The 66,664-nt window shown below is 51.0% G+C and overlaps 5 protein-coding genes across 8 annotated transcripts; 1 reads left to right on the forward strand and 4 right to left on the reverse strand.

Moving 5' to 3' along the window:
- Positions 1-7,313: 7,313 nt before the first annotated feature.
- Positions 7,314-13,896, reverse strand: MRPL9 (mitochondrial ribosomal protein L9). Its single transcript, XM_006095286.3, has 7 exons — positions 13,727-13,896; positions 13,402-13,558; positions 12,858-12,982; positions 12,607-12,657; positions 8,483-8,584; positions 7,955-8,038; positions 7,314-7,839 (listed from the first exon to the last, which is right to left on the reverse strand). Exons 1-7 carry the CDS (start codon positions 13,862-13,864, stop codon positions 7,705-7,707), a joined length of 792 nt encoding a protein of 263 aa, XP_006095348.1. The 5' UTR covers positions 13,865-13,896; the 3' UTR covers positions 7,314-7,704.
- OAZ3 (ornithine decarboxylase antizyme 3) lies at positions 13,389-19,778 on the forward strand. Of its 2 annotated transcripts, none has more exon segments than NM_001290571.1 (5): positions 13,389-13,576; positions 16,745-16,881; positions 17,798-17,973; positions 18,458-18,543; positions 19,531-19,778. In NM_001290571.1, coding segments are annotated over 5 exon segments (570 nt in total). In that variant the 5' UTR covers positions 13,389-13,547; the 3' UTR covers positions 19,674-19,778.
- Positions 19,779-21,529: 1,751 nt separating this feature from the next.
- Positions 21,530-34,206, reverse strand: TDRKH (tudor and KH domain containing). 3 transcript variants are annotated; one of them, XM_006095287.3, is made up of 14 exons: positions 34,123-34,206; positions 28,814-28,962; positions 27,979-28,085; positions 27,188-27,377; positions 25,846-25,985; positions 25,413-25,734; positions 24,433-24,593; positions 24,077-24,249; positions 23,788-23,852; positions 23,358-23,509; positions 23,056-23,157; positions 22,707-22,803; positions 22,431-22,520; positions 22,162-22,247 (listed from the first exon to the last, which is right to left on the reverse strand). In XM_006095287.3, exons 2-13 carry the CDS (start codon positions 28,935-28,937, stop codon positions 22,468-22,470), a joined length of 1,686 nt encoding a protein of 561 aa, XP_006095349.1. In that variant the 5' UTR covers positions 28,938-28,962; positions 34,123-34,206; the 3' UTR covers positions 22,162-22,247; positions 22,431-22,467. The 3 variants fall into 3 exon arrangements, with proteins under 3 accessions (XP_014316833.1, XP_006095349.1, XP_023615087.1); XM_014461347.2 differs by lacking the exon at positions 22,431-22,520 and having other exon boundaries at positions 21,530-22,247; XM_023759319.1 differs by lacking the exons at positions 22,431-22,520; positions 22,707-22,803.
- Positions 34,207-40,164: 5,958 nt separating this feature from the next.
- LINGO4 (leucine rich repeat and Ig domain containing 4) lies at positions 40,165-44,794 on the reverse strand. The gene is made up of 2 exons (XM_014461348.2): positions 44,764-44,794; positions 40,165-42,060 (listed from the first exon to the last, which is right to left on the reverse strand). The coding sequence occupies exon 2, from the start codon at positions 42,045-42,047 to the stop codon at positions 40,263-40,265; it is 1,785 nt and encodes a 594-aa protein (XP_014316834.1). The 5' UTR covers positions 42,048-42,060; positions 44,764-44,794; the 3' UTR covers positions 40,165-40,262.
- Positions 44,795-46,778: 1,984 nt separating this feature from the next.
- On the reverse strand, positions 46,779-63,807 carry RORC (RAR related orphan receptor C). Its single transcript, XM_014461349.2, has 10 exons — positions 63,662-63,807; positions 56,006-56,091; positions 55,585-55,726; positions 53,857-54,432; positions 53,497-53,618; positions 52,452-52,584; positions 52,189-52,296; positions 51,924-52,034; positions 49,882-49,991; positions 46,779-47,075 (listed from the first exon to the last, which is right to left on the reverse strand). Exons 1-10 carry the CDS (start codon positions 63,666-63,668, stop codon positions 46,914-46,916), a joined length of 1,557 nt encoding a protein of 518 aa, XP_014316835.1. The 5' UTR covers positions 63,669-63,807; the 3' UTR covers positions 46,779-46,913.
- Between the last annotated feature and the right edge of the window lie 2,857 nt (positions 63,808-66,664).

A 66,664-nucleotide genomic window follows, 5' to 3' on the forward strand; every position in this document is an offset into this window, starting at 1 on the left:
GACTTTAAGCCAACAGGAGTCAATGAAGAGATTTGTATTTAGAAAGTGTCATACTCTGGAAGACAAATTAGAGTAAACTGAGACTAGACTGGAAAGACGGGTGGGGAGACAAGTGCCGTAGTCCAGTCACCGTCGTCTCTCACCTGCACCAAGGCTTAGCTGTCTCTTTGCTGACTCTCATGTCCACTAAGGAAGCTGAGAATGTATTTAGTTTTATGTAACAAAACCCAAGTTATAGTGTCTTATGCAGATAGGGGGTTATTTTTCTCACCTACTAAGGCTGGCTTAGAGGAGGTGAAAAATACAGGAGTTTGGGCTGACATCACACCTGATTCCTTTAGGCCCTGATACCATTATTGCCCATGCTGCCCCCTTTCCTCTGCTCTCTCGCCCACTGAGAACAACAGGGGACTGAGGACAGGGAAGGACCTGGTCCCTGGAGGTGCGAGTGAAGTAGGTGAAGAGCAGTGTGTTGGTGGGTTCCACCCTCACCCACCCCCACAGTTTCCCAGGAGAACCTTGACAGTCTAGCCATCATTTTCCACGCAGGCTGCATGTCAGAATCAGGTGGAGATTGTCGTATGCAGATAGGGGGTTATTTTCCTCACCCACTAAGGCTGGCAGCTGGCAGTAGGTTTAATGATGCTGACAGGCACCCAGGCCAGGCTTCCAACTCTCCACTGCTGGCCGTGGCCTGTGACCGCCTAGTCTGAGAAGGCCCTGCACTCCCAGCGGCCAGTCCTGTGCTCCAAGTGGGGAGAAGGGAGGAGAGCCAGACCAGCTGAGTCCATCCCTTTTTATCAGGAAAGAAAATGTTTCTGAAAATCCTCCCCCCGCCCCGTGTCTCATGGGGTCCTGTGGTTCACCCCAAGTGCAACAGAGACCGGGAAAGGGAACTTTAACTCCTCTAGCTTTTAGAGCAGCGGTTCTCAACCTGTGGGTCGCGACCCCTTTGGGGGTCGAACGACCCTTTCACAGGGGTCGCCTAAGACCATCGGAAAACACAAATATATTTACATACTGTTTTTGTGATTAATCACTATGCTTTAATTATGTTCAATTTGTAACAATGAAAATACATCCTGCATATCAGATATTTACATGACGATTCATAACAGTAGCAAAATTACAGTTATGAAGTAGCAGCAAAAATAATTTTATGGTTGGGGGTCACCACAACATGAGGAACTGTATTAAAGGGTCGAGGCATGAGGAAGGTTGAGAACCACTGGTTTAGAGCAAAAAGTGGCAAGAGAAGAGTGGGAGCAGCTAAGTCAGCGCAGAGCAGTGTCGGCCCACCTGCATCCCTGACTCATTTCCCATGTCACAGCTGGAATGCTCTTTTAAGAAACCTAAGTCAGAGTATGTCATTCTTCTCCCTAAAACCCTCTTGCAGTCTTCCATGCACTTAAATAAAACCCAGGGGCACGAAGCTTTGCCAGACCTGCACCTCTCTGACTTCACCCCCCTTGCCACGCTCCAGCCACGCCCACCTTCTCTCTCTTCCTCCAAACATGCTAAGGTCGTTCCCGCTTTAGGGTCTTTGGGCTCTGCCTGCATTTCTCTTGCCCAGGTCTTCACGGGGCTGGTGGTCCAAGTTGGGGTGCTCTGCAGGGAAGGGAAGAGAGAACTCTGCAAAGAGTAACCCTGTTAAGCAAATAGGGCTTGCTTTTCTCACATGGCAAGTGTGGAGGTGGTGGCTGATGGTGTTCGGCGCCTGCCTCTGAGCAGTTTCCTCTCCTCCTTATGGCCAAGGAGGAGTTGAAGGACCAGACAGGGACTCTGCAGTGAGACTTGTCTTTCTTTTCTGGGAAGCAAAGGCTTCCCTCTGCCACTCCGCCAACTTCCACTAACATCTCATTGGCCAGGACTGCTTAAGGGAGGCTGAGTATTGAGTAGCCAACAGTATCCTACGTAGCTTCTTGTCACTTTCTCTGAGAGTCCTGACTCCAGCTGAAGAGCCTCCCCAGGCACTTAAAAAATATGTAAACTCCCCCAGCCATTCTCTCATTGTTTTGTTTTACACAGCACCTACCGCTGTCTCATGTGTCTGGTTTGCTTATTTTCTCATTATTGTCTGTGGCTCCAGCGAAAGCAGGCCTTGTCAGTCTTGTTCATGCCAAGGTGGGCGTGCAGTAAGGACGGCTTTGGTCTCACCGTTCAAGAGGTGGGAAGGAAGGACAGCATCCAGAAAGCAAGGCCCTCTCCTAGCTGGGTGGACCTCTGCTGCCCTCTCCTGGGGAGGCCGAACTCGAGACACCACTGGGAGAATGCCTGCTCTAGGCCTGCGTGGGAAAAGCAGGAGGAAGAGAAACAGGGCTAGGAGTGGGAAAATAGTCACAGATTTACAGATTCCTGTACTAGTAAGTTTCTCCCCAAGTTACCAAATCCAGGACCTTGCCTCTGGCAGTGCTGCTTCCTGAGCTCCTTAGATGTCTCCTCCTCCAGTGTTGGAAGAAAAGGAACCTTGCCAGGTTGGTAATTCATTTACTCACTTATTCACTCATTTATTCAACAGATATCAGAGCATATTATGTACTCAGGATGCAGTTTGGGGAATAAAACACACTCTTTCCTCAAGGAGTGAAGACAAATCTGTATATATAAAAGGCTGATATGCTAAGGGACAGTCAGGGTAATGATGTCATGTAGCAATGCCCACCTTCCTTTCCCTAGGGACTAGCCTCCTTGCAGTTTCTTCAGTCCAGGAATATGAATTGCTTTATAGCCAGGTGGAAACATTTCACACTTTAACCAAATGTCTGTGAAGCGTTTTCCCATGCCTCATCTCATTTGATCCTCACAGAAGTCCTGGAGTAGGTAGATAGGTACTTGGTGGAATCCTATTTTCTTTTCATTAGCCAGAAAATGGAGACTTAGAAAGCTTAGAAACTTGGCCTGACAAGAAGTAAGAAATGGTGGACCTTGAAAATGGCTTCAGGTTTTCTCACTGCACAGAATATAGTCAAACACTGCTGCAGTAGAATATTTTACCCTTTGTTCTCCCTGCATGATCTACAATAATAATCTGCTTTGTGTTGATATTTACTGCTGTGTTGCTGAGAATTATCTGAAAGAGAAGTTGGGGTGCTTCACTGGGCTGGAAAAAGCTTAGCTAAATCAGAAAGCAGGTCTAATTAAGCAAGTTTATATCTAGAAAAGGCTAAGTTGACTCACACATGCACAATACATATAAAGCTCTCACTGGTGCCAATCGCACGTGTTTCCATCTGTCGTTGATTGTGAATTTGGTTGACATATAGAGAAAGGGCAAATAGTGATATTAAAATATTTAATTAATTTCAATGTGCACAGATTGGTGCACCAGGCCACTAGTAGATAGATAATTATAATAGTTTCAAAAGTGAAATGATACGAGGAACATCCAAGCCATTATGGGCACATAAAGGAGGGGCACTGGAGTGGCACTGTGGTGGTGGGTGGAGGCACGACAAGAAGGTGGCCATAAAATGTGTCCCCATATGGGAACTGAATGTTAACAGTTGAATCGGAATTGTAGGCACCAAGTTACTATCTAATCCCATAGCTCTCCATTATTAAACCTGAAGGGCAATTCTTGTTTCCTCCAAGGAAATTCTGCCTGAAGTCTTCCCTCCTTTGACCTCGGTGTTTGCCTCTTAGCGCCTTGGCTTTCCTAACTGTAAAAAGAGGGGCTGCTACTAGATGCTACCTTCACACACCCTTAACACGACAGAACTCTAAGAATGCTCATATCCGACTTGTAAAAGCATCTCCCCAGGAGCAGGTTGGCATGTGCAATGAATGTGTAAACCCGAAGTTTTTCAGCACCCACGGGAAATTCAGCTTGAATCCAGAAGAACCAGGTGCTCTGCATACATCAGCCTCTCACTAAGGGCTTGTTGAAAAGAATGAACTCTCAGCATCCTTACACCACTCCTGTTGTTCTCCTGGGTTGCTGAGTTTATCGACAGGGTGATAGCACGTCCCTTGTGGATTTGTTGTGAGTTGTCACTATACCCGGGCTCTGTAGCCATTTCTAGCCCATAGTAGGCCTTCATAGATAGCGGCTATTATTTCAGGGAAGTACCAGGACCAATTTGACCTGCACAGGGACAGTCACTGAGGAGAGAGTCACAAGTGTGGTCATGCTGGTGAGAAAAGGGTGTAAACCAAAAGTTTTCATGATGCAGGTTAGGGCTATTTTAGTGTGAAACGGAAAACAGTGCCCATTTCCCCTAGATCATGTGGCCCTGCCCCCTTGTTCTCGTGCCCACTTCCAGGGCTGTGCTCTCTAGGGGAGGATTCTCACTGCCTCTTCAGTTTCTGGGGGCTCCTGGCCGCATCCCTTCAATCTTCACGTGGCCCCTCCTCCATCCTCATCCTGTGTTCACCTGGCCCCAACCCCTTGTTCACATGCCCACTCTTACGTGATCACATGGCCCAACTCCCTTGAGACCTTGGATGCTCTGTTTCAGGGGTGCCACCTCCCTGGTTGGCTGTCTGCCTCTGCTCTCACACCTGTCAACAGTCCCTTTGCCAAAGTCCTTCCAGAAAATCTTTCACGTGTGCCATCTCTTTCCTGCTGGGACGGTGACAGCTGGGATTGAAAAGGAGACAGAGCAGTCTGTCCAGAGTTCATGCAAGAGATCCAGAGGGGCATGTGCTGTCCCTTGAAGGCCCTTCTGAAGGGTAACCAGGTATGGCTCAATGATTTTCTCTGTCTTTATATTCTGTTGTTGAATCCATCCACTGAATTTTTCATTTGGGTTATTTTTATAGTTTTTTTATTTTATTGACTTTAGAGAGAGGAAGGGGGGAGAACAAAAGCGAGAGAAACATTGATTTGTTGTCCCACTTACTTATGCATTCATTGGTTGATTCTTGTATGTACACCGACTAGGGACTGAACCCACAATCTTGGCATTATCGGATAACACTATTACCAGTTGGGCTACCTGGCCAGGGCCTTGTAGTTCTAATATTTCTGTTTGGTTCTCCTTTACATCTTCTATTTCTTTGTGGAGATTTTTCCATTTCTTTGCTGAAACTATTTTTTTAAATTTGTTTCAAACACGTTCATAATTGCTTGTTGAAGCATTTTTTCATGGGTACTTTAAAATCTTCATCAGATAATTCTAATGTCTGTCATCTCAATCTTTGCATCTATTGTCTTAAAATTCAGTTTGAGATCTTCCTAGTTCTTGGTATGATTATATTTTTAAGAATTGGAACTCATCAGTGGGAACGAACATTTTTGTATTTTCTGAGACTGAAGTGGAATTTTAGATTCCCTACTTCACCTCCACTGATACCCAAGGTAAGTTGAGCTCTCGTTACTGCTGGTGGATTGCAGCTCTCCTCATGGTCTCCACTAGTATTATGATGGATGTGACTTCATTACTGCTAGGTAATGGTGGGACTCCTAACTCTTCAGTAGGTCTTCTCTGATACTACCCTGTGGGAAGGCAGGTGGAAGCAGATACCCAGGTTCCCTACTGACACCATGGAGGGGGAGAGCTCCTTACTGGCTGGTGGGATGAAAATCATGGTTCCCTACTTTGCCTTCTGTGATACCACCCTGGCAGGGGTATAGGGGTGACTGCTTTGATCTGAATACCCCTTTGGGAACTGCCTTTGCCTGAAGTTGATAACCTCACCCTAGGTCTATGCCCCTTTTCTAGTCTATGTGGGGGTATATTGGCCTGGCCACTTGTTTCAATAGGATACACATCTCTGCAGAGCCATCCTAGCTTGAGTTTGTGGGACTGACTGAGGTCTTTGTTGAGACTATATCAGCTCAACTTCTCTCTCTACCCAATCCTGCTTCCTTCATTCCCGCACAGGTGTTGATCCAGAAACTCCTCCAATAAACTTCCTGCATGCAAATCCCCAACTCAATCTGTCCCACCAGGACTTCACCCCATGGCAAGTATTTAAACACTGAGATTAGTTGTGTGGAATGTTGTGCCTATTGCTCAGCTTCAGAGCGCTTCATGATGTGGAAAGATGCTGTGTTCAATGAGCTTTCCATTTCAATGACAATAGGGGTGGGGATCGGAGAAATGGCAAGTTTAAAACAATACCTGTGCTAGACCCGGGTTATGGAGTTCTGGCAAGTGTGAGGTTGGGTAGTTATCATGCAACTACCGACAGACCTCTCTTTAGTTGGGATGGCCTCATGTGAATGAAAGGGCATATAAGTGCTTAATGGTCTTAGAGTGGTAGCTTAACTGGCTCAAAAAGGATGACAGCAACCAAGCTCTGAGTTTCTGGTAAGGATAGCAGTGTCAATGGTCCCATCTCTAGCCACCTGAATTGCATGACCTCTCATTGTATTTGAGTGTCTCTCACATAATCCATTTGTTAACAGTTGGGTATTTTTCCTACTAATGGACCTTGAATTTATGCAGAACTACTTCATCTCTTATCACAACACATATTCTATAATTACCTAACAACCAGCCCCTATCGTAACTTTGGTCTGGAAACCAAGATTTTTTTTTCAAAATGTTAGGAATTGGTTCAAGAAACAATACAGAAGTTTCTTTTTTAAACTTCTTTCATCCCATTTTTATTTTAGCCAACATTTACCCTTAGGCTTTAATTCAGATTGCCTTAGAAAAGTAGAATCCATTGTGCTTACTCATATTGATGACTTTATTAATATACCTAATGAGAGTAAGTTTTTGTGCGTTTTTTAAATCTTCACCTGAGGATATTTTTTTCTATTGATTTTTAGAAAAAGTGTAAGGGAGGGAGAAAAGCAAGGAGAGAGGGAGGGAGAGGAAGGGGAGGACAGAGGGAGAGAGGGGAAAGAAACACTGATGTGTGAGAGACACATCGATAGGTTGCCTCCTGCACACACAGCCCAGGTGATCAAACCTGCAACCCTGTGGTGCACAGGCTGATGCTTTAACTGTTAAGCCAGGGTGAAAGTTTTTTTTTTTTAAATTATATTTTTATTGATTTCAGAGAGGGAGGGAGGGAGAGGGAGAGATAGAAACATCAATGATGAGAGAGAACCACTGATCCGCTGCCTCTCCTCGCCCCCCACTGGGGATCGAGCCTGCAACCCGAGCATGTGCCCTTGACCAGAATCAAACCTGGACCCTTTAGTCCACAGACCGATGTTCTACCCATTGACCCAAACCAGCCAGGGTGAGAGTACATTTTAAGACTAAAGACATAACAGTTTGTTGAGTAATTTGCCCACAGCAACTGTGGGGTGTGGTCTGCAAATGTGTTTTCTTTTTAGCAGCAAACCCCAGTGGCTCAAGAGGACATACAATGTGGATGTCCTGTCCCTAGACTACTCAAGCTCAGTAAACACCTAAAAAAAACACAACCTTTTTATTTCTTTTTGAGATATAAATGTTCAATTTGGATAATGAGGATAGGCAAGCACTAAAGACAATGCTAGCTCTTCCATTTATTCCAATGAATTCCAATGGAGGAAGAGGAAATAGGATCTAGACTGTTTTTGATCTATTAAATATTTACCTTATATCTACAACTTGGTACTTCTTGAGCAGGACTGCCCCAATAAGGCGAGATGTGGTAATAGTCGAAGATGGAGATGACAAATTTGGAGAATTCAACATATATATGCAGTTTAGTCCGATGTCCCCATATGGTCTCTAAAATTCTGTATTTGGTCAGAGCTGGCTCATCTTTGCTCCACTGCCTCAGATTCTGCTTCACCACTTTTGAGGAAGAGTAGGTTCAGATCGTCTGGGAGCTGGTGGCGGCCATTTCCTTGGCAGCTTGCTGGGCCAACCAGTACTTGTATCTTTTTGTCTTGGGCCTCTCAAAGTTCACCACAGACATAGGTACCCTGATAGTGTCAAGCCCATTTACCTGCATACAAAACAATAGGAATCCCCAGAGATGAGTTGGGCAGGTAATAGCCAACAACACCCAATCCCAGCTTTTCACCAAGTCAGAAAAAGGAGACAGTATGTAAAATACGCACCGTCACCTCACACCAATACTCGCCCCATCGCGTGATGGGCTCTTCTGGTAACTTTAATGCATGTGGGGCTACCACAACACCAAGCTGGAAAAAATCATAGAAAAAGGAGCTCTGTTTACATGTCTGTTGTTATAGGCAACCTCATAAAGAGGGTTCTAGAATTTCCTGTATAGTTTATCCTGGCTGATCCCACAAGAGGGCAGAGAAGATAGTGGCAGAGAAACTCAGTCCTCATTTCTCAGAGAGAGGTGAATTCACAAAGAGAAACAGGGCTAGAGACCAAAATTACAAGAACAATTTTCCAGTGAGGAAATAAACTATACCATATTTTCTTATCTGTTTTCAGATTCTATGTGACCAACCTTAGTCCTTAGCCGTTTCCTTCCCACACCCCGCAAACTAGCCAAGAACACTTTCCCTAACTCTAGCTGGACTCACACCTGTTTCTAACAAAAAGCTCAATCCCAGGCTTTCTTCCCATAGGTAGCTTCCACCCTCAGTGGTATAGTACTGCTTGGGAACACTCACGTTTTTTAGAAAATGGCGGGCAACTATTTCAGGGTTTAGCTCCCATTTGACATTGTTCTTCATCCCCACCTCCAGGTGACAGCTCTTCAGAAATTTCACTGTCTGAGAGGAATTGTAAACAGAGGCTACGTTAGAGTTAGAAACATATTGGCAAGAGGCACAAGGTCTGAGAGCTCAGGAAAAGGGCACAATTTCTGCCTCACAGCCAGCCAAGACAGGTGAGAAGATAAATGGAAAGACAGAGAACATTCTTGTCCCAAGGCTGATATGATACTGTGGAAAGATGTTTTTGTGACACCTTGGAGGAGAATGTACTCTATATCTGGTTGTCCCTAATCATGTGGCCGTTTTTCATCAATTGGGGCCACTGGCCCTGCCCAGTTGGTTGGACCATGTCCCATAAACCAAAAGGTTGTGGACTCAGTTTCTGGTCAGGGCACACATAACTAGGCTGAGAGTTGGATCCCTGGCCAGTCAGGGCATGTATAGGAGGCAACCGATTGATGTTTCTCTCTCTTTCCCTTCCTAAAACAACATACACTCAGGGTGAGGATTTAAAAAAAAAAAAAAAAAGGGAGCCACTGGTATATCTCAGGATGAAATGACTTTCATAGGCTGTTTTAATCCAATGCTTCTGGCCATTCAATCACACCCCTATCCTATTAATGATTCCTCCTTGCTTACAGAATGAAATATAAATTCACTAGTGGAGGATTCAAGATGTTTTGTAAATCCTACCCCAAACCCCTTTACAGCCATGTTTTCTAACATTATACTACACAAGTCCTCTGCTTTAGCTATCTTCTAACACTTTTTCTCCCTTAAGAATACACCATCCTGAAGCAAAATAAACCAGTCAGAAATAAGCATCACATGATCTCACTCATGTGGACTCTAATGAACAAAATAAACTGATGAACAAAATAGATCTAGAGACAGAAGCATGGAAGACTGACGAATTTCAGAGGGAAGGTGGTGTTGGGAGAGATTAACTGGGACAATAGTGTGGTAAAGGCCTGGGAGGAGTGGGTGCAGGGTGAAGGAGGTCAATCGGGGGAAAAGAGGGAACATCTGTAATACTTTCAACAATAAAGATTTAAAAAAAGGGAGAGCCAAGATGGTGGCATATGTAACGCCTCCCACAACCACATCAAAATTACAACAAATACAGAACATCCATCATGTGGAACCACTGTAAAGCTTGCTGAATGGAAATTCTACAACTAGAGAAAGAAGAAAGCACACAGAGACTGGTAGCAGGGGTGGAGGTGCAGGACGGTTTGGTCCGACACCCACCGGTACCATTTTTGTTTTTTCATTTGGGGGGAGATTGTCTCTATGGAGGCAGCCTGTGAGGAGCCACACCAGACCCCCAACCCCGGTTCCAGAGTTCGGAAGAGAAACCCCTGCAACTATGGGCTGGTTGTAAAAACCAGCAGGGATTGTGGCTGAGTGACAGGGAGGCTGCTGGAGACCCAGGTGCTCCCCTTAAAGGACCCGAACACAAACTTACACGGTCCCACTTCTGAGCTTTAGCGTCAGGGAACCCAGACACGTAGGTGGAGGAATTGAATTGCCTGGCATCAGGGCAGGAACTCGGGGGGCGGCTTTCTGCCAGGCAGGGGTACTCACAGGGATCACTGTTCCTGTGCTGGGACTTTCCCTGTCCCAGGGCTGACAGGCAGCCATAGCTGAGTCTCCGTGAGCCTGGAGCACACTGTTTGCTCCACCCTGAGACCCCGCCCCATCCAATTTGCAGCGCCACTCAAGCTGTCTGCAGCAGCTTTTCCATATGAATAGACCTGTCCTGGCTCAGGCCTCAGGCTCCCTAAAATCAAACAAGCTGCAGCTGGTGACAGAGTGCCCCAAACCTATCAAAAGACCCACGATCTGGCACCAGTACCAGCCTCGCCTGGGCACCTCCAAGCCCAATAAAAACAGCAAATGGCAGCTGCCTGCAGATCCCTTTGTAGCTCCTGCCCTCCCTGGTTGTGGGAGGCTGACTTTGCACCTCCCTTGAGGTCCTAGAGCTAGTGCACTAGGTGGACAGCTTTAGACCATAGCAGATTACAACTCTATACATCCACAAGGGCACACTCAAGAGCACTGGTTCTCAACCTTGGCTGCACATTAGAATCACCTGGGGATCTTTTTAAAATCCTGATTTCTGGGCCTCATCCTCCGGAAATTCTGTTTCGTTGTTATGGGGTGGTGGGACATCATTACTAGCCACCCACCACAATTTCTAGAGGAGGAGGCCAAGAAACCAGAAATCAGGATTTAAAAAAAAAGATCCCAGGTGATTCTAATGTGCAGCCAAGGTTGAGAACCACTGCTCAAGAGGCAGACTCAGTGAGCACCAAAGCATCACTGAAGCAAGTCCTCTCCCACTGTAGTCTCAGCTGGTCCCTCATAGCCAATTGTCCTAAAGGTCAACTCCTTCCAGTGACGCCAACAACAATCAAGGCTCAACTTCAAGACTGTGCACACAGCCCACACAGGGGCGCACCTAGAGTGCCCAGCTCAGGTGACTGGGGAGGCTGAGCCACTGGGCCCTCCAGGACACCTATTACACAAGGCCACTCTACCAATTCCAGGAGACATAGCAGCTCTACCTAATACATAGAAACAAACACAAGGAAGCAGCCAAAATGTGGAGACAAAGAAACATGTCACAAATGAAAGAAATGAAAGCAAGCAAACTACTGGATACAGAGTTCAAAACCTTGGTTATAAGGCTACTCAAAGATCTTCATGAGACTTTCAAAGATCTTAGTGAGAATGTCAAAGACATGAAAAAGGATAAGTCAGAAAATGAGCATACACTAACTGAAATAAAGAATAATATACAGAGATTTAACAATAGAGTAGAGGATTCTGAGAATCAAATCAATGATTTGGAATATGAGGAACCAAAAAACACCCAATCAAAAGAGCAAAAAGAAAAAAGAATCTAAAACTATGAAGACAGTGCAAGGAGCCTCTGGGACAAGTTCAAACGTACCAACATTTGCATTATGGGGGTGCCAGAAGAAGAGAGCGAGCAAAAACCTATTTGAAGAAATAATGACAGAAAACTTCCCCTACCTGGTGAAAGAATCTTAAAAGCAGCAAGAGAAAAGCAGTTAGTTACTATACCTACAAGGGAACGCCCATATGACTGTTAGCTGATTTCTCAACAGAAACTTGGCAGGCCAGAAGGGAGTGGAAAGAAATATTCAAAGTGATGAATAGTAAGGTCCTACAATCAAGATTACTCTACCCAGCAAAACTCTCATTTAAAATTGAGGGCCAGATAAAGAGTTTCACAAACAAGAAAAAGCTAAAGGAGTACATCACCATCAAACCAATATTACATGGAATGTTGAAGAATATTTAAAAAGAGGAAGAAGAGATAAAAAATATTAACAATATGGCAACAAATACATCTCTATCAATTGCATCTAAAAATCAAAATAAACGAACAAGAAATCTAATGAACAAAATAAACTGGCGAATAAAATAGAATCAGAGGCAGGGAAGCATGGAACTGACTGACGAATCTCAGAGGGAAAGGGGGAAGGGGTGTGGGAAGAGATGAACCAAAGGTCTTACCTATGGACACAGACCTGGGTGGGTGGGAACCAGGTGGAGGGGTGAATGGGGACATCTGTAATACTCTCAACAATAAAGATTTAAAAAAAAAAAAAAAAAGAATACCCTCCTGGCCTATCTAAATCCTATTAATCCCACAAGGCCAAATTCAATCCCATCTGGACAAAAGCCCTCTCCAATCACCCTAGTCCGTTTTGGTCCCTGTCACTCTTATAATTGACTGTCTTAAGTTTATTGATTACTTTTGTATGTGTTAATGTTCTCTCCAACTTGTCTGCAAATATCATCGAGGCAGAGCTTCCATCTCACACTCTTCCATGCTGGGGCCTCACTCAGTGAGCTCGGGCACTTCACTCACAAGGCCAGGATTTCCCGGTCTCAATACCAGCTATGGCAGCCACAACACTCCCCCTTTCCCTACCTTGTGTCTGCAATCAAGAGAGTTCAAGGAAATCAAGAAACCATTCAAGCAGAGGTTGGTGACTCCTGTAGATAATTAACAAATACAGACTTTCTGTGTTTCTACTCACCGCCTCACCGGCCTTGGTCTGGATCCTTTCTAACTTTCCTTCTTTTCTTAGCTAGAAAAGAAAGATAAAGATGAAAAAAAAAAAAGTGAGTCCATAGTAAATAATAACAAACTCTTACTATGCTAGGCATAGGCTGGATTTCTGGATTCCTGGTCCAGTCACTATTTCATTTTCAAATTAAATATAAAAGGGACAGAAGTTGCTAGAGGAAATCTTAAGGTTTGAGTCCCCCTGCCTGTCTCTGAGCTCACCAACTTCTCCTCTTCAAACAGCTTCTTGTTTTCAGGGGATGCGTATACAGCCAGTCCCTGAGGAAGCAGCCGGTTCCGGCCCAGAGATTTCTCCACTGAAACCAAGTCACCGCGGACTCCGAGCTCTGCCAAAGCGAACAGACACTGGGTCAGACGAGCTGGAGTCCCCAGGGAAGGAGATGACCAAAGCAAGAAGCGCCTCTGATTCTCTCAGCTCTGTTCTTCCTAGAAGAATGTTAACATTCACCGGGAACAACATTTAAGAGGCTTCTAATTAGTGAGGGTCTGATTCAGAAGCTTGATATTCTCTATACAAAGTGAAGCGTGTCCAATCCCAGGGTTTCGGGATCGGCGCGCGTAGGCCTCCCCGCCTCCTGCGCCCACACTTACTGAGGATCCCGCAGCCCTGTCCTCCTCCACAGGCCAACATCGCCATCACAGCGCTGTGCACGCCTTTCTCCTCAATCAAAGTAGGAAAGGGCAGGAAAGAGCTGGTGCCAAACAGGCCCGGCCTGAGGTAGAGGCACCCGTGCCCCAGCCTTACCCTCCACCGACTGCGTGAGGATGAGCTCCAGGTTGTCTTTGGGCCGGTGCTTCGTGTCCTCCACCAGCCGGTAGACGCGGTGCCGCCGGTGCAGGCGCGGCTTCCGACCCTTCCCGGCCAGCGGCACCTTCCACCAGCGCTCCACGATGACCGTGCCCTGGCGGCCGGAGAGCGGGTGAGCGAGTCTCCGCGGAGTGGTCCCTCCGTCCCCCCTGCGTCCGCCCCTCCAGGGGAGCCCGCCACGGCTCAACGCCCCCCAGAAACGCGACGGGCGTAAATGGCCCCGCCAAAGTCAAGGGTCCCGTAAGCTAGACCCGGCCCTCACCCGGTTGTGAGAGAGGCTGAAGCCGCGCTCCGGGCCGGGGGTGCCCCCTTGGAGTTGCGGCCGGAGCAGCGCCCCGACTCGTCCTCGCAGTAGCTGCTCAGCGGCCACGCGCAGCAGAGCCCAGCCGGGGACCGCCATGTTCCCGGGAGCGGAGGGGGCCAGGAGGCGGCCCGCGCCTGCGCAAGGAAGGCCCCGCCGGGTGCCCGCGGCGCGCCTGAGGCGACGCGGATTGGTCCCGGCGGAGCCGAGGGGCAGGCGCGGGGCGGGGAGAGGGAGGGGGGCGGTCTCGGCTTCCGGCGTAGCCGCAGCCCGAGACCTGAGAGCTGAGCCGACGCTCCCCGACTGAGCGTCTCCCTCACGCCTTCTCCCCGTTCCTCTTCGGGGGACGGACGCCCACTCTGCCGCCATAGGAAGACCCTCTCCCCCTGGTTTCGGTGTGGCCTTAAGTCATGCCAACCTGACAGTCTAGGAAACGACACGGAGGGGTCCCTTCTTACTTGGCAGCTACCTGAAGGTGGTGAAAGGATGGGTCTGTCTGGAAAACTATACCAGCCCAGGAGCTAACTCTTAATCTTTACAACGGCAGTATTTAAGCTAATATTTAAAGAATTCTCCATCACTAGGGAGATAAGCCTGAGAAAAACTAAACATGACCAGGCCCAGACGGCTCTCTCTATGGAGGGTCGCAGTGCTGGAGAGAAGACCAGATAAATGGAGTACTCGGCAGAGGAGATTATGGGAAGACGCCTATGCTTCTTCCCTTCCTGCGTCACCAGGTTTCTTCCGTCTCCTTTGCCGACTTCTCCTTTCTCCCTTCTTAGGGTGGACACTCTTCTCAATACACACACTCCTGACACCTCATGCAGTCTCAGGGCTTAGAGGACTGTGAATGTGCAGTGACTTCCAAATTCCTGTCTCCATCCTAGACTTCTAAGCTCCAGCCTTGAATATCCAACTGCTTATTTATCATCTCCCCTTACGTGTCTAAGGGACCACGCGAAATTAACAAGCTCCAAACTAAACCCATCTCTAGCCTCCTGCCCAAACTCCCTCACCTGGAGCCTTCCCATCTCAGTTGATGGAAACTCCATTCTTTCAGTTCTGGGACCCACCTTCTTCCTCTCATACCCCAGGAAATCCTGTGGGTTCGTTCTAGTTACAAAATCCGACCACTTCCCACCACCACTGATCCTTCTCAATTACTGCATTGGTCTCCTGACAAATCTCCCTTCAATGCTCTGCAGTTACATCAGAATGTAAGACAGATCATGTCACTATTCTAGCCAAAACTCTGAAATTACTTCCCCCTTCACTCAGAGTGAAAAAGTCCAGGCAATGGTCTGATAGCTCTCTGACCTCATCTCCCTCTGTTCTCCCTTCAGCTTACACTGCTCTACTCACAGTAGGCTCCTTGCTATTTCTTGAAAACACTAAGGCACAGGGTTTTTTGCACTGTTGTTGTGTAGGCATGGAATGCTCTTACCTCCAATGTTGGCTTGGCTAACTCCCTCACCTCCTTCACATCTTTGATTAAATGTCACCTTTCCGATGAGGCCCACTTGTGTCACCCTATTTATTACTGCAGCCTGTCCCACCCCCTTCAAACTCCTGACCCTCCTTTATCCTGCTCTATTTTTTCTTCATTGCATATTATCTTCTAACATATTAAAGGACTTTCTTATGCTTATTACTGTTTGTTCTCTGTGTTAGAAGTTATGTTCCATGGGTCAGGGATCTTTATTTACTGATATATCCCAGGCACCTAAAATAGTGTCTGGCTCATAGAAGGCCCTCAAATATTTGTTGAATAGATGAGTGAGGTCTCAAACTGATGGCCCCAGAACTTAATTTTACTCACAATGTTGCTTTAAAATAAGTTTTGAGTTAGTAGTATTTTTTTAAAAATTAAATTTACCACAAAAATCTGTCCAGTTTCTGTTGAAAAATCATACAATCTGGTACCACGGAGCCTGCATTTCTGCATGGCAACTGGAGGGATGGAGTGGAGTTGTGTTGGCTTCTGAGAGACAGGGTGTGAGCTTTCCATTTTGCTACAGCCTCACCCAGAAGCTCCACTAATTCCCTTTAGCTGTCCAGAGCCCTAGAGACAGTTAGTTTGCAATTCCTACAAAGCAGTTAGAAAGTTCAAAAATGTGTAGCACCCCTGGGTTGTTAAAGGTAGGGATAATAATGAAAATATTGAATTGATAGAAACCAACCAATCAGGTCAGACCCTGGATAAGGATCTTGGGAGCTTCTTGCAGTGTCAGACACGAACCCTTTAGTTGCTGAATTTTAGGGGAAGTGGTATGTGTGTTGGGAGGGGGCACAACACATGCCGAGGCAGGGCTGTTTACCCCTGGTCCAGTTGTGAAGTGCACACTTGGCTAAAGGGAAAGGGTGGGGTAGGGGAGCAGCAGGAAGAGTCCTGAAGTGACATAAGGGCTGACTCCTTGTGCATGTCATAGTGCCCATCAGGTCACAATGGTGCCAGACTGCCTAAATCTTTGTCACCCATCTCTGAACCTCACTTTGCCACAGGGAGGCACTGAACCGAGAAACTGCCTTGTAACAGGTGGCGCCCCTCTCTCTACTCCCTTTCTTATATCAAGAGGGGAAAAACACGGAACTACTACTACCCAATCTGGTCACCATACGCCTATTACTTCTACTGTTACAAATACCGGATCACCCTCCGGGAGAAGATGCTGCCTTGGGCTAAAAGGTACTTGTTTTCATCTCTACTTGTAATAGTTTCTGTAAATGGTAAGGAAAAATAAAAGAATTTGGAAGAACTTTCCAAGTGGCAAGAGATGATAAGAGCAAAATAGGGTGGAAGGCTGCCATGGAACTTCAGAATTTTTCCAACTGGGTTGACCTGGGAAAATGGAAATAGGCTCATCTAGGGAAGATACAGAAGACAGTGCCAGAGCCTGGTCCTGTGTTCCTGGAAGTTAGGACCCTCTCCCCACCTCAGACTAAGAGGTAAACTAATTTGGGTCTCTTTTTCCCAACCAGCATCACTTGTAAGGAACAGGAGGACTTGACACTCCGGCCCCGTTCCTGCCTTCAGTGCTCCTGATTCCCCAGTAGGCCTCCAGATGGGCAGAAGCACCAAGCAGAGTGACCATGATCAGCTTAAAGAACTGTACTCGGTAAGCAGAGTGTGAGCTGGTGCTGTGAGTTGGTGTCAGGCAGCCCCATGCCTACTGTAATGATACCGTGCAGAGAAGGAACATTAGAAAGAGCAAGATGAGACCTCAAAGCTCATGTGTAAAAACTACTTGCTTTATAGACAATGATTCTGCCTAGAGATCTTCAGGTGGGAACCAAGAGCAGAATGTATTGAGACTTGCAGGACATAAGGCTGTTCAGATGCTTACTTGGACTAGAACCCAGAACTCCTGCACTTGCCCTTATATCACTTTGCAATAACATGCCTGTGTGTGACGTTTGCATTTTAGATGAGAAATGGGAGACATTACAGAAAACCCATATGATGGGGAAAAGTGGAAGAGTATTATCAGTGAGACAGTAAACAAATGAGACAGCTTTGTTGCTGGTGTGTCTCAGTGGTTGAGCATTGACCTATGAACCAGGATGGTCACGGTTCTTTCAGCCAGGGCACATGTTTGGGTTGTGGGCTCGATTCCCAGTAGGGGATGTGCAGGAGGCAGCCGATCAGTGATTCTCTCTCATTATTGATGTTTCTCTCTCTCCCTTCCTCTCTGAAATCAATTAAAAATATTAAAAAAATAAGCTCTCTGATGTAAATGGCAGTTTCTAAAGGGATAGTACATCCTGAGGTGAGGTTAGCAGGCAGTAATCCTGCACTGAATCTGGATTTCAGACGTTTGGTATCCAGGAGAACTCCATGACAGGGATGGAGTTAGGTCCTAGGTCTAAGAGATCTATATTGTCGAATAAGACGTTGGCTCCAACTCTCCCAGGCTCTCCATCAGCCCCTTCCTTGCTTCCTCAGACACCCAAATCGGCCCGAGACCTGATATGTGAGGACTAGAAGCACACAAAAGCAGGGGACTATTAATCTCATTTGTATTCCTTTTCCAGGCTGGGAATTTGACAGTGCTGGCTACTGATGCCCTGCTCCACCAGGACCCAGTGCAGTTAGATTTCCATTTCCGCCTCACCCCCCAGACCTCTGTCCATTGGCACGGCCTTCTCTGTGACCGTCAGCTTTTCCTGGATATCCCATATCGGGCCTTGGATCAAGGCAACCAGAAAAGGTGACTGAGCCTGGATGGTAGAGTGGGGAGGGATGGGGGTTGGGGTTTCACTATTTGATCATGTCATCATCAGGTACTGGGTATACTAGCCAGTGAGGGCTGATTCAGGAGCTGAATACTTTCAAACCAATGAAATGGCATGCAGACAGGCCTGTGACCAGCCTGGATCTGGAGTTCAAGGGATAACAACCCATGGGAGGTTGCTGGATTCAGAGTGAGAAACACAGAAGGGAGAATCCCTTCTGTGTTTGAATAGGATGTGCTTTCCAGCTGTTGACTATAGTCGCTTCTCCCCAGACTCCATCCATGGCATGGATTCAGTCTCATAGTGTACAATCCCTTGGCTTAGGAGAAAAAGCTATCAAAACTAGTTTAGCAACTTTCATTTCTTGGCTTGGGTTAGCAAAAACTGACCAATGAGATTTCTTTTGGGTTCTGAGTTCGCTAAACATTTCCATTAACCATGTTTCTCCCTGGCTCCTAGTTTGACTGCAACACTGGAATATGTGGAGGAGAAGACCAATGTGGATTCCGTGTTTGTAAACTTCCAAAACGACCGGAATGACAGAGGTGGGAATCTGCTCTGTCCTTGGCCCTTGGTGCTGAAGCAGCTAACAGTGACTTTTTCTTTTTAAGAGACCCTCTTTCCCCAACTCTTTAAAAAGGCAATGCTCCAGCGTTTCAGTCCTCCCCCCCCCCCCCCCCCCCGCCCCACCGCTAAGGAAATGAAGGTATTTAGCATTCTGTTCAAGTTACAGGTCTATTAGGAAGTCCCTGCAGGTAGATCTCAGAAGCCAGACTAAAGGACCACTGGTGAAATTAGACAGAATCCATTCAAGGGATGTGGCTGGTAGGACAGAAAGGATATTGAATGTATTAAGCACCAACAGTATGAAAGGGTTGGGCATAAGGCCAGAATAGGAATATAACCAGATGCTTGGAGCACATGTTACAGAAACCACAACCTCTTCCCTCAAGGACTTCATACTCTGTTGTATTTAAGACAAAGGATGGTCAAGAGTTTATAATACCATCATTGTGTTAGGCACTTCATAAACATCTTGTTTAATCTTTTTTTCCCCTATGGGAATTTACTCTTTATTTTATTGAGTTTAGAGAGAGAGAAGGAAGAGGGAGAGAGGAGAAACATAACTGGTTGCCCCCACACATACACCAACTGGGGATCAGGCCTGCAACCAGGGTATTGCCCTGACTGGAAACTGAACCCGTGACCTTTCAGTACATAGGACAACACTCCTACCAACTGAGCCACACAGACTAGGGCCATCTTATTTAATCTTAAATTCTGTGAAGAAAGTTCTATAGTCCTCATTTTACGAATGAGAAAAAAAGTTCAGAAGGGTTAATTCGTAAAATGTCACAAAGTAAATGTTAAAGCCAGGGTTAGAGCTTAAGTCTGTTTGAGTCCAAAGCACATCATCCTAATACCTGCACTACACACCCTCCCCACATCCATTCCTTAGTGGAAAACAATGGAAATCTGGGGGAACAGTGGTATTGAATTTGAGTTTTCTAATTTGTTCTCTCTTTTCACAGGTGCCCTGCTTCGGGCCTTCAGCTACATGGGCTTTGAGCTGGTCAGACCAGGTCACCCTGCCCTCCCTCCCTGGGACAATACCATCTTTATGGTGTATCCCCTTGAAAGGGATCTGGGCCACCTGCCCAGTGAGCCTCCCTGAACATGCTTATTCATACTCTGTGAGGGGCTGGAGGCCTTGATAAGTGGGACCAGGATGTGATTCTGGACACCTCCTTGTATCCTAGGAATAAAGGGTAGTGCAATCCTCCAGTGCTCACTGTTTCTTGGGGGAAAGTTGGGGTTGACTGGAGTGGAACATGGGCCTTACAGAGCTGAATGAATTCACTGTAGGAGAAACATTCAATGACTGAAAAGATCAGACGGAGCTGAACAGAGAGGAAAGGGACACAAGGATTTTAGGTTCCTTTTGCCTTCCCCTCACCCAAAGCCATTTCCCCATTTATTCTAACCATTTACTGAACAGCTGTCAAGAGCAAGAACCAAGCCTTATTGGGAGATTTTCATTCATATATTTCAGTTCAAATTGGAGACAAGTGCTAATTCCTTCTCTTTGGATGTAGAGATGAGAAGAGGCACATGGGTCCCCTGACTTTGACTCAGGGGATTGCAACAGACAAAGTAAGAAATAGGAAGCACAGGCATTCCGGGAGCAGGAAAAGTACAGGCTCGTGTTGGAAGACTAAGGAACACATCGGAATGGGATGTAAACTGACAAGACTTAAAGGCCACTTAAAGGAACAAACTTTTACACACAGCAGCTAGGAACGAGACACTACTTATTTTCCATAGCAAGAAGTTCTATGAATGATTTATGTTAGGGGTTCGCTCTACTTCACAGTGAAGGCTGAGGAGCTGAGGAAACTAGGGACTAAGTGACCTCATGACCTTGTAGAGTGGCTCCAATTCCAGGGCTAAGCCAAGGTCTGAAAGGTCAGTGGTAGCCCTGCGTTGAATTTTCTAAAACTACTCATCAGAGGTGCTCCTTCACAGGAGTGCCTCTGCTAAGTGGCACTGAGATGTTTAAAAAAATATTTTTATTGACTTCAGAGAGGAAGGAAGAGGGAGAGATAGATACATCAATGATGAGAATCAAGGATTTGCTGTGTCCTGCACGCCCCCCTATTGGGAATCGAGCCCACAACCTGGGTATGTGCCCTGGACTGGGAATTGAACTCAGGACCTTTACAGTCTGCAGGCCAACGTTCTGTCCATTGAACCAAACTGACCAGGGCAAGCACTGAGATTTTTGAGAAAATTTTTGAAAATTGTGGCTATGGGAAAATAGAATTGCCATGTAATATATGGGTAGACCTCACTAATTCCTAGATTTTACATTTTTTTCATAGGGAAAGAGGAGGAGAGAGGGATAGAGAGATGGAAACATTGATTAGAGAGAGACATTGGTCAGCTGCCTCCTACAGACCCTCTACTGGGGATTGAGCCCATAACCCAGGCATGTGCCCTGACCAGGAATCAAACCGGGACCTCTTGGTTCATGGATCGATAGCCACTGAGCCACACTGAGCGGGCACTAATTCCTAGATTCAAAAAAACCTGCACAAGACATCCTTATGTGCTATTTCAAGTTTTCAGTTTACTCTGCTGATCCTTAAAAAAAAAAAAAAGTTAATTTGCCATTATTCTACCACCCACACTATATTGATAATATTTACTTCAAGTACCTTCCCAGTTCTCATTGGATCCTGACAATACTCAGAGGAAACAGGCTCCCTAGAGTCCAGAGATTTATTTCTAGAACCCAGGCTTCTAGAATCATAATCCAGGCTTTTTATTTCCAATACTTTAGGTGGGGTCTTTTTTACACAGTCCAAACCTAAGTTGGTTCTGGTAACTTTAGGGAAAGAATAAGATCTATACATGGAGGAACACTTGTTATAGATGGACCCTTCTATGTGAGGTGTTCATAATTTTCACCAGATTTAGGTTCAGAAGAGATACCCAAAGACCTGCTTCCACCTTGTGATTCAACCAGCATTTAGTTTTAGATCATTTTTTGATAACTTTATTCAGCAAAGAACCCCCTCCCCCAAAAAACGCTTTGAAAAACTATACATGTTTTCTTTCTCTCTCTCTTTGGGTATGTGCATACACAAATATATAGTAGATACTATACTAGCAATTTAGAATATTTCCTGAGCTGCCTCTCTTCTTATATTTTAACCAAAATGTACAGGAAAATAGAGTACTGTTTTCAAAAAACCTGTCTCCAATAAATTCAGCAGTTGAGGCTGGGAGGCAGCATTCTTTTCCCAGTTCATGAGGATTTTTAATAAAAATATGCTGATTTTTTTCCCTTTGCCTCCTGACTGAACTGCAGTCTTTGAGTTAGTTCATCATTAAAAAACTTTCCTTAACCAGAGTCAGAACTATGCAGAATCATCACCTCCAATGACCAAACCCTGGCTACTTCCCAGCCTCAAAAAGGACTAGCAGGAGTGTGCATTCTGACTGGTGGAGGGAACAGTCAGATGTTGAACAGCCTGGACATAATGCAGCAGTATTCAAACACTGGAAGGGTCGGGGTGGGGTGGAGAGTGGAGTAGGAACATACATTTGTCTCCTGCCCTACATTCTTTCTGGTCGTCCCAAGGAAGGAAGAAAACGCATTTGGTCCACAGCAAGTCAGACTGTGTATTAATAAAGGACTGCACAGAGATCTTTATCATAGGCTCCTCTCTCCAGGTACCAAATCCTGCCAAAAACACAAAGACACAAAAAGCTTGAAAGGACTCAATCTGAGAGCATGTTAAGCTACAGGAAAGCAGCTGCAGAGAAGCAGTGTTTAGATAGGCTGTGGGGAAGAGACTAAGCAAGGCCCCTGTTGTCACCCTCGTTACTTTTCCTGTTGCTACGGATAGATGATGGCTCCACTCACAAAGCAAAGCAGATGGCCGAGGCAGCTGAAGCAGACTTCAGATTAAGTAGTCCTCTTCAAGGTTATCATCACCAGACACAGAGGCAGCCTCTACACAGCAGGGATGAGGAGAAAGTTAGACACTGCCCTAATGGAGCAGGCATCGCCACTGAGGCTCGGGCATGCTCAATGACCACCTTGGTTAAGGGCCAAGCCTTACAAGCTCCCTAGTTTGGAGAGACTGACTGAGAAGTGGTAGCTTCCAAAGACGCTCTAGGGAGTAAATGCTGCTTGTACCTGATAAGCTGAGGCAGGACAGGGTGTTTGCCATCTCTCCAGGGCTCTTCTTACTCTCAGTGAACATGCTGCTGAGAGAGGCAGCTGCTTCTGTGGCCTGAGAGATGAAAACAAGAGGAAAAGGAAGACTATGTGAGCTGGTGGGAAAGGAGCGGCCACTCTCACTCTGCTCACAGGATCTGGTTCAGGCAGTTGAGCTGGTAGCTGAGAGGGACACAGTGCCCGCTCCGATAACCTAGGAAAGCACTCTACAAAATGTCATGCATGACTAGAAGCCCTCATGTTTCGCAAGGCACGAGCTTTGCCCCAAAGCAGCACCCTCAATGACTGCAATAGTTCACTCACTCACCGCACTGTGCAACATGCCTGGGACAGTTCCGTTTTCCTCCATGTCTTCAGGAAGCTCAACTGCATATCCTTTACGAACTAATTCTAACCCAATATCAAGTTTCTGAGGAGAAAAACGAAAAGGGAATCATGTTCTCTCTGTAAGGAAGGGCACATCTGAAGAAACAGCAGAAGAGCTAAGATTGATACTTGCAGGATCTTACAAAGTAGGAGTAACATCAGATAGGTTTTCTGGGACAGAAAAAGTAAATGAATCTATAAATATACTAAAGCTAGTGAGCAATGAGTGAACCCCAATCTTACCTTCCCATTGCTAGTATCATATAAGTAGATCTTGGGCCAAGTTGAGGCCCCAGTCTGGACATAGCTAGAGATCTTGGCCACCAAGGGCTTCCAGTCAGCACAGTGAGTAAGTCTGTCAAACTCATCCAAAGCTTCCTCTTCCCACTGTTCACCTGATAAAAGATTGTAGGGAGAGCCCAAGAAGGGGTCAGTGCTGACATGGGGAGGATTATACCCTGGAGGGAAACTGAAACTACCTCTTTCTACTCTGGAAGGCACTTATGTCTGACTGCCAGGCCAGTTTCTGGCTGTTGCTTTCTAGTGCTGGTGAGGAAAAGACACCTGAGCCCCTTTAACTCAAAAAAGTCTTGGAACGTGAGGACTCCTCCCATGTGCTGTATCAAAGTTATTCTATTTGGAGGCAAGGTCAGTAAGTGTTGTGACAACTTACCTGCGGGGGCGATCTGCGCCAGACTACACTCAATTGCTTGAAATGGAAGGCTTAGGAAGTCACTCCTAAAGTGAAAGAAATTGAAATTAGACTCCTGGTGCCAGAGGGCCTGCTTACATTCCTTGCTTCTGACCAACCCAGCAGGAGAAGATAATCTTCTGTTCTATGTAAATAGGTTCTCCCAAATCCCCCTGGTGATGAGTGCCAACAGCTAGCTCACCACCCTGTGGCTAGGGTTGAGTCAACAGTTGGCACTCCAGCCGGATTCTACTCTGGCCTCCACACTGACCTGAGTGCCCTGAGGTCCCTCACTGGGCAATCTCCATTATCTCCAAAGTCAACAAAGTAGAGGTCCAGGTTCCCATTCTCCAAGGTGCCAAGGACCCGGGCTCGATACCAGGAACCATTTGTAGATAAAGGAGCTGCTACAATGTCTCCTACATGCACAGTTAAGTCGTCAGGCTATACATGGGGATAGGAGTCAGGAGGGGTTAGAGTTAGGAAGGGGTAGGCTTAAAAATAAACAGATAGTGTCAGAAGGAAAAAAGAACAAGTAGTTGCTCCACAGGAAAAGGAAAAAAATATACCACAAAAAGATATGCCCTTTTTTTCATCAGACCGAGCCCTGTCCCTTTGGCAACTCACCAGACTATTCCTATAGTGCTGGGTCATCTCACTGACAAGCTTATCCAATTGCAGGCTTCGGGAGCCAATGATCTGGATCCAGAAATGGTTAGGATGTTCAGAAGCAGAGACGTAGACTTCTAGGAACTCATCAGCATGGAAACTGAAGTCAGGACTGGGAACTAAACACAGGGATAAGCAAGTTAAGCTGCAGAATCCTCACCATCTAATATGGCAATCATATCAGAATCACCTCTGGTTGGAATGACTAGACTGCATCAGGGGGTACAAATACCAAGTGGCTATTACCATTTTAGAAGTGGCTGGAGGGACAACTGGATGAATCATACAAGAACATCCTGAAGAGAGGTCTAAGCTATGTTTTGTACTTCCTATATAACTGAGTAATAAGAGAGTTTACATTCTTACTCATCAGCTATGTATTCAAATTAGTCACCAATTATAGTGACGGTAAATCCTCCATATGCTAGCTGCAGCATGGACCAGTGAAAAGATACATGGACTGATAGGGGCTTGTCCAGATCCCATTCCTCCACTGACTATGTGACCCTGGACAAATTTGAACTTCTCAGGGGCCCTAGTTTCCCCTGCTCATCCTATACCTATGGATAAAAGACAAAGCTGACAGCCTTTTAATTCTTCTTGAATGGTGATGATTTTTAAAAATAATGAGACAGGCAAGAAAAATCATGCTGTTTTACTTAATAAGTATGTTTGGTGAAAGAATATCATGTAAATTCATTATTTGATATATTACAGACTAGTTTCCTATGAACTAGAATATTTCTATAGTGTTCTCCACATTAGCTGGTTTATATTCAGAAAAATATTATCTTTAGTACTAATCCAAGTAAAATAGTACCAGAAAGACATATCTGTGATGAAAACTTCTAGGTGTAGTAAAAAATACTTCCTATTTTGGGTTATCTAAGCTAGTATTTCTATTTCCCATGTAACTATGGGTTCCCTCTGTTACATACTTTTAAACATGGACATCTCTGGGCTGGTCTGGGCTCCAGACTTCTGAAAGCCGTCACCATTAGGTTTCTCCCAGGAACCTTCTTCTGGCCCCGCAACAGCCATGTCACCACCTCCTTTGCAGGGAGGATCTGCCAGCGGAGAAGGCTGCTCCATGCCAGTACTAGTGTTTCTCCATAAGGCTGGCTCTCCAGCTGCACCTGGCTCTGTCACTTCCTCTCTTCTTACACTGATTGGCTGCTTGCGTGGGACTCTGGTTTCTGCAGAATGAGTGATTCTCTTCCGAAGTTCTTCATCTTCTGAAACTTTCTCTAGTATCAAATGCTGTGAAAATCAGAAAAGAGATGATAGCTATGTGGCCAGATATTTTGACCCAGGATGGAATGAAGGGTTCTTCTCATTCTTAGAGATGATCCAAGTCTATCAGCTACTTGCCTTGGCTGCTGTCACTTCCTTCTGTGTTCCTGAGATCTTTATAAGCCTTGATAGTAGTAATGTCCCCTCTGATTCTTTGTCACAGGTAATTTTGGCTCCAGAGGCCTTACAGATAGAACGAATCGTCTCACCACCTCTCCCTACATTGAACAATACATAAAATCCTGTCCTTACATTCTGGCCAACATTAACTGCTAGAGAAATCACTACTTTGTATATACTAGAAGAGAGTCAGTGCCCATTTTCAAATTGAACAGAATGCAAAATATTGAATGGAAAGCAGGAGCTACTAAAATCCCTACTTGTAAGAAGGATAGTTCCGGATATCTGCTCTATCCATTTTCTTTAAACTCTAACATTGGCTAGGTTAACCTCTTCCTGTCATTTCCATTTTCTGACCACTCAGCATACTTTACATCCCCACTTCATTAGAAGAGATCATACAAGGTGTATGAAACATTGGACCAAGGAAAGGACATTTCTCTGCCTCTAACAGCAGCATAAGTAATGCTCTAGACTAGAGGAAAGCATGATAGGTGCTCTACAGAGCATTATCTACAATGATTTGGGATAATATAAGCATCCTCAGCTTCCCTTTAAAAATCCATTATTATGCCCTGGCTGGTGTTCTCAGGGGTTAAGAGCATCAGCCCATGTACCGAAGGGTTGTGGGTTCCATTCCTGGTCAAGGCCACATACCTGCAATGCAGGTTCCATCCCCGGCCCCTGTAGGGGTGTGTTCGTAAGCAACCAATCAATATATCTCTCTCACATCGAAGTTTCTCTCTCTCTCCTTCCCTTCCTTTCACTCTCTAAAAATCAATGGAAAAAATATCCTTCTTGCCCTTACTGGTTTGGCTTAGTGGATAGAGTGTCAGCCTGTGGACTGAAGGGTTCCGGGTTCGATTCCCGTCAGGGGTACATGCCCGGATTGCGTGCTTGGTCCCCAGTGGGGGGCATGCAGGAGGCAGCCACTCAATGATTCTCTCTCACCATTGATGTTTCTCTCTCTCTCCCCCTTCCTCTCTGAGTAACAATATACTTTTTTAAAATATCCTCCTCGGTGAGGATTAGCAACAACAAAAATCTATTATGAGGTAAGTAACATTACCTGAACCCTTTTGGAACATATTTGTAAAGTTCAGATCATACAACTTCTTGAGATGATGGGTTTTGCTTTGCCAACAGCTCTGTAAAAAAGTAAAGCTCTGATCTCAATGTCCCTTTTTTTCCCTCAGCAAGGTGAAGGGGAAGTAGGCCAGGAAAAACCCTTGGGCAGATGTGAAAGAAAGGCAAAGGTAAAGAATAAAAGGAAACAGTAGAGGAAGCTGTCCAGTGGTACCTATGATTCTGCCCACAGATCTCTGGGGAACTGAGAGCTGCTCAGACACTGGGGCAGTCTCTGTCAGGATCTGATGGATTGCTGCTTTGGCCTTGCACACCTGAACAGGAAAACCACTGATAAGCAGCACCCGCTCATCGCCTACATCCTCCGTGTCCACATCAATCCGCGCACCTGTCTGTTTCCGCAGCTGCAGAGAAAAGGATACATGGCGACATGCTCTGGAAGAGCTCCCCTTTAGCGAAAGACACCCTAAACCTAACCCGGAGGTAGATGGAACTGGACACAATTATCAGCAAAATCAGGCTGTATAAGCAGTCCTCACTTATAGGTACTTATGGAAGGAGATTAGTGACAAGAGTAACTCCAAATAGCAGTTAATTTAAAACACTTTCTCTTTGTGCTTTGAACCCTCTTTTCTCCTAATTTGATTTGTATTAGAGAATCAAGTATTTTGCTTTCTTGACACACCGCCTGAACAATGGAAGATGGTAAGAAGAACCAGGCAGAAATTCAATATTTAATGTCAATTAATGAGAATTTGAAAAGTAAAAAAGCTAAAATGCAGCCAATCCCCATTTCAAGCTAAATTGTCCATTCTCTAGGGAGAATATTCATTTCTAGAAGGTAAACAGCATATTAGCTAAAAAGTTCCTGTGTTTTTTCTTTTCTTTTTTTGTGTTTTTTCTTTTCAAAATATACATAATGTGGGTGGATTTTGTGGGATGAGGGCAGAGAAGGGAAAGTAGAATCAATCTCTGGAAAAGCAGATTGCTGGCTCACACACTTACCTGTTTAATATTGGCTCCTTGCCGGCCAATTATGAACTTCACAGCCTCCTGGGGCACTCGCATCTCTATCTCAATGTCGTCCTCCCCAACAAACGTCAGCCGCTCTTCTGCACAGATCATGGCTCATCAGATCAGACTTAGATTAACACCCAAAGCTACTACCAGCCCTCCCCTGAATCTAGCTGTCAAAGAGACACTGATCCAAGAGATAAACTGAAAATCTCAACCACAATGACAAAGAGAAGTAGCATCTGAGTGGCAATTAGAAGATCCCCAAAGACCAGAAGATGAGTATTATCTCTGGGATACTGTTACAGATGCTAAGTGTTTTGGTAAAGCATTTGGCTCTGCACTCAAGAGCTGTTGGACTTTAGGCAAACTATTTCTCTTGGAGAAAAATGAAGGCTAGATGTTGCCCGAGTAGTCCATTAGGCTCAGAACTTCTCCCGTTTCTACAGAAATAATTTCTCTAGGTCCCCTCTAGGTCCAGACCTTAGGGAAAATTAAACCCCACAGTTAGCTTTCTCCTAACAATTAAATAGAAAGAACATAGAAAAAGGTAAGAGTATGGATATTAAAAAAATTAAAAGAATCCACTTCAATGTTGATGTTGCCGAAGGGAACAGGTCAACAGAATTATAAAATGAATTCATTTCACATTAAGAATATAGAAAAGAAGAAATCAAATAGTTTCAAAGACTCCTCATGAAAGCCAATTACATCCCAACAAATGATCCCCAGTCTAGCAAGGACAGTTTTCATTTCAATTTAACAAGGCTGTTGAATTGAACATGGTCTGAACATTTCCATATGTACAGCTGTGTGGTTCACATACCTCTGCTTTCCCTGTATCTGCGGTATAGGATGTAGGCAACCGTTGCACTGGCTGGGATCCCGAGGCCCAGTGCTATTTTCTGAGTAGTGGACAAACTTGTCCAAGAAGTCCGTTCAGTGGACATTTTCTGCTGTAGTCTGACTTATATCCTAAAATAAGCAAATGAGGGAAAAGAAGGAACTTTAATCCAATACCTTTATGACTGGCAGAGACATATGGGAACACATTATATTATTATTATTATTAAAGAGAATACTACTGCCTACTTTTCTCCATGTTAAGAGCTTGAGCAGACTCAAAATCTGTATCATGTAAAAGGTCTCAGGGTATTTTTTTAAGTTAGTTAAGGGATACATACATATACAACTAAATAGAGGCACACTTCATCCCTGCATTGCAATTAGAATTATACACTGATCACAGTTTTAAAAGACAAAGGAACAAGAAATTATTAAATATTTAAAAAATTAGATTTTTATTTCAAACTATTTAAAATTTTGTATATGTGCCTGTCTATGCTTCCAAGCCTTTCTTGAAGTAAAACTTTCCAGTGGTTTCCAGTGCTTCATAAACAGTAGCCATTCAATAAATATTTGGTCGCCGAAACCGGTTTGGCTCAGTGGATAGAGCGTTGGCCTGCGGACTGAGGGGTCCCGGGTTCGATTCCGGTCAAGGGCATGTACCTGGGTTGCGGGCACATCCCCAGTGGGAGATGTGCAGGAGGCAGCTGATCGATGTTTCTCTCTCATCGATGTTTCTAGCTCTCTGTCTCTCTCCCTTCCTCTCTGTAAAGAGTCAATAAAATATATTAAAAAATATTTGGTCAATAATCACTTGTTGAATGAATGAACTTCCTCTACTTCAGCAACTGTTGCCTGCATGTGAACTCATTAATGGCATAAAAGGTTCTTTGTAATCTGATTTCTGCCTACCATTAGATTCTAATCCCAGCTCTACTACAGGCATATGATGTGCTCTCTTGTGTATCCTGGCTCTTACATATGTCACTTCTGTCTTCCTAGTCTTACTCTTTAGTCCATCTGGTATCCCTGGCAAAATCCTATTCCTTCTTTAGGTCTCATCTCTACCACTACCATGTCTTCTGAGGTCTCTAGGGTTTCCCCTAGCTGACATCAGGTGCGTTTCTCCTTAGCTCACACTGCCCTGTAAATGATGCCTCCATGGCAGCACTTGTTCACACTGTAGGCAATGGTTTATCTGCTGTCTCTAGACCACTGGTTTCACCAGTGCAGTTCAACCACATGTATTAAGTAGATGTGCTAGATGCTACAGTATATGTATGAAGATGAAACAATATATGTATTTAATAAAATGCCACCAGCCACTTTACATACATTATTTTATTCAATCTTCATACAATCCTGTGAAATAGGAAGTAACCCATTTTGCAGAAGAGTACACCTGATTAAAGAGGTCACCTAAACTCTTACCCAGAGTCTGGGTTATTATTTGCATATTTAAAAACTTTTAAAGTTACTTTGGAAGCACTCTCAGCGAAACAGTACCTGGTATCTTTATTTTGGTCAACATACTCAATTCAAAATGAATAAATACTGTTGGAAAACACTATAGGTGGCAAATAAACAACTAAAGACAGTCTCTATTTCCAGATATTACAATCTGTAGAATAAGATACAATGCAGCTTTTAGTAAGATCTGCTTTAAAATGAGCGAGGAAATGTAATTTATGCTACAATTTGCTTCCAGGGAAAAAAAATTCAACCCTTATGATATAAAAAAAATGGTTGTATCCTAGTAAGCCTAAAAAAGCACATTCATTAATAAACATTTATTCCTCCTTAGGAATAAAACTTTGATTCCATATGTGCTTTTCCTGAAAGCCTTTCAGGAGGAGTGACAAGGAACAGAAGACCTAGCACAGAAATCTCATTCTGAGGAGCATATAAACATCACATAAGGAGACTGTAGGTGGATTTCTTATTACTGTCAGAGGACCCAGTTTTGCATCTGGCCTCAGAGAGCTTTACTGATCAGCAGAAATGAATAAAGGTTGTCAAAAGTTTGACAAATCTATTTTTTTCTAGAAATTTAATCCACTCTCTTGCCCAGACTCATGGCTTGAATAGAAAAAAACAAAACCTCAGTGAGGGACTCTTTTCAAGTATTTTGTTATTCCAGGCAATTAGTTACCCAGTAAGTAGACCCAGTATACTATATCACTTTTATTTATTTATTTATTTATTTATTTATTTATTTATTTATTTATTCATTCATTTTTAATCCTCACCTGAGGACATGTTTATTGATTTTGAGAGAGAGAGGGAGAAGCAGAGAGGGAGGGAGGGGGAGAGAGAGAGAGAGAGAGAGAGAGAGAGAGAGAGATTGAAGGGTTGCCTCTCAGACACTCTGACCATGGATCGAACCCACAATCTAGGTATGTGTCCTGACTGGGAATCAAACCTGCAACCTTCTGGTGTATGGGACGATGTTCTGACCAAGTGAGCCTATATCACTTGTAGAGATTGAGTATCAACCCAAAAGATTGCGGCTGCTCCACACGCCCACCCACCTTATAGTGGGTAGGAATAAAAGGGTTGAGTTTTAATGTGGAGTTATTAGAGATAAGCGGTTCCTTCCCTAACTGGATAAATATCAGTTTCTCTCTCCCCCGCCCCCTAAGTAGGCTGCAAATAAAACCTTTCAACATTTCTGTGAAAGTTTGGGTGGTATCATGTAAACATCTTTTTATATGCCAAAGGAAAGGAAACAAGCTTGGTTTCATAAAGCAGATTTCTTTTTTGCTTAATTCTTGAGCCAAAAGAACTACCATTTTCCTATATGAAGATATGGTTTATTCTGGGTGTCTAGGAAAGATTTCACTTCTTTCATCTACTGGCTACTTTGTATACTTCCTCATATGGTGTCTAAAATGCAAAGCTTGTCTTCACTATTAATGTGCACCAGTTAATTAATAGTTGTGGGCTGAGCATGCTCAGGACACAAGAAGGAATAACTGTTGCCCTGAAATGGTCTAGTAGGAAAGATCAATACCAAGCCAACTAATTACATGGCAATGCAAACACAATATAAATTTCTGGTTAATGCAACAGCTGGGAAGAGCTAGAACTTAAATGGTTTATTTCTTAGATGGTACACAGGTGAAAAACCACCCTGTTAAAATGCAAATCATTTATCTTCTGCATTCATAGCAATAAATATATAGTATTCAATGTGTGCGTGGCCTTGGGGATACAACAGCTCAGACAAACTTAGTAGCTGCCTTCAAGAAGCTTCCTATCAGGTAGGGAAGGTCTTATTTTGATCGACAGCAGTTTGCAGGTGTCAAACGTTTGGGAAACTGAAACAAATCCAGTTTGTGAACAAGATCAGTAATAACTCGATCCGAACTCTAATGCTGTCTGCCTTTAACACCGCCTTTCTGGCCATAATTCATGCTTATGGGACAAAGAAATCACAGAATTTTAGAACTGGAAGGGACCACAGAAATTACCTAATTCCACTAATGATGTTGCAAGTGGGGAAACTGAGGCCCAGGGAGATAAAAGAAATTTCCCTAAGGATACACAGCCAATGAGTCATTTCCACACAATGTGGTTTGAAGACCAGTCACGAATGGCACCTCTTTAAAGGAGACTCACAGCATTTTTTTTGTTCCAGCTCAGAAACTATCAGGATCAAGGCAAAAGGAAACTGATATTCCTCTGGCTCTGCAACCAAATCCCCTCAGTCCTGGCCCTTATACTATATTGGATTTCACCGCTATGGGCTTCCATAGTACTCCAAACATTCCTTCACAGCACATCCATTGCTTGTGATTTCTGACTAATGGCTGTGTCTGTAGTGAGAACAAATTGGAGGCAGCAACAGTGGAGGTAGGGAGACTTAATTCTGAAGCTAGTCCAGGTGTCAAAGATACAGATGGAGAAAAGTAGCTGGATCAGTGAGTTTGAACAGGCAGCATACATAAGACTTAGGAATTGATTATGGAAATGTTGGAGGGTGAGCCAGGCAGCTGGCTACCAGGTTCCCCACTTGAGTACCTGGCAGAGGTAGCATCTAAGATAGAGACTGTTGATAATCTGGTGGTGGAAGGGGTGTGTGGGGTAGGCAGATGAGTATCTGTGACCAGGATACATTCATTGGGTGACTTCTATGTGAACCGAAAGCTGAATTTTACTAACTTCTCTTTGGATATTACAAATGAAGTGTGTGCCAATGGAGTTATCGGCTGATGTCTCAAAGAACGCCTATCGACTTGACTGATCTAGTGTTTTGTTTTTATTTATTTTACAACTGACCCATTCTTTCACACTGTTGTAAGGTTGAAAGAAAAGTGGGAAATAATATGACGGAAACGGGGACAACTGTATAGTACCGACTGCCAGCTTGTGTTTCATTTTATTACTTCAAATTGAATGTGGAGAGGAGGCGATCACCAGTTGAGGCCACAAGTCCCAGGGGAAGCTGGGAAACGGGAAAAGGAGACACGGATCACTTCGAGATGCGAAGTGTAGCTCGATGATGGTTTTCATCAGTCAAAGCGAACTCCAAAGCTTCCTGGCATGTGTATTAAACAGCTGCTAACAACTATCTGATAGGGTTTCGCCGATATCATCATTTCGAAAACCCAGGAGTCAAGTTACACTGTGAGTTCCATCGGGAAAGGACCTGGTATCTCCTCACAACCAGAACCTGCCCAGCTCCCAAAACGCGGCGACAGGGTGGTGGGAGTGCCCCATCCCATTTCCTCATCCTGGCTGCATTTATTTTTAAATCAGTGAGACACAGAGAGAGACAAAAAAGCCTCAATCCATTTCTCGTAAGCTGAGAAGAATCTAAAAAAATTAACGTTGGCAGGGGACTCTTCAGCCAAAACCCACGATACCTGCAGGGAGGAGTAGGGAGGGGACTGGGAAAACACTCCCCCCCCCCCAATTTATTATTCTGACGACTGCAAATAGTCATTTTATTAGAGATAACGAAAGAAACAGCAGGGGGAAATAAAAGGCAAACATAAACAGAGAGCGGTTTTCAGAAACAAGCGGGTCCGTGGAAGTGTCTGAAGTGGCAAACCCTCTCGCACCGGGTGGGCCCAGAGCATCCCCTTCGGCGGCGGGGGGCGGGGTGGGAGGTAACACCGTCCCGACAGCGCCTCCCCACCGGGGGCTCCGGCCGCCCCCGGGCCCCGCACCCTGGCCTCAGCCTCGCCCGGGGGCGCTCGGACCGCCCCCTTCCTCAGCCCCACGTTTTCCTCTCTTCGCGGCCAGGGGCGCCCCCCGCCAGCCGCTCCGGGTCCCCGCCCTTACCGCTCCTCGAATCAGCTGCCGCGCACTCCTCGCACCTCAGCCCAGCGGCCGGCGCCTCCTCCCACACGCAGCCGCCTCGCAGCTCCGCGGACCTCGCTTCAGACGCCGCCGCCCCGCCCTCCACAGCCCGCCCGCACCAATCAACGCCCGGCTCGCAGCCCGACCAATCGCCTTCCCCGCCACAACCAATCCCTCCGCGGGTTGCCCCCGAGAGACGGGCGGCTGCGGATTGATACCCAATTACCCGGAAGGAATTCGAGGCCGGCCCCACCCTGTCAGCCAATAGGACGCAGGGAAAGCGCGCTTTGTTAATTGAAGAGTGCACCGGCTGAGAATTAAACAGCCAATTAGAGGCGTCCCGGAGTCCGCCGGCCCACCTCCGGGCCAATTACCGAGGAGGCTGCCACCTTTTGAGCTAGAGAGAAAAATCTGCGCTCCCGGGGCTGGGACCCAGGTGCGAGCGCGGCCGTGTCGTCGTTCGCACAAATTAGTGCCTTTGTACCATCAAGGCCAGTGCCACCCCGCAACCCGGTGACCATTGGGAAGAGTCTCAGGATGGGCCATGCTCCGCTGCCTGTTTGCTCTGCGATCTTTTGCCTCGATCGGTTCCCATACTGTGACGGGGGCTCGGGAGACATGGAAAACATGGGGTGGGGGTGGGGGCATAAAAAATAGGCTTCGTAGAGATGGAAAGTGAAGGGGAAGGAGCTGACAGTCAAGAGCGAGGGCCCGCTATTCCTCTGCTGAGGAACGAATAGCCGATGAGGATGGACACGCAGCAGGAAAGAGGAAGAGCCCGAGATGCGAGCGCCCCGGGTAAGGGAGCTTGCGGGCCCGCCCTTCCCTGGGCCTGGAGGGAAACGGGTTTGGCGACGGGCGCCGGGGCCCGTTTCTGTGCGGGAGGAGAAAGGGGGTGGGTCTCGGAAGGCCGCGGTTTGCTTTGGGAAAATGCATTCCAGCCGCTGTCGGGGTCCGGGACCGTTAGGGACCGTTGGGCCCCGCTCCAGCCTCTGCGCGCGGGTAGCCTCGCCGGCAGCTCGCGGGCGGCCCTGCGCCCCTCCCAGCGCAGCCCCTGCCCCGCACCAGGACTCGCCCCGGGGCCCAGCGGGTGGGCGCTCCTTGTCGGGCGGGGGTCTTCCGCACGAGCTCCTATCGCCGTGCCTGGCGCGGGATAAACGCTCGGGGAACGTTGAATGAACGCAAGATTATCTCTTCCGTCAGCTAGAGAGATTCCTTCGAGACTCAGTTTGTCGTTTGTATTCATTTAAAAAGCACGCGTGTTTTGAATAACACATGCACAGTCTACAAAATCCAAAAGGAATAAAGGTTATTACAAGCGAATACATCTTCTTTCCCCCAGAAGCAACCAATATTACCAGATTTTTTGTGAATTTTCACAAGATAGTCTATAGTCTAAACATGCATATATACCATTTAACCAGCTGATAACATACTATCCATACTATTTTGCAATTTCCTTTTATAGAGTCTAGATGTCTTTTCATAGCAGTACATACGTGTCTGCCCCATAGGAAAGTTTCATAGTAAGCCTGAGGGATATATTGATATATTCAACCACACTTGACTATTATATTGATACCCAAGTCTATTCCCTTTGGCTCTTGCATATCTGTATAATAAATACTCGGGACTGCAAATACTAGGTCAGAGAATTGTGTGTGGTGTCTTTGTCCCACTTGGATAGGTGCCTTCTGCAAATTCCTTTCCTCCCAGGAAGACTTTTGTCATTTTCATTCCACCAGAAATGATTAACAGGATATCGGTATAGACAGAATTGGAAATTGCCTTCCATGGAAGTTTTACTACTAATTTTCTCTCCCATCAACATGCTTATGCAATTTGTTACCAAGCTTTTTGATGTTTGACAGTCTTCCCAGCCTTTCCTCCTTGCCTCTAATGGACCGTGGGGCGCACAGGCAGCCTAAGCCCTCCTCGTTCCCCTGCCCCCTGGGGCTGGTCACAGCAGAGGTTGTTACCTGCGTTCTGTGGGATCTGTGGTGGCTTCAGGATGACTGTGGACAATCTATAAACATTTTTCTTCATAGCTTGCACCGGGTATTCTCAGAGGGATCTGTGACTCAAAAAAGGTTGACAGGCTTCTCATCCTTTGATCAGGGACCCAGCACAGCGAAGGCAATACAGAAATTAAAATATATCAGGGACCAACATGGGGAGCGCTGAAATGCTGCCAGCGCTCCCCATGTATCTTTGGGTCCCAGTGTCTCTCGGCTTAGGTGACACCCTGTCTGAAATGGAAATGGGGAGGGGTTGAGGGAGGGTGGATGGAATGACCCCCGGCAGGTTCGGTCAAGCCGGGGTAGGCAGAAGGTGGGCCGAGTCAAATCCCCCTCAAGGCTGAAACAGCTCACAGATGTTCCACCGTACAAGAAATTCCCGAGCAGCCTCTCTGTAACCTAGGAGGTTGAGGTTAGAACCCAAAAAAGGACCTAGGAAATCTGAAGCCCCGTTTTAATCGTGAGAGGCTCTGCCAGGCGTTTCAGTTCAGTCCATCTGATCCCTGGAATTCCTGCTGCTCTCTGCTGGTCCCTGGGAAAGAGGCCGCAAGGACGCTGGGAGAGGTGACCGAGAAGAAAGAGTAAAAACCAACCAATCCTCAACTTCCTGAGTCAGTTGCATTGCAGTTACTGAAGGAAGTGAGGATTAACAGTTGGCCCCAGTCCCCCTAAAAGAGTTGTGGAGAGCTAGTGGAGTGGAAGATGACCCTGGATTTTGCCTTTCTCACAGGTCGGGTCCTGCAGCGGAGAGGCCCTGGGGAAGAGTTGCAGGAACAGGCAGGGACTAGAGCAGCATCGCAGTTTGGTGGAGGCATTTGGGTTTTGAGTCGGCCCTGAGTTCCAATGCAGCTCCCGCACTAACTGGCCCTGTGTACTCGAGCACGTTTCTTAATCTATTTGACCTTTAGTTCCATGATCAGCTAAGAGCCTCACATCAATCTTATAGGATTGATGTGAGGATTGAATAAGAAAGCAAAGATAAAGTCACTGACAGAATAGGCCTCAATAAATGTCTCACCCCGGGGAGAGCTCCATTGATTATCCCAAAGATGTGGACCGGAACATCGCTGCACATGCACACACATGCACACAGCCGCCTGTGTCCCTGGTTGCTTCACACACTTGTACACACACACACACACACACACACACACACACACACACACACGTCTACACAGTCATACCTGAGCTAAGGGCAGCCTTCCCAGACAGGTGTGATGGGGATTGATTTGCTGATTGTATAGGCCATGGAAGTGCTCATCTGAGGGGACTCACTTCTCCAAGGTCTCTGGAAAAGCAGTTACGAAGAATAAGGGATGGCAGTGAGCGGGGGAGAGCATTCCCCCCTCCCCCAGCTCCAATGTGTTTCTTGAGCGGTACTTGCCCATCTCTGCCAAGGAGGTCCTAGTCTGTGCCCAGAGTTGTAGTGATTAGGGCTGTGCTGTCCAACACACTGGCCACTTAAAAGAAAGTAGTGGGCCCTGGCTGGTTTCGCTCAGTGGAAAGAGCACTGGCCTGCGGACTGAAGGGTCCCAGGTTTGATTCCGATCAAGGGCACATGCCCAGGTTGTGGTCTCAATCCCCAATAGGGGGCGTGCAGGAGGCAACCAACTCAGGAGTGGAATTTTACATTTATTCAATTTTAATTCATGTAAATGTGAAAACCAATTCTTGATTTTGTTATTGTAAAACTTTTAATATGTTTGGGACAGCTTGGATGTGTGAATCAAATTTTTCAACAGTGAATTTTATGAAATCTAAATACAGATCAGATATTTCTGGTGAAAATTTACTGATTGAATTGGAATGTGCTGTAAGTGTGAAATATACACTGGATTTCAAAGACCTCATATGACAAGACAATGTTCATCACTAATGTTTATATTGATAATATGTTGAAATAATAGTCTGGGTAAATTAGGTTAAATTAAATAAAATGTATAGTATTAAAATAATTTGTGTGTGTTTCTCTTTGCTTTTAAATGTGACATTAGAAAATTTGACCTTACACCTGCGACTCGTACGTACTCTGTTTCTGTTGGGCTGCCCTGGAGCCCCTGGGACACAGGCAGCAGCACCTCCTGCTCCAGACACGCACCATCTGTGCCCTGTCCCCACCGCCTCAGGGGGCTGCTCTGACAGCAGTGCGGCTTCCGCTCTCCTCTGCATTGCAGAGTAGGCAACTCGAGTGAGAAACACTAGCACCTGACCCCGCTGCCAACCTAATCAGATGCTGGCGGAGCATTTGGGAAGGAGGGACAGGGCTGCGACCCGCCAGGGAAGCCTTCCTGGGGTCTTAGGAGCTGGAGAGGGAGTTGTTGGGATGCGAAGAGAATTGTGTGCAAGGTGGGGGTAGGGTTGGAGGCTCAAGGGTACCCATTTCTGACGATGGTTGATTTTCCAGCTTCAATCTCCAAACTGCGGGGTCTCACATTCACCTCTGCCCCACTGAGGAGCTGTCCTGGTGGTGCCGGCTCCTTTCCCTCCTTGGGCCGGCTCCTCTCCCTCCCTGGGGACTGTAACGAGTGGTCTCCGCAGGACAGGGACAGCAGCAGCAGGAATCAGCTGTGAGGCTCACGGTGCTGTAAGGGGGGTGAGGGTGGTGGGGGCTCCTGGGGTGGACGCCCTGCAGATGCTGCTGCGGAGAGGCTTGCCAGGGCTGTGAATCTCCACTCTTGGCCCCTCCTCCCTGCTCCTTTTCTCTCCCTTCACTCTTCCTGTCTCGGCTGCTGTCCCTTGAGCGCTCAGCATCTCTACTTTTTTCTGGCTCCGCTCTGCCCTCTATTTGAAGCACACTCAGAGGCCGTCAGCATCTCGAGCTCCCGCCCCGCCTCTGCATCAGAAGTCTCTGTCAGACAGTGGCCTCACTCGGGACGGCTTCCAGAGGCCTCTGACAGTGGCCTCGCTCGGGACGGCAACTGCGGAGGGCAGTGAAGTGCAGCCGGAGGCTTTCCTGCGGCTGCCTCTACCTCTACTTTTCACTACAGCTCGCAGCCCCTCCTCCCTGTTCCTCCAAGCCCAGCCCTGCTCTGTTCTGGGTCTCTCTCCTCTGACAAGGGCAGATTTTGCTTTTGTTAGTCATTTTCTAGGAGTTCCCCTCGTGCCTTCCCTGAAGGGCAGTAGGGATCTGTGACAAGGGAATGAGAGGGAGAATGAGAGGGATCTGTGACAAGGGAATGAGAGGATGGAGGGTCAGAGCTGGGTGTCCTGGATCGGAATTCTGCAAAGGGACCCCTTGGGAGGTGGAGGATTGCTCCGCCCACCCCAGAGACATATAAGGGTTAAAACGGAAATGGACTAGGAGTGCTGCTCTCCCCAGACCTGGCTGGTCACCTTTTGCATAAACCCCTGTTTATTACATTTAGGCAAGGCCGTTGGGCTACATGCTCAATGGGCAGGAAGGATAGGAAAGGGGAGATTTGACAGCAATAAGGGGCAGGAAAAGTCTGAAGTAAAGAAAACTCCAGAAATCACGTTTAGTCTGGGCTGCTACTGTCAGGGCCTTTGGGCAGCAGGTTTAATGGTGCGACAGACAGAGGCCGGATGTGGAGGCTCATGCGGACACAGTGCCAGGGTGTAGTCTGTCCTCCCCCATCCCGCACTCACCTCCTCTTCTCCTCAGCTGCGGTCCTCGGCCCTCTTTCCTTCTGCCTGGGGGAGGGGATGGAGGAGAAAGAGGGGGAGACCACCTGGTTGAGGAGCAGAGACTCCAAGAAGCAAATGGCACTTCCCTCTGAAGTAATCGTATAGCTGTGGTTGGCAATTGCTATTGCTTATTGAAGCCTGGAAGTATGTGTAAAGAAAGCCTGATGGGTGGACGAGCAGACTGGAGCCCTGGTTATAGTTCCTGCTTTGTGTATTGTGGGGCGAGGGCTGGGCTGACTACAAGGTCTCCACACCAGCTCCCTGGGGCCCTCGGGGAAGAGATGACATGAGCAGCATGAGGCAGACTAACCGGAGGTCCCATAGCCGCGGGCACGGTGCAGGCAGGAGGCCTGGGAGACCTGTGCTGCTTGGGACTGGGTTCTGGCCCAAGCGGCCGTGGGTCCTCCCCCTTTGGTATCTGAAGCTGGCTTGGCTGGGTCCCCAGAGTGAAAGGAAAGGTCAGAAGAGCTTGGCAGTGACCCGGTTTCCCCCAGAGTTCTTATCCCCAGAGGGCCGAGGTGCCACAAAGTCAAAGGTCATGTGATGCTTGACCCGACCTTTGCCCTTGCTCCAGAGGGCAATGAGGCCAAAGCAGAGGGTCACGGAGGTGAGGAAGGGGAGGAAGCCCACTGCCAGCACCATAGCTACCCCTCTGCTGTCCAGGAAGAAGGGCCCCGGGACCCCTGGCGCAGTGATGTTGGGGTCAAAGAGAGTGCCGTTTGGCGGCTCAACTTGGATGACTTCCAGCCAGGTCCTCAGGGAGTCATTCCCAGCGACGTTGCTCACCACACAGACATAGGCCCCTCTATCCCGTAGCTGCACCGAGCGGATCTCCAGGGTCCCGTCCTCCAGCACCCGAACTCTCCCAGCCCTCCCCAGCCAGGCCCCCGGAGGCCTCATCCAGGAGACGGTGGGGGCTGGGTCTCCATCCCCAGAGCAGGAGAAGACAGCGCGCCCGCCCTCCTCAGCGATGACCCAGCGAGGCCCAGACTTCTGGATCAGGGCTGGTTGGCAAGTGAAGTGCCCTGGAGGGAGGATGTCTGAGAACTCCCTCAGGCTCTTCCCCTGGACGTGCCGAGGGCCAGCACAGGCAGGCGGGGACGTCCCGAAGTCCAGGCGGCGGCGGAGCCGGAGCAGCCAGAGGAGGCGGCAGTCACAGGTCAGGGGGTTGCCAGACAGCTTCAGGGTGACCAGTTTATCTGGAGAAGGGAAGGCTGTCTCCTCGAGTGTCTGAAGGGCATTATCCGCCACGTCCAGGAGGTGGAAGGCGGTCAGGCCGTGGAAGGCGTGGGCGGCGATGGAGGTGAGGCAGGCCCCCGACAGCCGCAGCTCCTGGAGGCGCACCAGCGGACTGAGCCTTCGGGCGGGGATGGCCGAGATGGGGTTCTGGGAGAGATCCAGGACCCTGAGGAAGCTCAGGTGGCGCAGCGCCTGGAAGGGCACGGAGCTCAGATTGCAGCGGGTGATGGCCAGGCTGCTCAGATTGAGCCCAGCCAGGCTCCCAGGCTCCAGGGCCTCCAGAGCGGGCCAGTGATGGATCTCCAGCTCCTTGAGCTGCCCCAGCCCCTGGAGCGCCCCCGCCGGCAGCCTCCCGATATCCAGTTCTCGAAGCCGGAGGGACACTAGTTCAGGGAGCCGGGCCAGGGCCAGGCCAGGCACCGTGCTGAGGTTGCAGCGCTCCAGGGTGAGGGCGCTCAGCTTGGCCAGCCCGGCGAAGGCCCCCGGAGCCACAAACACCAGGTGGTTGTCCCCAACCTCCAGTTGCTGGAGGCTGCCCAGATCCCCAAAAGCTCCATCAAGGAAGAGGACAATCTGGTTGAGGCGGAGGTCCAGCACGGTGAGGGCGGACAGGCCCGAGAAGACCCCAGGCCCCATGATTCGCAACCGATTGCCCTGCAGCCTCAGGGTCAGCAGGCTCTGCAGGCCGTGGAAGGCCCCGGGCTCCAGGCTGGACAGCTGGTTGTAGCTGAGGTCCAGTTCCCGGAGCAGGCCCAGGCGAGAGAGCATCCCCTGCTGCAGCGCCCACAGACGGTTCCCACTCAGGTCCAGGAGCTCAGTGTCCAGTGGGAGGCCCCCGGGCACAGCCTCCAGCCGCCGGTGGGCGCAGAGCACTGCCCGGGGCTGGGAGGTGCAGTCACACACAGCAGGGCAGCCGCCACTGCTCCCTGCGGGCAGGAGGAGCAAGAGCAGGAGAGGCGGCCATGGGGGCCGGGCTTGCTTTGGAGCTATTGTGACGGCAGCCATCCCCTCTTCAGTCCTGGAACAGATGATGACATGGCCTTTTTTGGAAAGTGGCTTCAGATGATGGTGACCCTGGGCTTCCCTGGACCTCCTTAGGGGAGAGAGAGAGAGAGAGAGAGAGAGAGAGAGAGAGAGAGAGAGAGAAAAGAGAGAGAGCCACCACCTCAGAACTGCCGGGAAGTGGGGCACAGACCAGGAGGAATTCTGGTGTGTACCTCCTGGGGGCTCCTTTTTGGGGAAGCTCTACTTTCCCTTCCTCCCGGTCCTGGGTGCCTGCAGGTCAAGTGGAACCCTAGTCAAGACTGAATTCTGGCCCAGCTGGCGTGGCTCAGTGGCTGAGCACCGACCTATGAACCAGGAAGTTACGATTCGATTCCTGGTCAGGGCACATGCCTGAGTTGCGTGCTCGATCCCCATTGGGGGCCTGCAGGAGGCAGCCAATCGATGATTCTCTCTCATCATTGATGTTCCTATCTCTTTCTCCCTCTCCTGTCCTCTCTGAAATCAATTTAAAAAATATTTTTTAAAAACTGATTTCTGTGGGAAGTTTTATGGGACTGGACTGGGATAGGAAGCAGCAGGAGGCAACTTTGAGTCTCCCTGTAATGGGTTTTCCTCTGTACCTGTGAGATCCAGAAATGCTTCAGGTCCCTTATCTGCTCTTCCCAAGCTCTGTTCTCTTCCTCTCTTTCCACCCTCTCCTCCCATATTATCTGCCTGTAGTTTTGTTGAAGGCTCAGGGGGATCATAGCCTTGGATCCTGATTGGAGAGAGGCCTTACCATGAGTCCATCGCCCAACGCTGGGAACTGTGCGGGCTGCAGCCCCCCAGCCTCCACTGACTGCCTGTCTGCCTTCCTTTAAGCTGGCACAGAGCCTGAGGCCCTGGACTAGCGAGATCCACTCTCCCCAGAATGCTGTGTGGACCACAGCCAAGCGGCACATTAGCTGTGGCACAGGACACAGGGCCCACTTGAGCCCCTCATAAGAACCCCAAGGGCAGCCCCGCCTCCCCAGTAGATGATGTTGGGTATGTGAGATGCCCAAGTTTGGAGTTTTGTTACTTGGTCCTCAGACTTAAGCTTCTTCTAGGCCCCTTCTTCATGGTGCTTTGATTCAAGTCCAGTGTGTGAATCTGAGGGAAATCTCTTGTCCCTTTTGGCTTCAGCCTCCTGAGCAATACACAGGGGACAGATTGCGAGCCAGGGAGACAGAGAAACGTATGCGGGGGACAGCACCTGCTCAGACAGGTGGGTGGGGAGCAAGGCGGCCCTTGGCAGGCACAGCAGATCTCTGGGCACAGGCTGCGTGCGCAGCCTGTTCACTTAAAGTGGGTTTCTGGGTGCCAGGGGTGTGGACAAAGTCAGGAAGGCTGTGATTACAGTGCCCACTGGGCACCGACTGAGGTGATGGAGGAGAAGGTGATGAGAGGAGCCCCTGACACCCTGTCCAATGCCAACAGGGACCCCCCAGGGAGGGGAGGGTTTGGAATTGGCAAGGGCTGGCCAGATGGAGGCAGGATGCCCGGGTTTCTCTCTGACTGCAGATCCTGGTCACATCTGGGCTCCCAGGCTTCAGGCTTTCTGGCTCTCACAGGGTTAGCTCGCTACTGCACGCCTCACTTTCCCCCACGCGGAACTCAGGAGAGGCAGTTTGCGAGGTGGTAGGATTCCTTCTCCTTCCCTTCCCACTCGACACTCTCCGCTAGAAGGGTCGCTGTGGTGGCTGTCCTATAGCCACTCCAGACGTGCAGGAAATGGAAAACTGAAGAAAGAGGCCCAAACAGTAGCGGGATGTAGGACACTCTTCTGAGGCTTGAGCTTGAGAAAGAATGGCATGGGGCGGGCACAGGGCGGGCAAGGGCTGCTGACCAGCCTCCTCTCGCCCCTACGCCAACCCCACAGGTATCGATGGCCTGTCTCATTCTCCCTGTGCCTGCTCTGGGAAGTCCACCCGGCAGCTAGCACTTTGTCACCACCAGCCGCAGTTCCTGCTCATCCCTCTTGCTCTGCACTCAGCAAAAGTGCAGCGAAGCGTGCAGCCCAGCTTCCCTCCTTCCCTCCTTCCCTCCTTCCCTCTGCCGCCTGTTCCCTCTTCGTTCCCAAAGCCTCCTGGGCCCGGGGCTGCGGGATCTGGGGCCAATCCATTTTCTTTATTTATAAGGTGGCTAATTTCATCACGGGCTTCCCTTGCCAATTTCCATGGCTACAGGACTGGCTTCCGGCCACTTTGCAGGAAGAAATCGGTGTCAGAACCACTTTTCTCTCTCCTCAAATGGGCTGGGGGCTGGGGCGCCATCCCCTCAAGGAATGGGGTGCTGTCTTGTCTCTCTGTGGCCGTCCGGAACACATTTGCACCTGGAGAGCCTCTTTAAGGCAGACCTCGCTGAGACATGGGGACCTGCGTGGGGAGGGGGCTCCAAGAGGAAAGATTTCTGGAATAGCCACACTGCTCTTTGGGTGGGAAGACACTTCTCAGAGAGAGGGAGCCCCGGGGAGCTGAACGGAGGTCTCCTTGGAGCCCCTGCCCCCAGGGGCACTTGGGACATCTTAGTTCTCCCACAAAAGTCCTGTGGGGCCAGGATCAATGGTTACCTGGGGGGCGGGATGGAGGTGGGGCTACAAACCCTCTAGCCTTGACCGGCAGGGGTCTGGCCTTTTCTCTGAGAACGCTGTGGAGAAGGGCAGTTGCAGCCCCGGACTGGAGGCGGGGGCACTTACCGGAGAAGCTGGAGGGCCGCATCAAGTTGGGCGCCGCATCTGCCCAGGGCTGGGGGCTCGTCCCATTCGTCCCATTCGAGCCGCACCTGAGCCCTCACCTCCCCTGGTGCTCACTCCCACTGCCCCCCACCTGCCTGCCCACCCGCCTGCCAGTCCACCCGCCCTGCCCGCCGCCGCTGCTGTTGCTGCTGCGGCCACTGCTGCCAAGACTGAGGTAGAAAAAAGAACCAGAAAGCATTTTTTTTCCTCTCTCTCTCTTTTTAAACCAGGCGAGAATGAGTCTGCAGCAACCCCGTTGGTGCAAAATAAATAAATAAAGCAGCCAGGGAGGGCTGCAGCAGCGCCACTGCTGGGAGGCGGGTGAGGGGGGGGGGCGGGGGCGGGTCTGGAGCCCCCAGGGGTGGGGGTCGAGCAGTAGAAGCAGCAGGGCAGCTCCAAAGAGTCTCTCCCACATCCCGATTCCCTCCCGGGAGCTCCAGGGCCAAGCCCCTTAGGGCTGTCTTCCCAGATGCAGGGCGATTCCCGGCAGCCTCTCGCTGTCAATGTCCCCTGTGGGTATCATTTGTGGGGAAAGTTCTCCGCCCGGAACATCCCCTGCGGAGCTGAGTCTGAGGCTCCTTGCGTGGGGGTTCCCGGGGATCCGCTCCCAAGCTTCAGTGAGGGGTGATCGAAGTAGGGGCTGAGCCCTTACACTGCTGACGGCTGGCTGGGCTGGAGACCTGGGTCCCCACCTAGGAGCCAGACCGCAGAGCCGTGTGTAGATGATCTTATTGAAGACACACACCCCTTGCCTCTGAAATCATTTTATAAAGAATGGCACAAATTGGGGTTTACGTTTACCCAATGAATCCCTCCCCTGACAGGCAAACCCCCTCCCTCTGCTGTTCATCCCTCAGCAGAGGGCAGGCAGCTCATTGTAAAGCCTGGGGCTGGGGCTGGAGACCTGGAGACAGGGCCTCCTCCCCCTGCTGCAGTCGGTGGTTCCCAATCGCTGAGTGGCCGGACTGCAACTGTTCCTGCTTCCTTCCTCCCTCACGAGAGCTGGGCCTACACAGTCCTCCTGGGGGTCCATCCGTGGCCTTCGGACTGTCCAGTGGCCAGCCAGCTCTGCGTCTCTTGGATTTTCTTGTGATAGGAGACCGCTGGACTGGGATAGCGTTTGGAGCGCCCCAGGTCTAAGATTGGTGGGTGGGGCACCATGGGAATGCTCTGGGTCCCTCAGGATTGGTGCTCTTCCTGAGGCCGCTAAGCTCCTCAGTGACCTCAAGGAAGACGGAGATCATGTGAGATCAAATGTGTCTGTAGAGCCGCATAACTGCAGGTCGAGTGCGTGTGTGTGTGTGTGTGTGTGTGTGTGTGTGTGTGCTTCCCCTGTTTGCGGAAGTGTGCCGGATCAGATTTGTGCTAACCCCTAACGTCTATTCTTAAAGTGCACATGAGGGAGGTTTGAGTTCTAACCCTCTCTCTGTCTGTGATGCTCTTGGCTCTCCTTGTACCCTAGCCTATACCCAAATCCCATAAAAAATTATCCGCAGCCCCTCCCTCCATGTATGCAGGTTTTTTTGGGTGTTTTTTTTAGACCCCAGGAGAAGGGCAGGGTGCCCAACCGTTTCCTTGCTGGGCTGGGAGGAGGGGGGAAGGCAGAAAATCTAAAGGTCCAGATTCAAGTTCTGTACAGGTCCTTCTGGGCTCCAGCCGCCAGTCTCAGCTTGATGCTCCCCCTGTGCTGAAGCCCACGGGAAAATGCAATGAGGTATTTCAACGGTCTATTCTTAGCTTCTGAGCCCAGAGCTGAGTTCCATCTGTCCAGGCTGTCCTGGATCCCCCCTGTTGTCCCGAGGACACCTTGGTCCTCCTAGAGGTCCTAATATTCGCCACCCCCTCGCTCCAGAAGCTGGGGTAAGGGGCATGGGAGAGAGGATCAAGCAAAGCTGAGGCTGGAGACCTTGTTCCTCTCGCCCCGTCCTCTGGGTCTCGGCCCACTGGCCAGGCGGGCCTGTGGGTAGAAAACCAGTCTCAGCATTTGCTCAGTCCCAAAGAACAGGTAGGGCCACCCTCCAGGGTCACGGGAAAGGAAAAGGCTGAGGGGGGGGGGTGTCCAGGGAGATGGTCCAGCAGGTTCTAGACAGGAAAGGAGTCCTTCCTCCAGGTCACTCGGACAGCCCCTCGGGGGCCTCGATTTCAGTGCTGAAGAGCTCCTTGTAGAGTGGGGGGAAAGCAGCTTGGACCACGATGGGGTGCAGATGCTGGAAGGTTTGCAGCTTTTCCACATGCTGGCTGCACAGGCTCCGAAGCTTCCCCTTGGGTGGCAGCTGGAGATGGGTTAATGGGGAAGGAGGGTCAGTACTTCAGTGCTCTCCCCAGAGCAACAGAGTCCTCTCATCTTTCCTCGCCTAGGGTAACCCTCTGCCTCTCTCTCTGTGCACTTGGCACTTGTTGGAACAGCCAGACCCCATGGGTAGGGGTAGGTATTGTCAGGAAGCAGAGGCAAGGGAACGCTGATGTGGGCCAGGTGTATGTTTTCTGGGTGAAACCCCCAATCATGTTCCTGCTACCCCTAAAAGGAACCCTGTTCACACTTTATGCTCTTATAATAGTGAAATTCTGTGAGTCTCTGATTTATATACGGTCACATGACTCTTTGCTTTTGTTGATACTGTTCCCCTCACCTGGAATGCCTTTCTCGTTCTTTGCTTGGCTAATTCTTACTTTCAAGTGTCACCGCCTCTGGGAATATTTCTCTAACTAGCGTCCCCATCCCTCTGCCAGATTGAAGGTCTTTCCTCTGAGTAGCACTTAAATCCCATTTTAGAAAAATGATCCAATTTGTCTGCCTTCCTCCCCTAGGTTTAAACTCCTTGGGTAGGTCTCTCTCTCTCTCTCTCTCTCTCTCTCTCTCTCTCTCTCTCTCTCAACACTGCCAGGACTCAATTGGGGAGGAGGAATGAAAAAGACCCAGAGACCCATGAGGTGACAGAGGGAGGGAGACCTCATTGGAAAGAGGCTGAGAAAGCCATTTATCTTCTGCAGTTCCCTCTATAAGCAAGCGAGGCTTAAAAATACCTCTCACAGCCACCCCCACCCCTTCTGTCCAGCTTAGTTTCCTGGGAAAGGGGCAGCCAGGGAAGAGCAGACAGCATGGGACCCTTTGGCATCTTTTGAATTCATCGTCTTTTCATTTGTCTGCTTTACTTTGAGTTTCTTTGGCTTTTGCAATAGTTTCATTCATTCATTCATTCATTCAACAAGTAGGTGTTGAGCACTTACTCAGGTAGACACTGGGATGGGCTGTGGGGATACTACATCAGTGGATAAGATATCTACCTTTACTTAATGTATATTCTAGTGAAGGATCCAGAAACTAAACAAATATATAATATGCCCGAGAATTTCTTTAAAGAACAATAAAGCAGGGTGAGGGGCTTTTGGTACGAGGTGGTCTGGGAAAACCTTTCCAGAATGAAGGCATGGAGCAGGCCATTTAGAAAACTCGAGGAAGAACATTCCAGCAGCTGGAACAGCAAGTACGAAAGCTCAGAGATACCACTGTGTGTGGTGTGTTCAAGGAATAGCAAGGAGGCCAGTGTTGCTGGAAAGGGTAGTTGAGGGGGCAGCGGAAGGAGAAGAGGTGAGAGAAGCAGTCAGGGGTCATGACATGAGGCCGGTAGACCCTGACACAGACACTGGATTTGATTCTCAGCATGGAGGGCAGCTATTGGAGGGCTGAGAACAGTGCTGTGGGGCTGACACAGGGCAGGCAAGGGTGGGACAGGGGTCCTGTTAGGAGGCCTCTCTAACAATCCACGTGAAAACTGATAGCTGGGGGGTGGGTGCCGTGTGTGTGGTGACAGTGGGGAGGTGATATATTCTGAAGGTGGATCTAACCAGATGTGCTTCCCAGCTGCTCTCCCAGGTTCCAGCCTCCATCTCTCCTCCTAATCTAGTCTACTGGACGGGAAGTTCTTTAGGGCAGAGACAGACAGTTGTTTAAGTCATTGCTGTATCCTCAGCACCGGGCACGGTGCCTGGCACATAGCAAGGGCCCGTTGCTTGAACACTTACATAAGTGGTTCCTTTACACTGGTTCCAAATTAAATTGCCTAAATAATAGCTCCGATGATATCATTCTTTTAGCCCTTGGGGCTCGCCACTGCCTAGAAATAAAGCCTTTACTCTTTAATATGTCATTTAAAGTGCTCTCTGATTTGCTCCCTGACCTAATTTTCAAGCGCGTCTTCCGCTACTTCCCTGCCTCCATCAATCTATCCTGATCTTACACGTTAGTGCAAATGCACCATGAACTATATTCTCCATGTAGGCATTATTTCGTCTCCTTAGCTTTACTCAGATTGTTCCCTAAACTTGAAATGCCTGCCCCATCCCGTGAATGTCTGTTAAAAATCTTACCTATTTCATGGCCTACTTTAAACGCTCCTCTAGGAAGCATTTATGATTCACTCCTTTTACCCCCAAATTATTTTTAATCCTGTTCTATGTTCTCCTAACATTGCCCCCAAAGCTCTTATCAAAGTAATGCATCCAGGCAAGGGATATGGTGGAAAGACCACTGGGATTAAATCTTGCATGTATCACCTACCTAGCGTGTAAAATTGGCTAAGTCACTTAAGCCTCCTGAATCGTACAGGAAGGTATTAGTACCTGCCCTATTGAATGAGCTGCCATGAGGATGAGCGATCACATCTGCCACAGACAGCACTGTGTTAATTGCATTATTACTATATCACATTCTACGCTATATTAGAGCTAGTCGTGCAGGAGTCTCTTCTTCGTAGCAGATTGAAAACTCGAGGCAGGGACAAGGACACATCCCTGTATATTTCCATTCCACAGTGCCTTGTACGAGCGGGTGCTGGGTAAGTGTTGGCTATATTAAACTGAATTGCTCCCTGGAGGTCCCTCCCAATCCCGGGCTCTCTAACTTTCCATCTTTCGCACATAGAAGTGATTGCCGGATCCCTCAGTTCCCGTGCTGTTGCAAGCTCTCTAATGCATTGTGGCAGATGCTTCTCTGTACCCTCGGAGCCCGGGCCCCACAAGCCCTGATGTCACAGCTCTGGCGCTGGGCCGGGCCTTGTCTGCCCCAGGGACTGCTCCTACCTCTGCCAGGATGCCTTGGCGATGAGTCTTGCAGAGATGATGGTGAAAGGCCAGCTCCAGATTGGACTGAAGCTGTTCTACTTTCCTTTTCTCTTGGAGCCCCGGCCGGCCTGAAGGAGGGGAAGGGGCCACAGTGAGAACAAGAAAACACATGGACATTAGCTTCCACCAAAAGGGTGTACTATTTTTTGTTTGTTTGGTTGGTTATTTTTTGTTGTTGTTAGAGAGTGGAAGGGAGTGGGTAGAGACAAAGAGAAAGAAACATTGATGTGAGAGAGATCCATTGATTGGTTGCCTCTAGCACACACCCTGACCCGGGCCAGGCATCGAGCCTGCAACCCAGGTATGTGCCCTTGACCGGAATTGAACCCAGGACCCTTCAATCTGTGGGCCAATGATCTATCTACTGAGCCAAACTGACTAGGGCTAGGGCAGCCGTGGGCAAACTACGGCCCTCGGGCCGGATCCGGCCCGTTTGAAATGAATAAAACTAAAAAAAAAAAAAAAAAAGACCGTACCCTTTTATGTAATGATGTTTACTTTGAATTTATATTAGTTCACACAAACACTCCATCCATGCTTTTGTTCCGGCCCTCCGGTCCAGTTTAAGAACCCATTGTGGCCCTCGAGTCAAAAAGTTTGCCCACCCCTGGGCTAGGGTGTACTATTTTGGACATCTGTTCTGGATGAGGTCTTTCAGCTGAGTGTGTGTGTGTGTGAGTGTGTGTTTGTGTGTGTGTGTGTGTTGATTTGGCAATGGTTAGCTCTAGGGCCATGGGCTTGGCTGCCTACAAGGAAAACTGAGGGGAGAGATGAAAAAGATAAGAACTTCCAGTCTCCCTACTCCAAGCTGTCTTCTCCCTGGTGCCCTGGTATTTCTCATAGTCCATCCAATGCTAGGCACTAGGCTTCTTCCATGGAAAAAAAAACCCCCAAGAGATTGGAAGAGAGCCCCTGTCCGCTAGTCAAGGATGACCTCAGATAGGAGATGGCCTTCATGAAGCCACCCAGGCCAGCGTCAGGGCCTCTGCAGCAGTCTGCAGCTAACGTCAGCAGACAAACCACCATTTGCCCTGGCTCCATAAAGTAGCCAGATGTCATCTTTTACGTCGTTATTTCCAGTTTAAGGAGTATTTTTAGGTCTCTACTCAGTGGCAGAGCCAGAAACTGATCGTTTTGGTCTGTAAACTCAGGTTAGTTGCTGGACACTCTTCCCCAGGTTCTCCGAATACTTATTAGCATTCTGCTGGCCAGGCCCAGCCCAGGCCTCGCCCTTCTAGTGGAGTGCTGTCCGGAGTGCTGTCCGGAGTCCTGCCATGATGGCGTACAGGCTTCAAGTGAGTCCACCCAGAGCAGAGACTCTCAAGGTTGGTGGCACCTTATGACCACCTACCTGGGGAGGCTGTTAACGATTCTGGTGCTCTGGCTGCACCCAGATTAATAAACCTTGGAGTCTCTGGGAGGCGGGCCCAGGTGGCAATCCTGCTTACAGCTCCCCCGGTGATTCCGACGTGTGGTCACGGTGGCATGACTGACTTGGATGCACAGCCAGACTGGTTTCTCCCAGGGAACTGGCTCGCTTCCCCTCATCCTCACACCGCCCACTTCTCCAACCCCACCTGTGCTGCGCCTTTCCCTCTCTCAGGCTCCTCTGAATCTTCATTTTAACTCATTTTATTTTATAGCAATATTGGGCTTTAATGGGCACCTATGCTCTTTAAATATTTTTTTAATTGATTTCAGAGATAGGAAGAGAGAAGGAGAGAGAACATCAATGATGAGAGAGAATCATCAATTGGCTGCTTCTTGCACGCCCCCTACCAGGGATTGAGCCTGTAACCCGGGCATGTGCCCTTACGAGGAATCGAACCGTGACCTCCTGGCTCATAGGTCGATGCTCAACCACTGAGCCACACTGGCCAGGCTTATATGCTCTTTAAAGCAATTTCCCAGACTTAACCACATCCGAAGGTCTAGACTCTTCAATATCTGGCACACCCCAGCCCATTGAATGCCCCTTACCCTGGCCCAGCGACACTCACAGGCATTGATGAGGACCAGGGCTGTGTAGAGGGCAATCTCGTCCTCAGAAAGGCGCAGGGCACTCAGGGAGCGGGAGAAGTCGAAGATGGAGCTGATGAGCTCACTGCAGCCTGATGGAGAGGAAGCGGAAGAGTGGGCCAGCTGCGTGAGGCCTCAGTGCCCAGGGACACCCTGTTGGGGTTTGGCGCAGAGGGGGCAATCTGCCCTGGGGCTTGAAGCTTTAGACCCACCCGACTCCTCTCTCTCATCCCCCCTGCTTCTCACCCAAGGCTCGGAACAGCTCCACACCACCGTATTTGCCCTCAAAAAAGACGGTGTGGTTGCTGGCATTGTAGGCCCGGCACATCCTCACCAGCACCACTTCCATGGCTCCTGGGGCAGGGAGGAAAAGGCAGGTCACACAAAGCCAGGCCTGCGTCTCTGTCCCGCTGGGCATCCTGGTTCCTTGACCTCCTCCCTCCACTCAGCCCTGCCCTGTTGCACGCCCGGCCCCCTTACCCCCAGGCCTGCCCACCCTCCCTGGGCACCTGCTTTGAGGAGCACAATCTGGTCGTTCTGGCAGAGCTCCATAAAGCCCGAGAGCCTCTTGGCGAACTCCACCACGTACTGAATGGCCTCGGTGAGGCGGTGGGCACAGCGTTCCCACATCTCCCACATGGACTGCAGGGAAGGAGGAGGGTCCCACTGTAGCCCCTTATGACCCGGGGACCGCCCCACGCCCCCGGGAGCCCGCACGGACACGTGGCAGGGGATAGTTTATGAACTCCCACATCCTCTCCGTGCGGCCGCGTTAGCCTATTCTCAGCACAGATGCACACTCGGGGTCCGTTCCCCGGGGTTGGGTCCCCCTTCCTGAGCACCCACCAGCGGCTGGCACGGACCGAGCTCTTGTGGGAGAATGAGAAAGTCTAAGACACAGCTCTGCCCTCAAAGAGTCTGCATCTTTGTTGAAGTGAAAAGCACCTACTGACGCCCTCCCCGAAAAGACACACCCAAAGGCCTTAATGGTCTAGAGACGCAACAGGCCAGGGCCAACCGAGTGTGTTGAGAGCTGGCGGTACCATCCCAGCGGGACAGAGGAGGGAACACACGCTCTGGAGCCCAGCGGACCTGGATTTGCCTTTGGCTCCACCGCCCTGGGGCCTGGAGTGAGTCTGTTAATCACTCCGCGCTCAGTTTCCAGGTCTGTTACAAACAGAAACACATCCCCACCTCCCGGGTTGGTTGTCAGAGGGTCAGGGACAGTGGATGTCAGAGAGCATTTCGCACAGAGCCTGACAGGGGCGGGCGCTCAACGAGTGGCCATCAGGGCTCTGCCTGGTGGTGTGGTTGACAGAGGAGGGACAGTGCGCCAAGGTGGGGGCGTGGAGGCCCAGCCAAGTGTTACCAGGCAGAGGCTCGGGGAAAGCTGGGGTCCATCTGCTGGGAGGCAGACACCCCCACCCCAACGTGGGTGCACATGTGTCTATCTGGGATGCGCTGCTCGGCCCCAGCCCACATGGTGTGCAGGTGGCCACCTCTGGACTCCCCAGTGGTGGGGTGTCCCGCTCCTGGCAGGTCCCCCGGCCTCACCTTCCGCTGGTAGCCAGCCACCTCCTCCCGGGAGAAGAGGTTGGATCGCTGCCGTAGCAGGTCCTCCAGCCGCAGCTGACACGTCTCTCGGTAGGACTTGCACACGTTCTGCACCAAGTGCTCTGGGGCCAGAGGAGAAGGCACATGGGCTCTGTCTCAGCTGGCGCCCCCACACATACGAGGGCACCCCTCTCTGCCTGGCACATCCCTGCTCTGCCGACCCCTCCACCCCTTGTCCAGGACCCCTCAGCTCTCTGGGGCTCGAATTTGGTTTACATGGGGTGCTGACTAGGATCTCTCTCTCTCAGAATGCCCCCCCCCCTCATCCTGCCCACCCCCTCTGCCTCCTCAGCTGCTCACCGATCTCCGTCAGGGAGGCATAGGGCGCCTCGGGGGTGCTGCGGAAACTGGGGCTGCGGTAGCTGTCCAGGCCTTGTCCTGGGTCCCCCCGCCCAGGATGCCTGGGATCCTCCACATGAAGTCCGTATCTGTCAGGGGTCAGCGGGCCGCCAGGGCTGTAGAAGCTCTCTCTGCCCTCAGCCTTGCCCCGCTCTGGGCTGTATTCGAGGTGGTACGAGGCCCCGTTGAGCCCGGCCTTGGCCAAGCTGTGGGAGTAGGTAGGCCTGGAGCCTGGGGCTCTCAGGAGGCCAGGGGGGCAGGCGGAGGCCTCGGGCAGGTCAGGCGAGGAGCCCAGGGGCAGCTGCCCATCGGGGAGCCCCAGGGTGCAGGAGAGGGCGGCTGCCCCCTGGCCCCCCGCAGGAGGGGTTCTGGCCACCTGCTCCCGTGGCTCCCGCGGCTCCCGCTGCTCCCGCTGCTGCTGCTGTTGCTGCTGCTGCTGCTGCTGCTGCTGCTGCTGCTGCTGCTGCTGTAGCTGTTTCTGCACCTCAGCGTGGAGGCTGTCCCTTTGCTTCTTGGACATGCGGCCAAACTTGACAGCTGCAAGAGGTGGGGGCCGGGAGCTTTTGAGGCAGGAGGACAGGCACTAGGCAGAGCCCACGGCGTTTTGATGATTTGGGGGTTAACTTGCTGCTCCCTGAATAGCTGACTCCAGGCAGAGCTTCTGGTGTCTTGCCTGAGAGCCTCCCTTTGGGGGACTCTGTTCAGGACCCTCCCACCTCTCTCTCTTGTTGGCTTTGGGGGCCCAGGCATTTCATCTGAGTAAACTCCCCCGGCGTGAACCCAGCTTCTAAATGTGGCCGAGTCTAAGCCATGGGTCTGGGCTGAGAATCCTGGCCTCCCGAAGTCGGGCTGGGGGTGGCCGAGGAGGGGGCCTCAGGCTGTATCGGGGTCACCTCGCCTTTCGAGGAGGGTCGGAGGAAGAGGAGGCTGAGAACACAGGTCTCCCTGTGGTCAGGCTGCAGGCTCCCTGGTGACCTAGATACTCACCACAGCCCAACCCAGGCTCCGCGGCTGGTGTCTGAACATCCTCTTCTGCTCTCTCTTTCCTGCCTTTTCGCCACCCCCCCACCCCTCCCAGGTGTGGGGGCACAGCCCCTCGCCCCGCCTGCCCCTCGCACCCCTGCCTGTTTCCTTTCACTTTGTTATTTTGGGCGCTGAAAAGTGCTGACAGGCTCCTTCTGGCTCCCCCTCAGCTCATGCCCCCCCAGCCTGGGTTCCCTCTGTGGTGGGGTGGGGTGGGGGTGGGGGTGTGAGGAGGGGGTGGGCGAGGAAGGTGGAGAAAGGCCCAGGAACAGCAAGCCCGCACCCTCCCGGCCTCTGGGTTACCCTCAGGCCACCACTCCTGACACAGAGTTCAGGACAGGGGTGAGGGGCTGGGAAGAGAGAGGGGCCAGGGCTGGAGCGATGGGGCAGGAGGGAAAGAGGGGAGTGGAGGGAGGAGGATCCATCCTGAGGAGAAGAAAAAGAGGAGTTGGGGACCACAGGGAAAGGAGGGTTGTTCTAGCTGAGCCTGAAGTTGGGGGCTGGGAAGAGCTCTGATGAGGGTGGCCTGCCCATCCCACAGTGGGCAGCGGAGGAGACAGGGCCTGTCGGGAGGGATGGAGAGGGGACCCCGGGAAGGGCGTGTGCAGAGGCCAGGAGGCCCCTCAAGGCTGCAGGGAAAGCTGGGGGTCTGCCCACTGGGCTCACCGTCTCGGGACATGCCCAGGGCCAGGCATTTCTGCAGGCGGCAGTGCTGGCATCGGTTCCGGCTGGTGCGGTCGATGGGGCAGTTCTGCTGGCGGGTGCAGGCATAGGCCACGCCACAGTGCTGGCTCCGGCGGAAGAAACCCTGGGGAGGCAGGCGGAGACCGGGCTGCTGGTCGTGGCCAGGCCAGCTCAGCCCCCACCCCAGCTTTCCCAGGTCCTGCGGTCAGTTTCCTCTCCTCCATTTCTTGGTGTGATTGCGATTCGTCCCGCAATCGCTTCCCCAGCTTAAGACAAGGCCCCTGTGTGCAGGGCCCTCCAGGCCAGGCACCGCCCTGGCCGCCTCCGGAGCCCATCCCTGGGGTCCATGGCCACCAACCCCCCCTCCTCATCTCTAGGAGACCGTGTGCACGCGTGCGCTCACCTTGCACCCCTCACAGGTAATAACCCCGTAGTGGATCCCAGATGACTTGTCCCCACAGATTTTGCAAGGAATCACTTCGATTTGTGCTGGAAAAGAAAGAGCAGGAGGTGGGCCTGGGGCCTTCTCTGGGCCCTACCCTGTGTGCCTGGCCCGTGGATACAGGGCCACGGTCCTTCCCACCCCACCCAGCTCGCTCAGCGCTCTTTCCCTCCTGCAAACTGGAGGGAGTGATGTGCGAAGTGCTGCCAGCCCAGGGGCTGTGGGGGCCGTTTTTGTATTTTTTTTGTGTTGTGGGGAGGCCGGGAGCTGTTCCAGCTCTAGCGGGGCAGAGACAGCAGCTGCGGGGAGGCCACCTGCTCAGCGCTTCAAGTTTAAAAGGCCCCGTTGCCTCCCTCCCGCCTGGGGACCTGGGAGTCCTCGCTGCTTCACAACACCTGCTTCCCGCCCAGGGGGCTTCCTCTGGGCCACCCTCCCCCACTGGGCTCCCCCCGGGCAGAGTGTGGGGCCTGGCGGGAAGATGTGGTGCACCAAGCCGGGGGCACCTGGGCCAGGAAGAGATGCCAGCCATCTTCAGCCGGGCAGGGAAGGCTCAGGGAGGGACAGGGTCCACAGAAGGGGGCCCAGAGAGGGTAGGGTGAAGAGCAGATGGAGCACAGGAGAGTGGGGCTAGCAAGCCAGTTCTGCTGGACACCTGGGAGGCAGGGAGAGCATCAGACAGGGCTCCCAGGGCCCTGGCCCCAGAGCAGAGAGAGGGTGGTCCTGTGAATATACTTATGTGCACACGAAGGCCTCCGTGTTCAACTACATGCACACAAATCGGGAGTGTAATGCTGCCTGGGGCTTGAGACCATCTCGTTCAACCTTTTCTTTCCTTTACCGACGAAGAAAGAGACCAGATGAGGAAGGCCGTTGGCCCAGGTTCACACGGCTAGTTTGACCCACAGCTGGGTCTACACTCCAGTTCCCCTGAGCTTTCCATTAAGCTGCTCTGTGTACACAGCGTTTGGGGTGCACATATCAGTGGGCATGTGTGTGTGTGTGTGTGTGTGTGTGTATACACATGAAAGGTACATGTGATTTGTAGGCCAATGCATGTCTGCGTGAGCCAGGGGGCACACGTACATGTTTGTATGTTAGTGTTTGTTCACTGAACTCACTATAAGCTGTGCCTGCCCCCTCCCTTCACTGATGCTGTCAATGCCCACAGCTCTCTACTGAGTTCCAGGGCCCAGCAGCTGGCCTTCCTCCAGCCCATCTTTGAAGGGAGCTGGGCAGAGTTGGGATTCCTGCTACTTCCAGTGTTTTTGTCCCTCCCAAGGGCATAGAGGTCTATTCTCTGCCATTGCTGACCTGCTGCCTCCCCTCTGAGTTCCCTTTGGGCCCAGACCTAGGCCCTGATCACGTGTAGGGTCTGCTGAGGTGAGGTGGGAGGGTGACCATGACCTGCCTTCCACTCCCTGAAGTATTGTGTCCATCAGCCTTGAGGTGAGTCAGACTAAGCTGCCTCCTCAAAGAGGCAGGGCACCAGGGGTCTGAAACCCTCCGCTAGGACTCGGTCCCCAGCCCCAGCCCTACTTGCCTGCGCATCACACACACAGAAAGCTGTGGTCACCCAGGACCGGGGGAAAGTGAGCTGTGCAGGTTCCTTCCAGTGCGTTAAGAGCAGATTGGAATGCATGGAGGGAAAAGGGAACAAGAGGGGTTCGGGTGCTTGGAAAAGGGGCAGAAAATGTGGGGGCACCTGCACGTCAAGTCACTTAGGTTCTCTGGGCCTCAGGTTCCTCGTTGGTAAAATCAGGATGAAAACAACATTGCCTGTCCCTGGGGCGGTTGTAGGTGGTACAGTTAAATGATATCACTACGCCGGTTACCGCTGAGTGGAGCTGAGGGCGAGGAAAGCCAGTGGGCATCTGAGGTCGCCAGACATGCTTATGCCCCATGGAGTCTGCCCTTGCCTCAACACCTTCCCCCCAACACCGTGGTCTCGCTCTCCTCGGTGGACCTGGGCCCAGAGAGGGGAGAAACCAACGTGGGTCACCCACAAAAGTAAGCGGGAGGGAGATTAGGCCAAGCCACAGTGGGAACTCAGGCTCCAGCCCCGCCGTCGACCACAGGCCTCCCAGCCTGTTCCCTTCTCCCAGAGCCACATCCGCATGCGTGTGTGCGCTGACCACACGGGTGACCCAGACACATCTCCCTGTCCCACGCCTGACCCGCTGCTGGCCCGGCTCTAGGAACCTCACAACAGTGTCACCACGACCTCGCCCTTCTCCTGGGGCTCTGTGGCCAGCCACAGGCCTCCAGCACAAATACCGGGTTTGGGGGATGTCTGAGTTCAGACCCCAGACACGAGGCCAGACACTGCCCTATGTCCCCAGCCGTAGTCCAAGGCAGAGGTACCCAGAGAGACAGACACAGAGTCAGAGGGTCCAAACTAGAGGCTCAGATTAATAGAGACTTAGACCCAGAGATGGAGAGGGGGCCAAAGAAACACAGAAAAACCCAGTCAGGTCCTGGCTCTGTCAGCCCTGTCAGGCCCTTTTTCCTACTCCTCCCTCCTTCCCCTGACACCTGTGTCCCCTTCGAAGCCATCTACCCAAAACCTCAACGTTAAAGTCTTGGTGCGCATGAGTGTGACTGTGGAGGAGGGGAGGGGAGAGGACGAGAAGGGGACGGGCAGAGGTGGCAGTGGGGGCAGCAGGAATTGAAAAACACCTCGGATACCTCCCCTTCTGAACCTACCCCTAAGCCACCGCCCTGAAGCAGCAGGTGCTGGGAACCCAGATTGGGGAGGGGGAGCTGAGTAATCACAGGATTACTCAAACTGTTGCCTGGGAGCCTGGCCTGCCAGGAACTTACCATCTAAGAGCCCAACGGTGCCAGGAACTAGAACCAAGCAAAGGTCGGGAACCCTGAGGCCAGCCCTGCAGCACAGCCCCTGCAGAGCCCCGGCTGCCCGCACGCTGCTCTGGGGGGATCTGCGCATCTCTCCCAGGGCCCATCCAAGGACATCCTCTCATTCCAAGGACAGAGACATGGCCACATGGCATGCGGTCTCCTGAAGCCACCCAGCGACTAGATGACTCTAGCCCTTGTTGTCTCAAATGAGATCGCCCAGGGATCTGGTTAAAAGGCAGGTCCTGACTCGGGAGGTCTGAGAGGGGCCTGGATTCTGCGATTCTGCGTTTGAACAAGCTCCTGGTTGGCGCCCAAGCAGGCTGGGCCTCAGCCTGCACTTTTGAGCAGCGAGAACTTCCTCCCTCTTCCTGCTTTTGTGCCAGGCTGCTCCCACCCGGGGTCGGGGGGAGTGGGGTGGTGTTGGTGGTCTCTCTCCCAGCTTATTCTGGTATCTTCTCCACCAGCCAGTGTGACCTCTAACAACGTCATTCTGGTGCGACACCAAGAAAAGAAAATGCATCTCTCTTGGATTGCTTTGCACAGTGAAGGATCATCAGGGAGCGTCCTAGGGGGAAATACGGTAGAGAGCAAGTAGTCTGTGCTCCCCTCCCTCTAGCTTCTAATCTCACCCTCCTCACAGCTGTGAGATTCATTGATAGCACGCTTTGAATACATCCAGAGCTGCTCTGTGCCACCCTAGGAAGGCACCCTGTCCAGGTGTCCTATGCCACAGAGAGGAAATGGTAGGTGCAAAGTGGGGGCTTCCATCTTGGGGGATCTCTCCCCTCAAACCCCAGAACCACTACCCCCCGGGCCTGGTGGAGAATGGGCGCAGACAGAGGAACCTGGGGTCCTCATCTCCTCTTGGGCTCTGTCACTCTCGAGCTGGGCCTTCCCTGTGTCCCCTTTCTCCTGTCTCCAGTGGACGTCGATTGAGGAGGAATAACAATGGTAGGCTGAATTCCATCTCTCTGCCAGGTTTTGTGGACATTTTTCATTGAATGATCACAACAACTCCGCGAAGTAGGCACTACTTTACTGTCCCCATTGCACAGATGAGAAATAACTGATTCCGGGGAAGAGTAAACGGCTCGACTAAGGTTACAACAGTGTCCTCAACCATTTAGCTTTGGACCCTACAAGAATGCGCTGCCCAAATGCACCGAGGAGGATGGGATAGGGGACGGGGTCCTTACTGGCTGCAGGGGGGAGTGTGAAGTGAGGGGGCAGGCTAGCAACCGAATCCAGGGAGGACACCCGTGGAACTACAGCCGGGACTCGTGTGTAATGTAAAGATCCAGAGAGATGATATGCCCTCTGTCCCAGCTCTTCCTCCCGCCTTTACCCAGGGGAAGGTGAGCAGCTCGCCCAGCCCAGCTGAGCTCCCGACTGGGACTCCTCTGGCAGAACACAGCTCCACTGGGTGTGGACTGGCTTTCACGTATCTCTGCAGACCTCTCTGCAGATTCGAGTGAGTGAATGGGAAAGGGGAACGAACGTGTCTCTTTTCTTAGCTTAGGCCCCCCTCTCCCCCCAGCCCAGACTCTGAGTCCCTTTGCCCAGGGAGACCACAAGTGTGCCCAGCCTGTCGCCAGCCTCCCTCCCTCCTTCCTCAGCTCTCAGTTCCTGAAGCTTCTGCAAAGCTGGAAACCACGGTGGTGGGTACCACCGCAGGGGAGGTGGAGGGGAGGGCTAGGCGGGGGTCAGGCTACCTGGTGAGCACCCCTCCCAGCCCATGCCGAGAATTTTCTGCTGATGCACCCAGATCCCAGGGCTGAGAAAGTAGCGAAGCTAAAACTCAGGTGGGCGAGGGAGAGTCTGGGGTTTTGAAAAGCCATGAAAGCCAGCCAGCCACCTGAAACCCCCTCCTTGTGCCCCCGCCACCCCCGCAGTCTGGGACTGGCGAAAGGAGGGGAAACAAAAGAATTGAGTGAAAACAACCAGCGAATGGGGGAGGGGATGAATCACCAGGAGGAAGCTCTGAGGAGTGGGAGCCCAGACGGCACCCTCAGCCGCCTTCCCTGCCTCCAGGCCTGTCTCTCCCTGCTGCTCCAGGAGGCCCAGGGAGTCAGAAAGACCCTGGCTCTGGCCCCAGGCCCTGCCCTGCTACCATCCCTCCCCGCAAATAGACAAATAGACGGCTCCATCCTTTCTGAGCCCAAGGTCTGGGGAAGGGGCAGTGTTGCAGCAGCAGCAGGAGTGGACCAGCCGTGGAGGCTGGAGAGGACCCCGGGGCTGCCTTCTTTGGAGAGCTCTTTAGCAGGGGAAAGTCCCTGTTCCCCGTTTGAGTCAGGGGCACAGAGGCAGGGCAGGGGAGGGAGCCCCCAGGAGGGACGGCCACACCAACACCCAGGTCTCGCTGTGATGAAACAGGCTGGACGCTCCAGCCGCCAGAGCCCCGGGCTGGGGTGGGGTGAGTAAGGGGTGTTTGGGATCCCAGTGAGGAATGGGAAGAGAGGAAAAGGGCAGGCGCAGGAGTGATGCCAGGAAGGAGGGGCCCTTTGTAAAGTCTCCGATGGCCTGGCTCTCAGGGGGAGACCCGTGGCACCCTGGGGAGTGGGCTTCTATCTGGCCCACTGCTCCTCACCAGCAGGATCAGACCTGAGAGAGACCAGGTACAGCAAAGCCAGGCAGGCACCTGTCCCGCTCATCCTCCTACCTCCCCATCCAGGCCTCGCGCCAGGGCCTGCGCCTCTTGGCCATCGCCGGAGTGTGACGGCTGCACTGCCCGCCCTCTGGCTGGCTGGGACGTTTTGGCTCATGGACATTTCCTCTCTACTCAGGAGCAGGGAGCCTGTACCACCCTTCCAGAAGCTCCGGAAGCCCATGCCTCCTCCTCTCCACCTTCCTCGACGCCATGGGTACTCAGTGTCTCCCTCCACGCTCTCTGCTTCCTCTCTCCCAGTCTGCGGGCCTCTCTGTGTTCCGCACTCCGGTTCTGTCTGGGCCACCACACGCAGTGTTTGGGCTCTCCCGGGGTTTCTCCATCATATCTCCACCCGGACGGCCGCCACTCCCTCCCGTGTGTCACACTAGTCTCTGTCTTGTGAGTTGGGCCTCTGCATCTCTATGTCTCAGTCTGTTTCTGCTCCCTGGCCTTTGGGTGGGTCCGATCCCACGTCCCCCGTGCTCCGACTTGCCCCAGCTGTCCTCAGAGGGCATGGTGGTGCCTGGCACTCATGGGGGGGGGAGGGCAGTCAGGTAAGTTGGGGCTGTGAGATACCCAGAGATGTCCTAGTGAGAAGGACCAGTGGCACAGAGCCCCAAACAGAAGAGACCCCTCTCCTTCTTCCCAGCCCGGATGGAGCTGTGGGGGGTCTCACATTGGGGTGCCCCCGTGTCTCCCTCACCCAGTCCCGGGGACTGCTGCCTGCATGCCAGGCGCCGCAGCGCGCCCAGTCATTGGTTCCTGGGGCGGCGGATTTGAGGCCATTTCTGGGAAGACAGCTGGGCTAACCTTTGCTGCGAATGGGAAGACGCTAGAAGGGAAACTGACGCTCTACGGGGCCCTTCTTCCTGCGGACGTTTTTGGCTCTTCTCGCCCCTCCTGGCCCACCCCAGCTCATCCACCTGCACGGACGGGGGTCTCCATCCCAAGCTCGGGAGTGGAGCTCTTTCCTGCCTGTCCCCCCCCCCCGAACCCGGAAAGCTGAGTGTCCCTCGCTACCCTTGGGGGTGCCTAACTCGGGGCCCAGGGCTCTCTCCTTGGTCCTGGGCCCTCAGAGCCTCTCCAGAATTGGTTTTGTTTTTAAGTTCGGCTCCCTTGTTTTGCAGAGGAGACCAGGACCCAGGGACTCGCCTAAGACTGCATGGCTGGTCGGTGGCAGGTGGCAGCAGAGCCTGGTCATCAGACTCTCAGCCATGGGCCTTCTGGGTCCCCAGGTGGCCTTGCTCCTGTGTCCTGTGGGAAGGCGCCAGGTGGAGGCCGGGCTGCCCCAGGTACGGGCCACAGGGGCCCGGGCTTTCCTCTCTCTCCTGCGCCCAGTGCTCTGAGCAGTTCTCTGGCTTCTCCTACATGAACCTGGGCACTGGCAGAGTCGCCCACTCTTGCTCTGCTGGACGGCACAGGCACCCCAGACATCTGCCCACTAGCTGCTGGCCTGTGACCCCGGGCCAGAAAGGGCGTGAAGCGGAAAGCTTTCTGCTCCCATCTCCTCTGCCTGATCCCCCTCAGCAAATGGGAGACTGGGCCTGGGGACACACACACACACACACACACACACACACGCCCCTGGACTGGTGGCTCCGAGGCCTGGATGCTGGGGTTCTGACCCTTTCCGCCTGCTGACCTCACCCGCCTCTCGAGTCCGGCTGCTCCAGGGCCCAGCAGCTCCTCTGGCCCCTTTCCCACCACATTCGCAGGCAGGCTGAAGGCACAGAGGGCAACCCTGCAGCCGGAGCCGGTGGGTGCGTTCAGGGTGCGGGTTACTCACCAACCTCCATCTACTTCAACTGTGTGATCTGGAGGGCAGCCCCCGGCCTCTCGGGGCTCAGTGTCTTTCTAAAGTGAGGGGCAGGGCACCTCTTGGAATCCTTTCCAGCGCTCAGGGCAGGGGAGCCCTTTACTCTCGCTGCTCTCAGACTCCCCAGCTACTCCACCCACCTCCCTACAGACCTGGGCCTTGACCGAGACACACCCTGCCAGGGGAGAGGGCTCAGCTTTGCTCACTCTGTTCCCAAGACACCCCTGCTTCCCAGAAGGCCTGGGGATGACGCGGGATCCAGGCTTCCCCTTCCCAGGTGGCCCCATTCACTTACTTCTCATGGCTGAGCTGTGGGCTTTGCCACCGTGGCTCCCTGTCCTTCTCAGCCCAGAGTGGTCCAGAGATGGGGCACAGCTGGCAGCAGGGTTGGGGGCGAGGCCTCTCAGCAGAGCCTCAGCCTGCAGCTCTGCACCCAGCTCTCCCCCAGTGCTTCTGGGCTGGGGGGTTTAAGCCAGCACCACACAGGTGGCCGAGTGACAACCCCCCAACTCCACTCCGCCACCCCCTACCCCTCCCTAGGGTGCAGCGGGTAGGATGACAGGCGCCCCACGTGGCCAATCTGGGCCTGGGGCAGGGTGTGAGGGGCGGGGCAGCCAGTGGCAGGGGGCGTTGGAAAATTCCAAAACCACAATCGACAGCCACACACGGTAAAAGCTGTTTCCACCTGACAGGGTGGCTCTGGCTGGGGAGCCAGCATGGAGCTCACACGAGCCTGGGGCCAGTTTCCTACTCCCCCTCCCTCTGAGGACTCCCAAGCCTGACCCTCTTTGCCAGGTGACGCCAGGGACAGGGATGTGTCTAGAGGTAAGTCACAGATATGTCTGCCTGGGGTGGTGGCGTGTTCCACCTGAGACCCCGTGGACTGCCAAGAGCCGTGCCCACGGAGGCACAGTCTGGGAGGCTGCCCCCACCACCCACCATGCTCACGCCCTCCCTACGGACACCACGTATGCCCTGGGGTAGGGAATAAGTGACAATAGTAGCAGTAATAACCATCCGACAAATGCCCACTATCTGTAGGAAGGGTTAGTCTGTCAGAAATTTCCTTGGGAACAAAACTGCTGCAATAGAATGATGATGATGCTGACGATGATGATCCTATGTGCCAGACATGTTTTTTCAATGTTTTATGTGGATTATCTAATCCTCACAAAATACTTTATGAGGTAGGTACTGTTATCCCCACTTCAAAGTTGAAAGTGAGACACAGAGAGGTTAAGTAACTTGCCCAAGATCACACAGCCAGCAAGCAGTGAAGTCAGGATTCAAACTCAGGCAGTTTGGTCCTGGATCCCACTGAACCAGGGTTTCTCTGGTTCAAGTCTGCCCTTAAGGGTGCCTCAGCTTGGGAGAGGGCTCCTCGTGGGTGAGCCTCTCTGTAGAGTTCCTTGGCCTAGGGGTCCTTCTGAGGGGCCAATCCATTTTAGAGACCCTCTCAGCCTCATATCTGCTCTCTGGGTACCTCAGCCTGGGGGGTTCCCTCCTGGGCTCCTCCCTTCTTGGAGTTGTCTCAACTCAGAGCCCATTGATTGGGGCCTCTCTGCCTGGAGGAGGTAGGTGTATCTTTCCTGGCTTCTCTGGGTCAGATCCCCAGAGGTCTCCGTTCTTACCGGAACCCCAGTAGCTCCTCAGCCTGGTACAGCCCTCTCCCTGCTGGCCGTCCTCACCCCCAGGAGCTGGGCAGTGGATTGGGCGAAGGGCTGGCCGCCTGGGTTTGGGAGGACACTCATGGGGGTGGGGGTGGGGGTGGGGGTGCAGTTGCACAGGGCCAGTGGGTTGGGAAGGGCATCAGGGGGGGTGGCCCAGGCTGAGGTTTCCGTGGTTAGGGGTTAAGGGTAGGAATGGAGTTTAGCCACTTCCAGTTCTAGCTGCTCTGAAACTCCCCCTTTACCCCCCACCCACATATGGTCCCTGGCTCCCTTCCCCTCGCTCACACGTCACTCCTTGACCCGTTTTCCTCCCCGGGCCCTGCTCAGCATTTCCGTGGGGCCCTGTGGCTAGGGGCAGGCGAGGCCCCACCAGGATTGTGCTGAGCAAAGCAAGCCCCCACCCAGGAAGTTGAAGCATCCTGGATGGCCCCCAGCCCCGGTCTGCCCGGCTCAGGGAGAGAGTGGCGCTGCTGCCCTCGGCCGTGCCTCTGCCTGGAACGGCAAGGTCCTAGGCACTGTTGGCAGCGGAAGGGGCGGCGGCGAGCTCTCAGGAGGAACTGGTAGGCCATTCGAGGCAGGGCCAGAGAGGTAGCCTCTCCTGCCCCAGAGCTGTCCCCATCAAGTGAGGGACCCCTGCTCATGGAGGCCTTCCCAGGAGCGCCCTCAGGCTGTGAAGGGCACGCCTGGCTCTGGTATGACACAAGCTCTGGGACCGAGGTGGAGTGGGTGCATTTTCTGGGGGAGTAGCTTCTCCCACAAACCAGGAGGGTAGATCTGATGTGCTTACTCCCTCACATCCATGGGAAGTCCTTCCTGAGCTCTAGCCCCTTCTCACATGCTGCAGTCTCAGTCTTCCAGGGCCCTGGGACCCAGAGTGACCCTGTCCGCGTGTTCCCTGCAGCGATGAACACTTTCCTGCTCTCCAGCCCTGCACAGCCTGACCCCAGGCTTGTTCACACCTCAGGATGTGTTAACCACAGAGAGGAACACCAAACCTGGCTCGGCTGCCGCAAAGCCTGGTGCAGGCCACCCTGCCTCCCTGCCCCACCCCTTCCCTCTCGGTGTCTCTGTCCAGCATCCCTCCCCTCCCTGCCCGGCAGCGCCCTTTTACTCCTTGTTTCTTTGCAATGTTCCCCCTCGCTCTTCGGGCTTCTCCCTTATCTCCTCCATTGCCCTGATCTTGAGGTTTCTTCATCCCTCCCCCTCCTTTCCTCATCTCCCTGTCTGTCTCCCCATCTCCCCTACTTTTCTAGGCTCCACCTCTCTTCAGGCCGGGCCACCTGTGCACGGGCCCCTCCATCTCTGTAACCTACTGTGCCTTTCTCTCCCGAGAACCATCCACACCCTGTGCTGGGATCCTGTGCCATCTCTTCACACCCCAGCACCAGTGCTCACCCCAAGCCTTCTACTCACAGGGTGGGAGTCTTCTTGCAGCCCAAAAACTCTTTTAAAAAAAAAAAGAGGGGGGGTGCGGGTGAAAAAAAAGGAATGTGCGCCCCCCCCCCTTTCCCAAAGGAGTCCCCACCCGCGCCCAATTTTTGTGCCCCCCGAGAAAATTGGTGGGGTTGGGGGGAGAGGGGGAGGGAGAATCGTTCCGGTTAGGGTTTTTTTTTTTTTTTTTTTTTTTT

The sequence above is a fragment of the Myotis lucifugus genome, unplaced genomic scaffold, assembly GCF_000147115.1.
Source record: "Myotis lucifugus unplaced genomic scaffold, Myoluc2.0 scaffold_151, whole genome shotgun sequence".
NCBI lineage: Eukaryota > Metazoa > Chordata > Mammalia > Chiroptera > Vespertilionidae > Myotis > Myotis lucifugus.

What these genes read in the sequence shown, in the direction of transcription:
- MRPL9 (XM_006095286.3), bottom strand. Translation starts at nt 13,864, where the DNA reads ATGGCGGTCCCCGGCTGGGCTCTGCTGCGCGTGGCCGCTGAGCAGCTA. An exon ending in CCTCACGCAGTCGGTGGAGG is followed by an intron (nt 12,983 to 13,401) that starts GTAAGGCTGGGG and finishes TCGCTTTGGCAG; the next exon opens with AGCTCGGAGTCCGCGGTGAC. An exon ending in AGTATTGGTGTGAGGTGACG is followed by an intron (nt 7,840 to 7,954) that starts GTGCGTATTTTA and finishes TTTTGTATGCAG; the next exon opens with GTAAATGGGCTTGACACTAT.
- TDRKH (XM_014461347.2), bottom strand. Translation starts at nt 28,937, where the DNA reads ATGTCCACTGAACGGACTTCTTGGACAAGTTTGTCCACTACTCAGAAA. An exon ending in CAGGCATGTTGCACAGTGCG is followed by an intron (nt 22,804 to 23,055) that starts GTGAGTGAGTGA and finishes TTCATCTCTCAG; the next exon opens with GCCACAGAAGCAGCTGCCTC. An exon ending in GTCCTGCCTCAGCTTATCAG is followed by an intron (nt 22,248 to 22,706) that starts GTACAAGCAGCA and finishes TGTTTTTGGCAG; the next exon opens with GATTTGGTACCTGGAGAGAG.
- LINGO4 (XM_014461348.2), bottom strand. Translation starts at nt 42,047, where the DNA reads ATGGCTGCCGTCACAATAGCTCCAAAGCAAGCCCGGCCCCCATGGCCG.
- RORC (XM_014461349.2), bottom strand. An exon ending in TTACCTGTGAGGGGTGCAAG is followed by an intron (nt 55,727 to 56,005) that starts GTGAGCGCACGC and finishes CTGCCTCCCCAG; the next exon opens with GGTTTCTTCCGCCGGAGCCA. An exon ending in CCTGGGCATGTCCCGAGACG is followed by an intron (nt 54,433 to 55,584) that starts GTGAGCCCAGTG and finishes CACCTCTTGCAG; the next exon opens with CTGTCAAGTTTGGCCGCATG.